Source organism: Macrotis lagotis, chromosome 3 (genome assembly GCF_037893015.1).
Source record: "Macrotis lagotis isolate mMagLag1 chromosome 3, bilby.v1.9.chrom.fasta, whole genome shotgun sequence".
Taxonomy (NCBI): Eukaryota; Metazoa; Chordata; class Mammalia; order Peramelemorphia; family Peramelidae; genus Macrotis; species Macrotis lagotis.
The window spans coordinates 295,026,364-295,098,452 of record NC_133660.1 but is presented as its reverse complement, the minus strand read 5'-3'; the positions used below and the strand labels follow the sequence as shown (position 1 = coordinate 295,098,452).

Sequence of the window (72,089 nt, the reverse complement as noted above, 5' to 3'; positions counted from 1 at the left end):
CGCCCTCCTCACTTTCTTCCCTCCAGCTTGGATATATTTCACTCCTCCAGATTCTAGGACATTCTAAGGGTGGTATTTCTTTTGGACTCCTATTGTCTTCAACTCCTACCATCTGTGTTTCCCCTTTGCCACTGTCAGATGCAGAGACTAGCCCCTCAGTTACCCCTAACAATCTTCTACCAGTTACAGAGAGATATTTACTTTGAGGATATAGCAAGAACAAAAATTTTCTTCCAGATCTCTGGGGTCTACTCTCTAACATCCTACCTTAAGTTTCATTCTTAATATATTTCTTACCAAAAAACTAGTCCTGCTAAGTTCATGTGAGCATGTGATTTGATTGCCAGATGAGTCCTCATCTAAAGTTACTCTGAAAACCACTGCCAAAGTTCACAGCTTGGGGCAATTATGCTATAGAGGCGACAAAATCCAGTCTAGACTCTAACTCCCAGAGTCCTTCAAGCTTCACGCTCTTGACTCCACAGTATTACTAAAAGGGCTGGAATTTAAAAAAAAAAAACTTTGAGGAACAAAACAATGCCATTGGATATTATAGACTTCTTAGTCATAAGGTAAAAAAATAGAAATAATCAAATATATTTATTGTTAATATCATTATTATTAAGTGGTCACTTTATTTCAAAATAAAATTACATTTTTTTCAGTTGACACATTTCTTTTTCATGTTAATATCCTTTATCTAAAATGAAAATAACAAATACAGTGGCCAAGAACCAAGGCCCTTTCCTAGAGAAGGATCCAAGGCATCTCCTCCTACAGCATGATCTTTCACTAGACACTGTGAGTCAAAAGGGCACATAGTTGGTATGGTGGATAGGGCACTGGCCCTAGAGTCAGGAGGACCCGAGTTCAAATTCAGCCCCAGGCACTTAATAATTGGCTAGCTGTGTGACCTTGGGCAAGTCACCTAACTCCGTTGTCTTAAATAAAATTTAAAAAATAATAATAGTAAATAGATACTATGAGTCCAAAAGTCCCCGAGACCCTTAAGCATATAACTGGAGATGATGAGGTGAAGAGGGCGGGATCTAATTCAGATCTTTTGAAGCTGGCTGCAGTTTCAATTATGTTGCCAATAAAAAATGTTCTTCCTAAGCATACTAAATTCTAAAATATTCTTTTTAATATAGCTAAAACTCTGCTTAGCATTTCACAATTATCTCATTTGATCCCTACAAAAACATTGGAAGGTAAGTGCTATTCCCATTTTACAGGAACTGAGGAATTCAGAGGTAAGGTGACTTTCCCAGGGTCACATTGCCAATATCTGAGATCTGATTTGATAATTATTAATAGAGGGACTTGTAGGAGGGGCTAAACAAATGTTTGTTGTTTGGAATATTGATTAATTATGATGCATATGACTCAGCCTCTGAAAACTTCAGTCCGTGTGTGTGTGTGTGTGTGTGTGTGTGTGTGTGTGTATCTGCAAAATGGAAATAACAATACTGGTAGTATCTCAGGGTTATAATCTAAAACTTGTTTTGCAAATTTTTATGATATTTAATAATTCCAAAAATCCTAAAAAATTTCTAATTTATTGTAAAGTCACAATAATACTCCTATGGGAACCAAAGGTCTGTCAACGGGATAGTAGTTAATAAGCATTGTTTCCTTTGAGCTTTCTCCATTCCCCTAGGGTCAGAGATGCCCAGGAGAATAGGTTCCAATACTATTGTGCTGGATTATGTGTGCTCATAATTGGAACCTTACAGAAATGTCATGATGACACTAGTCAGCCTGGACCCATTGCAAACATTGGAATTCAACATGAGATTACTTCCCCTGAAGTAAAGGAAATTCTTCATAATCCTTAAACTGTACCACCTGCAGAATTTTAAGGGAAGAAGCCAAGCCTGAAGGATCAGGGTAAGAGAGGCAGAGGGGCTGCTGTATATGTGGACAGAATTTCTTTCACATTCAGAAAATTATCAATAAAAAAAATATAGGAAAAGCATCTAATTGGGTGAGCTCAAAAACCATTCTGCTATTTCTTAGTTTACTAAGAGATCTAAAAAGGAAATGCTAAACCATCCCTAAGAGTCATAGAAATGGAGCTCTTTTCCTTTATTTTAAAAGAAAGAAGCTGAGGCACATTCAAATTACTAAGTGTTTGCTGAATGACAGAATGAGACTGTCCTAAATGAAATCTAAGGTCCTTTCTGTTTCTCTGGTCTATGGTCTACCACATCCAAAATGTGGACTTGTAGGAAGAGACAAAGAGTGAGAACACACAGCCCTGAACCTTGAAAAGCGAGCATTCAGCTATTATCACGGCAATGTGAGGGCAAGTCATATATATAAAGCTAAATATATATAGACATTGGGCAGTAACTAGAGGCAAAGCAGAAATCAAAAGAAAGTATCCTGGGAAAATTTGAAGACTGTTAAAATGCTTCATTAATAGTACATGAACTGATTCTTGAAGGAAGAGAAATACTTAGGAATGTGAGTTGAGGGTCAGATGCATTATAAACCACACAGACTTGTGGGCTTCATCATATGCATGGAGTAAGGGTGGGAAAGGCCAGTTCAATTTTGGGGGAAACTGGCAGTCTGGTATAATTGGAAAGTAGAGTCAATGATGAGAAATAACACTGAAAGGGGGGAGATGTGGATCGCAGCAAAGGTCCTACAGGTCAGACAGTAGAGTTTGTGATTTGTTCTCTGGTTAATAAGGAGCTACAGGGTGTTTTTGAGAAGAGGAGTGCCATTGTGAAACTTATGCCTCACTGAGAGCTGGAAGGAGGATGAATTGAAAAAGGGTGATACTTGAAGTAGGAAGCATCATTAAGAGATTATTACCATAGACTGGAGATAGAAATGTTAGTCTGGAAAGATGATGATGATGATGATGATGATATTTGTCCTTCGTTCTCAAAGAAGACCCTGAGGTCAGGGAGGTCATGCTATGACAAGCATGTGAATTGGATTTGAGTGAGGGGGCTGGGTTAAGTCACCAGCCTCACTTTCTTCTCCAGGGTCATCTGGGTCCAAAGGTCAGATATGAATCTGGACAACTGGAGATGGCCCTGGATGTGAGGCCATAAGAGTTAAACGGCTTGTGCAAGGTCATTCAACCGGTAAGTGTCAAATTTCTTAAATTGGATTTGAACTCAGGTTTCCTGGCTCCAGGCACAATACTCTATCCACTGTACCACCTAGCCACCCCTAAGCAAGGTAACAAAGGATAATGCAAAGAGTATTGTTCCAGACATAAGAGACCTAGATACCAGTACCAAGTTTTCAGGGCTGGAAGGAAAGTCAAATTTAGAGTGACATTGCACACCTCCCTGGACTTCAGTTTTATCATACAATACTAAGAGTCAAATGACTTTTAAGACACCTACCCATTCTAAAAATGCATGTCCTGTTTGAAGTCCTTTCTCTGAGGTCTGATTTTGTATATTCTAAGATCCCTTTCTTCTTTAACCTAGTGACTCAGTTTCTTTGGAACTTTCTAGCTCTAACATTCTGTGAATCACTGAATCCAAATATTCCTTTGATACTAATCTTCTCTCTATTCACTTCAAGAGATCTTTATGAAGCCCATAGAATGTCCACAGTCCTATCAGTAAAAAGTACCTATCTTTAGATTAATGTAATGACTGTCCACCACATACAGAGTATCACCACATAAATGGAATAGATTTTTTTTTATCTTTAGACTAGAAAGTACAAAAATTAGTAATGACTTTGCCATCAGAGCAGCCATTGGGGGATGGATTTATGTACTTTATCACCACCACTGCTTCCTTATGGTACCATTGCTCAGAACGTGAATGTCTCATCTCTCTTCTGGAAGCCACCTCAAGAACCTGACTTGCAAGCACAAGAAAATCTGCTTTGCAGTTTTATACTCTCATTTTTACCCACATTCTTTATTTTCCCATCCCCTATCTTACTTCCTACAATTGATTTTAAATGAATTTTGGATGGTTCCAGAAATTAAACTGGAATAGCAGGTATACTTGTCAATTCTGAATATTGAGATTAATGGCATAGGGACTTCAAGCCTCTCTGAGTTAGAAGTCCAGTACCCTATCCTAAAAAAAAAAAAAAAGTCCTAGGATGGAATAAGTGTATATCTTCTCAAAGGGAATATTGTGAAGGACGTGGCCCTAATTTTAATGAATAAAACATAATGGATTGATTACATTTTTTCTTCAGGATCCTCTGTCTAAAAAGTAAAAGATAGGACCAAGAACATCATCTATTCTCAGAATCCTTAGATCTCTAATAAATCTGTATCTATAATGTCAGGCAAGTATAGAGCTTCTAAATCAGATTCTCTCTTCTTAGACTTCAGGTCTCATAGGACTTTCATAGAAGAGAAAGGAAACTGTCTGAAGAAACTATAGCTTCATTGAATAATCAGATTTAGAAAGGAAGGGGGAAAGGACTGAGCATCTACTTTATGTTAGACACTGTGCTAAGCACTCTCTAAGATGATCTCATTTGATTTTCACAAAAACCCTAACATCCCCATTTTACAGATGAGGAAATTGAGTCAAAGGAGAAATGACTTGACCAGTATCACACAACTAATAAATGTCTAAAGCCAGATTTCAATTCAGGTCTTCTTGCCTCCAGACCCAGCCCTCTATCTACTCTGCCATGAAATTAAGGAGGGATCTTAGGAATCAGCTCGTTTGAGCTACATATATGTAAAAGATGAAGAAACTAAATCTTTCAGAAAAAAAAATTAGTCTTCCCTTGATTCCTAGGCAGGACAGAGAGTGTCAGTACTCAGGTTTCCTGGTTCCACATGAATGCCTTATTCCACTGTCCAATACAGCCTCCTTTATAATTCCTTAAGTTTGTATGGGAAGAAGTTATTTTATCATTCTCTTTAAATAACAGGTTGTGGTCTCCCCATACAAATTCAGTTTTTCAGTGGTTCAGGATTCTAATAACCTTCCAGAGAAGGTAGAGTATCTCACTACCTAAATCATAAAAAGATTGCAAAAACTTATGAAAATGATTAATCTATAATAAAGAAATGCTTTGTGCTTATCAATTAGTAAATATTCAAAGAGTAGGGGGAGTTCTACCTATCAGAGAACAGTGGTAAAGATTTGCTAAGCATCTGATATGAGCAAAGCACTATCCTCATGGTCCTAGGACTTTTGACATCTTGCTCTCCAAAAGTCCTGAAGCATACTGAAATCATGAACAAATTCCAAAAAAGCCTATCCCTCTAAGCCATAATGTTAAAGATCAATATTTTTTCTTATTTTAGCAATATTTTATCATAGAATTTAAAAAGTGATGAAACAAGTGGTGATTTGATTAAAGAATATTGACTGTAACATATAATTGTTTCTACCTCTTTGTTTTACTCTTACCTTTACTATAATTTACTTTTTCAAATATAGTTATTCATTTGTTCAATCAACAAATATTTCTCAAGAATTTCCTATAACCAAGGCACCGTACCAGTCCCTGGAGATGAAAAGAATTCAATTTTATTGAAAGATAAAAGTTTGGTGAAAAATTTTCTTATTCCAAATTTCTCAGCTAACCAAACCCATAACAAATCTGTTCTTGTCAATGGATCACAGTTCAGGTAAACACTGTTTTCACAATGTTTGCAATTTCTATGGCAGCTAGTCCAAATTTGGTACAAATTATTTTTAGAAGAAAAAGTTCTCAAATTTATATCCTTTATGGTTTACAGAATGTATTCTTAATAACCCACCTCTATAAGGCATTATTATTCCCATTTCACAGTTACAGGAAGCAGTCTCTGAGTTTAAATAATTTTCCTCTTATTCAGGTAATAAGACTTTGAGACAAGATCTGAAATCAGGGAACTATTCATCCTGAATTCTAGCTACTACTACAAAAGACCTAAGGGCCTCATTTTTAGTAGGTAAACTTAAATCAAATTGATAAAAGAAAAAAATCTTGTATTATCAGGCACAGTTGATATGTTGAGAAGTCTTTTGTCCAGCCACTTTTTCTCCTTTTTTATCTAACAGTTGTAAAGGATGGTTCATTGGATAGGGAAAGGAAGGATAAATATATTTGAAAATGAAGGTACATATGCATATATATGGCATCAAAAATTAGACTTTAGAAATATAGGAAACATCAATATAAAATTAAAGGGCATTCTATTCTTAAATCTAAGTAGAAGTAATCTCATCTCGGTTGTTCCCTCTCTCTCCCCTTCATCTGCAGATGATGAGATAGCCATGACACAAGCCAACAGCACTATGGTGACTGAATTCATTCTCCTGGGATTTTTTGTTGAGCAAGAGGTACAGTACGCCCTCTTTCTTGGATTCCTCATCATCTATGTCACATCTCTAGTGGGCAATGTTGGCATGATCATCCTCATCAACCTTGACTCCCGCCTTCACACCCCCATGTATTTTTTCCTCCAACACTTGTCCTTTGTTGACCTGTGTTACACCTCTGCTATCACTCCCAAGATGTTACTAAATTTCCTTGTGTCTCACAAGTCTATCTCATTCTCAGGATGCCTGCTACAATTACATATTTATGGTCTATTTGCCACTACTGAAGTTTATCTTCTTGCAGCCATGGCCATAGATCGCTATGTGGCCATCTGTTACCCATTGCGTTATCCGGTGGTCATGTCTCGAAGGGTATGTATCCACCTGGTCTCCATATCTTATTTCATGGGGTCCTTCACTGCCACTGTAAATGTGTCCTTGCTTTCTTTGCAATCTTTCTGTGATTCCAATACAATCAATCACTTTTTTTGTGATGCTCCCCCAGTCCTGGCCCTTTCCTGCTCCAATATCGACTTGAATGTTATGTTGTTAATGGTCAACATAGGCTTCAACCTAACAAGCACTTTACTGATTGTGTTCTGTTCCTATACGTATATCCTGGCTGCCATCTTGAAAATGCACTCTGCTTCAGGTAGGCACAAAGCCTTCTCCACCTGTGCTTCCCATCTGACAGCCGTGACAATTTTCTATGGGACTCTGTCTTACATGTATTTGCATCCTTCTTCCAGTGAATCTGAGGAAAATGACAAAGTGGCCTCCATATTTTATGGCATCATCATACCCATGTTAAACCCTGTGATCTACAGTCTGAGAAATAAGGAAGTCAAGGAAGCACTGAAATTCATAGGGAAAAACTGCTCATAATTCAGGACTTGTATGTCAATGCTTTGGACCAGAGAAGCAGCTAGGCAAAGAACAGTATGCCTCCCTCCTTCAACAAAAAGACAAGATCTTGGCTAAAAGGGACATGACAAACCAGGGGTAAAAAGATGCACTGAGGTGTTGGAGTTACCATTCTAAAAAAAATTCCAAAAGAAATAGAATCTCCAAAATTTTCACAATAATTATTAGAACATTGATGATGATGATAATAGTAGTTGTGACTATAGATAATATTTATCTATCACTATAATGTTTTTGAACAGTGGGATGATGGAGGAAGGTTCCAGGCCCATGAATTCAATTGGGATCGGAATCCTGTCCTGGAAAGTCTACCCACTAATCTCTACTGATGAGGCTTGACAACCTGCTACTAAATTGAAATTCATTTTGTTAGAAAATTACTTGAGGCACTTGAAAGCTTAGTGTCAATAGTCAAGTAACTGGAATGTGTCAAAGAGGAGAAGTAAGACCAGATATTCCTGATTATCCACTGCAGCATAATCAAAGCCTCTTACAGATTTAATCAGATCTTTTTATTCCCTCTATTGTGTAGGTAATACAGCCTTACTTACCACACCCAGGTATCGGAGGCTTAGAGAACTACAATGACAAATGGTAAAGCTTAGTGATCTTTCACTCTTGCAACTGGATTTTACAGAAAAGAAAAGATCCAGGGTGGAGGGATGATCTGCCTAAGGTCACATAACACATTAGCAGCAGAAGAAAAGATGAGAGTCAAGGTCCAAGAAAATGGAGAATGAGACAGGGCAGATTTCCATGCTGTCAAGCCACACACAGAAGTTCTAGATATAGTATTTGGGCATCTTCCTGACCCACCTACCAATGTCACAATCTACCCATTTAATCCAATTTAACTCATTTAACCCAAACTATTTTAATATGAATTTTAATTTTATAATTGTTATAATGATGGGGGGAGAGACGCAGAAAGAAATTTTTTTCCTGTATATCAACTCTAAAAATTCTAATTCTAAGAATCTATTTTGATTCATTAAAAAAATAAAATATAATTTAAATGATAAAAATCATCAGTAGCAGCTTGTTAATCATATCTGTCAGTCTTAGGAGCTGAGGATATATTACGGGGGTTCACATCCTATCTTACCCACTAAACTGATCTCCTTTAGAGCAAGAGTTGGGTTTTTGTAAACCTTCATTTTTGTCTCTAGAACCTAGAATAATCCATAGCACATAGTAGGAGTTTGATGGCTAAGCTGACAGCACTAGTCAGCCTTGAATTCTGGGCCTGGGTTGGCACATCACTAAAATGAAGAGGTTGAACTAGAGCACCTCCAAGTCTATTTCCTGCAGCTCTAAATCCATGATCCTATGACCCTCATCTGGGCCTATTGACTTGAATTCATTGATGAAGTTGAGTACCCTCTAGGCCTTTCCCTTTCCCAAGGGCCATTTTTGCTCTGTCTATAATAGATCATAGACCATTGCCCTTGGAAAAGTAAATTAAAATAAACAAGGAAGCGAGTTGTTGGGTCTATAAACCCTTAGCTGTTCTCTTCATCCCACCTACCTTGGGCAGCAATCCTAGTCAATTTTTAACTGTTTAACTGTCCTTGTTTTTAATTTTATTTATTTAAGGCAACGGGGTTAAGTGACTTGCCCAAGGTCACACCTAGGTAAATTATTAAGTGTCTGAGGCTAGATTTGAACTCAGGTCCTCCTGACTCCAGAACCAGTGCTCTATCCACTGCATCACCTAGCTGGCCACAAAATAGGTTTTAAAAAAAAACCAACCCTTGTTATTGTCTTTAGCATTCTTCATCAGCCTCAGTTCATTCCTGGAATATTTCTTATAAGATTGTGCTATGCTGTTTTGTATTCATCTTCAGCTACCTGCCTTTAATTCTGTACATGTCTTGGAAAATTAGAGTTCATTAATGAGCTCTTGGGTGCTGTCACATTGGATGCAATTTCCTTTTTTGTTCTTGATTGGAATAATTCCTTTCTGTGCCTCCCAAATTTCATTCTTGAGTTTTTCCCATCACTTTGGTGATAGGCTTTCCCTACAGAATTAAAAACCATTAGATATTAGCTGTCCCTCCTCTGAAGCCTTTGAAATCTGCTCTATAATGCAGCATATGGGCCAGACTCTCTGACATTCCTCTTCTTCACTATCATCAATCTGAAATTGGGATGATCAGCTGTCCTCAGGGATCCTGTCAGTTCAACTTCAGCAATGTGGAGTAGTAGACAGAGCATTGGAATTGGAGTCGGGAACATCCAGGTTCAGTCAGCTTTGGTTTGGTTTGGGGCAGGGGTTGTTTTTAGGTTTTTGCAAGGCAATGGGGTTAAGTGGCTTGCCCAAGGCCACACAACTAGGTAATTATTAAGTGTCTGAGGCGAAATTTGAACTCAGGTACTCCTGATTCCAAGGTTGGTGCTCTAGCCACTGTCAAAATCCACTTTGGATATGACTTGTGACTCTGTGCAAATTGTCTCAGTCTCCTTGACTGTAAATTAAGGGGATGGAAGTGATGGTCACCAAAGTTCCTTCCTTATCTAAACTGAATATTTTCCTTATTAGGCATTACCAAGTCCAAAACAGGATGCACCCTTACAGCATCTGGGGAAAGAAGATATTGTTATACGGGCAAATCACAATCTAACAACCTTTTCTGTTTTGGAAAGCTAGAAAATGACTAGAGGTCTCCAATCTCATCTAATGCCTCCTTCTATCCAGAAGGCCAATAGTATATTCCCATGACAATTTCACTTCAATTTTCGTATTGATCCTCATTCAAATGGGACTCACTATTTGAGCTTATACTCTACTGGGAAATTTTTTGTTTTTTGAGGGTCACACAATTAATAGGTATCTGAGATTAGATTTAAACTCAGATCCTCTTGACTCCAGAGCTAGGGTTCTATCAACTGTGCTAGCCAACTCTGTGACCTCAGGCAAGTCACTTAACCCTGATTGCATCTCCAGTCATCCTGATTCATATCTGGTCACTGGATCCAGATGGCTCCGAAGGAGAAAGTGAGGCTGAGGACTTTGCATCCCTCACTCAAATCCAATTCATGTGCTTGGCATCACCTCCCTGATTTCATGGTCTTCTTTGAGAAGAATTTAGAGACTGAATAGATATAGAGAGAGATGCTTCTATATCTATTTACCTTTTCTAGATATGAATATGTACATTATATATATATATATATATATAGTGACATATATGTATTTATATACATGTGCTCTCTATGAGCAAATCAGAGTTGTAGCAACTCAAACAAAATGTGGGATGTGAAAGTGTAGGGAATCCACTGCAGGTGATCATATGGAGTATTTATTCCCAAATTCTGGTAGAGTATTCTGAACTCATATTGGTCTGGTCACAGTAGACACTGTAACTGGTCTCTAACATAGTAATGTCATTTTGATCTTCCTTCATAAGGAAGGACAAGAACCAATCATATAAACATATATAGATATAAATGTATATATTTGTATATGTGTTATATATATGTATATCTGTACATTAAACTAGCATCTTTGAAATCAAAAAAAGTTAACAAATATATAGTTATTCCATATGTATTTATATACAGACAGCTAAGTAGATAGTACACTGGACCTGAAGTCAGGAAGACTCATCTTCTGAAGTTCAAAAATGGCCTTAAAACTTATTAACTGGATGAGCCTTATGTGACACTTACTCTGTTTGCCTCAGTTGCCTCATCTGTTAAATGACCTGGAGAAGGTAAGGACAAATAATCTTCCAGAATCTCTGCCAAGGAAACCCCAAATGGAGTCACAAAGAGTCAGATATGGCTGAAATGACTGAACAGCAAACAACATGTGTATGTTTGGGTGTATTAGGCATCATCAAGTGGATCTCATCTCTGTTCAGGAAATTATCATTCTCATATTTCAATCCATGGGCCATCAATTCTGATCTTATCCATAATATCATCTTCTTAGTTAACTGTTCACTCCCTCAAATTCAGTATATTGAATCCACTATATTCTATTGATATTGTTCATGAAAATATCTATACCTCCAAAAATTTAAATGAATTATGAAGTGTTTATATTTTCCCGACTGATCCTAATATAATTTAGCAATTCTCTGTCAATATCATGCAATCCTACATGAATAACCTGTATTAGAAAAGCACTTTCAGGTTTGACAAGCCTCAAGATCATCACCATTACATTCCAAGGGCGTATTTCAAGAGAACAGAAACCCTCTCAATTGTCCATGTCAGATTAAAAAAGGACTCCCTTAGCATCACTCAGCAGGACAGAGGCCAAAAATGTTGATCTTAAAAGTCTGAGGTTATAGCCTGCTCATCAGCTTTAGGATCATGTAAAAGTTACTTAATCTTTCTGAATGTCAGGTAAAATAAAGATAATAGTATATTTATATATTACACACACACACACACACACACACACACACACACACACACACATATATATATATATATATATATATATATATATATATATTCCTAAATCATAGGACTTTTGTGTAGCTCCATTGAGATAATGGATTTAAAACTTGGCAAACTTTAAATCACTGAAGTATAAATGCTTGTTGCTATTATTGTTAATCAGTACTGGGCTTGTCTTTTTCTTTTAACAGTTAATTAAGAATTCCCTCCTGATATCACCTGTCAATTCTCTTCAATATTTCTTAGAGCAGAATGAATTGGTTCCTCCTAAAATATTTCAGTTTTCCTGTCTATAGAAAGAACCTCATAGTAAATAATTGTAGAAATCCAAGCATTTGGTGGTTTTTCTTCTTTCCTTTCTCCACTGGGTGATAGTCTTCTACATTTATGACCTCTAAGGTCTTGCAGTTTCAACTCTAAATCTATCCTAAAAGCATTTCATTCAATCAAGAGAAGTCATGTCTAGACTTGGCTTGAAAAAAAACAAGACAGCCCCTGCCCTCAAGAAGTTTACATTTTGCTAAGAGTCTCCTTCACCTCTATTTTCTTTTTTCTTTCTTCTCTGAAGTATTTCTTCTATCCTTCCAAGATCATGTCAATCTTCCTAATACATAAAATAGTACTCGCTAGCCCAATCTTTTTATTTTCTCTACTGGGATGGATACCAACTCCTGCTTTGTAATGGATAGTTGCGGCAGAAACATAAACACTGAATGTTTTCTTCTAGTCACTTCAAAGTTTCCCTTATTTTCTACTCTTGCTTTCAGGTGAAATCCTTAATCTTTTGTCTTCTTTTTGGTATTTAATTTGATTACATGAAATTAGAAAGGTTTTTTAACAAATAAAACATATAATCAAAATTATAAGGAAAGCAAGAAACTAGGAAAATTTAGGGCAAGTTTCTCTGATAAAGACTTCATTTCATAAATATATAAGGAACTGATCCAAATGTATAACAATAAGAGCCATTCCCTGATTGATAAGTGGTCAAAGGACATAAACAGGCTGTTTTCAGAAGAAGAAACCAAAGGAATCATCAATATATGAAAAAAATGCTCGAAATCACAATCAATTAGAGAAATGCAAATTAAAACATCTCTGAGATATTACCTCACACTTACCAAATTGACTAATATGGCAAAAAAAAAGGAGTTGCATTTTTTGTTTTTTGTTTTTTGTTTATTTCCTTCATTTTTGAAGACCATGACATCAGAGAGGTGATGCCATGATCTGCATGTGAACTGGACTTGAGTGAGAGGGTGCTGTGCTAAGTCACCAGCCTCACTTTCTCCTCTGGAGTCATCTAGGACCAGTGGCCAGAAATGAATCAGGACAACTGGGAATAGCCCTGGAAGTGAGGCAATCAGGATCATGACTTGACCAAGTCACACAGCTAATCAGATTTGAACTCAGGTTCTCCGGACTTCAGGAATTGAGTTCAAATCATTATGCCATATAACCATATGATAAATGTTTGTTAGAAGGGATGTGGAAAAATATGGTCACTAATGCACTGACTGATCCCACCATTTTGGAGAACAATTTGAAATTTCTCAAAGTGCTATAAAATTGTGGATACCTTTTGATCCAACAGTACCATTACTTGGTTTGTTTCCTAAATAGATCAAAGATAAGGGGAAAAGGATCAATTTGTACAAAATTATTTATAGCAATTTTTGTGGTAGCAAAGATTTAGAAATCAAGGGGCTATCCATCAATTGGGAAATGGATGAACAAATTGTGGTATATGATTATGATGAAATACTATTGTCTATAAGAAATATGAGCAGGATGATCTCAGAAAAAAACTGAGAAATCTTATATGAACTGATCCAAAATGAAGTAAGGAGAACCAGGAGAACATTGTAGCTAGTAGCAGCAATATTATAACAATGTTCAATTATGAAAGCTACTCTAGTCAAGAAAATGACCCTAGACAAATGTCAAATGATTTAAAAAAATGCTATCCACCTCCAGAGAATATAGTATGAAGGATTTTTTTTTACTTTTTTGATTCATTTTATGTGTGTTTTCTTTTGTACGTGGCTAAAATCAAAATATGTTTTCCATGACTCTACATGCATAATTATTATCATATTGCTTGCTTTCTCAAGGGTTAAAGGAAGAGTGAAAGGGGAGAAAAGAATTTGGAACAATAAAGTTTAAAAAGAATACTAAAATGTTTTAATATAGATGGGAAGTATTTTGTGAAATAAAAATTACTCAAAATAATATTCTTTATTCCATTTCTTTTAATCAATTAACATTTAAATACAATTTTTGTCTTTGTTTACCCAGTAAGTAATGATAGAGAAATACAAGGGGGGTCAACGAATGCTTGTTAAATTGTTGGGGGACCCTGTGAATCCACTAATATAGCATTGGCAGAAAAAAAGAGACTGAAATAGCTCAATTAGGAGAGAGTTTAGAGAAAGATCTAGAAATTCCTTCTCTGATCCTGAATTTTAGCAAAAGCTGATTTTCTTCCAATCTAGGCAATTTATTTCCCAGGAGGACACCAACTTTCACTGGATATGTGAGTCCCCAGCACAGAGAATGAGCCTTATTACTCAGTGTCTACTAAAGTGGTTAGATCCAGAGGTGCCAAAAAGAAGACAAAGGATCCAGTTACTGCCTAAAAGAATTGTCCAGGAGAATTCTACAGCATGCATAGAGGTTTTGTTTCTGTAGACACCAGATAAGTTCTGAGTGTTCTCAAGGTACAAGTCAGTCTTTGTCCTTTCAGAGAAAATAATTAGACTAATTCAATACATCTCAACTCATTAATTTATTGGGAAATGAGATAGTTTCTTGAAAGAATGAAATGTTTCAAGAATGATACAAATAAAGTGATAAATGAGAAGGAAGGGAAGAAAAATGAGCTTGAGTATCAATTCAGCATACTAAATTCAGGGTCAGAGGAACTGAGTTCATCTCCTGACTCTGTCACTTCCAAGTTGTAGGACCTTGGTTCTACCCCATGACTTCTGTGGACCTACATTTTTCTTATCCAAAAAAAAGAAAAGTTTGGATTTTATGACCTCTAAGGTCTAGAAGTTTCCATTCTAAATCTATCCTAAAAGCATCTCATTCAATCAAGAAAGTCATGACTAGACTTGACTTGAAAAAAAAAAGATAGCTCCTGCCCTCAAGAAGTTTGCATTTTGCTAAGAAAATACATGTGCACAGGTAAGAGAATGTATATCAAAAATAAATGTAGAGTGATTTGCACATACTACCAACTAGAGTACTGAAAAAAGGACTTTAGAAGGAGATCTCAACTGAACTGAGACATCAGAGCTAGGCAAGGGATCCAAAAGTCATCCCAGAGAAATCATTCAAGAAGTGGGTGATAATTTGTGCAACAGTATGCAAGGAATATAGAATGTTACATACAATTTCAAAGTCAGTTCACCTGGGATATAAAAGTGGGGGAGAAAAGTAAGCCCTGAAAGAAGCAGCAGACAAATTGCAGAGTTTTAAATATCAGACAGAAGATAGGGACAGCTAGGTGGCGCAGTGGATAAAGCACCTGCCCTGGAGTCAGGAGTACCTGGGTTCAAATCCGGTCTCAGACACTTAATAAGTACCTAGCTGTGTGACCTTGGGCAAGCCACTTAACCCCATTTGCCTTGTCAAAATCTTAAAAAAAAAAAAAGGATCAGACAGAAGAGCTGGAATCTTATACTCCAATGCAATGAGAAATCATTGAAACTTGGACTTCAGAAGGACATCTGAGGTCCAGGAATTGACATCAGTTTGGCAGCTGTGTGGAGGATAGATAAAAGAGTGACAGAATAAGATATATGAAGAAAAATTAGGGGGCTATTGTAATATCCCAATTTTAAGTTCATATGTGCCTGGGTTCAGGTGAATGGGGAATAGAGAAATGGGGAAAAATACAAGAGATTAGAGGATGTGAAATCATCGAGCCTTGGTAAGTGACTGAATATTACAGGAGGAGTTTGAGTGAGAGTTTGAGTGAGGAACTGAGAACTAAGTGACTGGATCACTGGAAGAATGACCATAAACATAATGAGGGAGTTTAAGGAGAGAAGAGGGTTTATTCCATAGATAGATAGATAGATAGATAGATAGATAGATAGATAGATAGATAGATATAGACAGACCAATGATAGAGATAGAGAGAGAGAGAGAGAGATGATAGAGAGAGACAGAGACAGAGACAGAGAGAGAAAGAGATGATATAGATATACTCCATTTGTGACAGCTTAAGTTTGGCCTGTATTAGGATATGCAGATGGAAATATCAAGGTGGCCACTGGATATAGAAATCTAAAGTCCAGGAAAGCAATGAAGGCTGAATGTAAGTGAGTGTGTGTGTGTGTGTGTGTGTGTGTGTGTGTGTGTGTGTGTGTGAGAGAGAGAGAGAGAGAGAGGGAGAGAGTTATATGCCTTCAGATAGTAGTTGAATCTCTCAGAAGTGATGAGATGACTAAAACAGATATTATGGAGAGCAAAAAAAAGACTGTAGTCAAGTTAACTAGTCAATATGCATTTATAAAGGGTTTATCACATGACAGACACAGTGTTAAGTGCTAGAAATACAACAGAAGGCAAAAAAAAGATAAAAGGCCCTGGGGTCAACCCAGACTTGCATAAGGAATCTCCAAAGGAAGACAAGATGGTGATTTTGGCCAGTAAGGAAAGAACTATAACTCAGTAATGATTAAAATTCAGGAAGAGTGGAATCCAGAAGTCCTTAAGGATCTTCTAATCTAATCCCTTCAATCCCCCCCTTTCTGATTTGTGGGTGAGGAGCAGCCCCCTCCTCCCATGGACTACTTATCTATAAACCAAATCTGTAAAGAGGATCCCTAAGAAAAGGCCATTGAATTTAATAATAATGAGAACACTGATATCACTAGCTGAAAGTAGTGTCCGTGGAGTGGGGGAAGTGCAGAAGAATCCAAATTGAATGGGTTTTTAAAAAAAAATGGATGAGGGATGACGAAAGGCTAATAATAAATACAGAGGATTTTTGGTTTGGGTTTTGCTTTTTTTCTGAGAAGTTTGTCTCTGAAAAGGAAGAGAAATTTAGGACTATCATATAAAGGAATGTTAGGGTTCTGTTAAATTTTATAAGGATAGAGAATATCTCCATATGTATATAGAAGGTAAGAAATCACTGGATCACAAAACTCACATCAATGGCTTAGCACTTACATAGTAGAATTACCCTCCATTCCCCTATATGACTCTGTGACCCGTCCCTATTCCCAAGTTTGAGGTATTGTTTTGTGTCTCCAGGTATTCATACTTCTGACTGAAGTCCTCATCTGGAGAATGTTCTCACAGACTCACATAAAATCATTTGGTAAAAGATTCACAAAGGACATCAAACTGCAAAATCATTCAAGGACTTTGAACTAAACAATCACACTGTCTGCTATCTTTTTGTCTCCTGGAAAGTATTTGTCTCAACTCCCTTATTGAGTATTGTGTCTCCTCAACACTGTGCAAACAGCATTTAGAAAGACATTGTTTGAAGGGTGCAGGATCAGGACCTGAGAACATGGTTAAGAATTGTGGCTTCCCCTCATCAAAGCCCCTGCCATGCTCTCTTTGAGAAGATGCCAACTTATGAAAGGATGGCTTAGTTCTAATTTAGTATAATTTGGTCTTTATTGGAATAGTTGATTTCTCTTTCATATGTGAGCTCAGCTCTAGTAATTAGAATGACTCTTGGAACTTAATCATTGTCTCCTCAATTGCATTGTCTCATCACCACCTGCCCTTTGACTGTCATGAACTATTCCAAACAGAATTCATATCTGACTATATTTCTGGTCAATATAATATAGGTCCTTAGTTAAGACTCTCTAATGGCCAGTAGAGATGGTCCAATTTTTCATCCATGAAAGGTTAGATTTGAACCCTGGTATAACACTTTTTCATAATTCCCCCAGTTGAATAATGGATTAAAAATGGACTACACTCATAACTGAATTGAGAATGGAACCAACTCTAGAAAAGAGTCACAAGATGGTATCAGTGTGGTTCATTCAATTCCCATTACTACTTGCTATTCTAATCCCTTCAATGCCCCCTTCTGATTTATGGGTGAGGAGTAGCCCACTCCTCCCATGGACTACTTATCTATATGCCAAATCTGTAAAGGTTTTCATATATTCATAGCCAGACTTATGTAGGTCAGATTACAGACCAAATTCTTTGGAGAGCTCTCAATGAACTAATTTTGAGAAGGGAGATTTACATATCACCAAAGTAACCAAGAAAGCTTAAGCACCATAAAGCAAAAGTCCAAAGTAATGCAACAATGATCATCAATATTCACTGACATCCCCTTTAATTCTAGCAACCCACTTCACTTAATCATCATATTTTGTCCTGAGTCTTAGATGTCACATGTAGCCTTGGAACTATCTTCTCATGAATATAAGAAAATGGACTTCATTCTCAAGGCACCTCTGAAGATGCTTCTGATTCCTTGGTTTCAAATCACTTATAAAGATTCCTGAGTAACTCTTCTAAAATCTCATAGGGTTTTCCCCCTTTTAAACTGAATCTCACACTGAAAACCCAAAGTGGAAATTTTTCCTGCTTACTGGGACAACTACTTCAACTATGAAACTTTATTATTCTTCCCCAGCGTGTCAAACTCTTTGATTGTAACTTTTTGGCAGTCTTTCTGACTGGCTGCATTTTCCCTTTAGAAGTCTTTCAGGGTAACAAAACCTACAAACAACAATACAAACAGAACACAAGACAAAGGTTTATCAAATTAAAAAAATGCAGACTAAATGCCGCAGTACATACACATACACATAGTAGCCTGTCCAGCAACATATGATGTAGAAGCTACAAGGACTGAGTTATAGGTGCCAAACTGAAGAGATTAAAGAGAAGAAGGAATATCAGGATATAAACAAGAAACTCCTTTGTGTAGGTGAACAGGAACCATCCTTTTAAGATTTCCAGCAAAAACCAAAAGTTTCTTTGATAAGACTAAGGTTTTTCAGTAACTAGCCTTATTCTGTTTTCTAATTTGCAATAATTAAAGAGTCAAATTGGAGTGAAAACAAAATATCAACTGAATCTCTTAAAGATTTATGTCAAATGCCAGATAACTCAATTGTATATTGCTTACTCATTCCTGTTGAGAGCACCATCTGTTTCCATGCTATTCAGTCTATTCACTGATATATTATCACTATGAAATCCAAAATTCCTGATTATTAACCAAAGCCTAATCCTAACTTTCCCTTTTCTCAAGGAAAACCCTAATCTTTAACTTAAACTTCCTAAACTACCCTTCTTCTGGAGAAAAATTTCCCAAACTTAAACTTAATCCTAAACTTAAACCTAAACCTTCCCTTGGCTCATAAGAAATGGGAGTCAAGAACAGAGGGTCAGTCCTCCAGAGGCAATCTTCTGGGGAAAAATTTCTTAGGGAAAAATTAGCCAAAGTAAGGAGTTTTTCTAGAAGGCTGTTGTCTGGGATTGGAGTCCTAATTTGAGCTTCCTGGCTTGACCAAAATCTATGGTGGGGTGAAAGATGAAATTGCTGAAAAAACAAAGATTTGAGCTTTCAAGTGAATTGATTTTTAAGTAACATGCAAGCTGCATAAGATATCTGGACAAATCACCTTCCTTAGCTTTGACACAGCACTCTGAATACAGGTGGAGATAGATGTTTTTATACATTAAAAACAATCAAATAAGACAAAATAATTAAAAGAAAACAATTAATTGGGATACATAGTTAAGTCATCTGATTTCTCATTGGAGGAAACATTAGGGAATTTTCCACATGGTCAGGGGAGAGTGGACAGGTGCAATTTTCCAAAATCAAAAAGAGGTGTCCCAATCCCCACAAGTATCAGTAGTCAATCAAAGAAATATAGAAATAATAACTAATTATACAGGACCAGTTTTCAGATAGGATATATTGGTTGCTTAAATGTATAGTTATGAAAAAAACTCCTTACATCAATCTCTAGATTTCTGATCAACATAACCAAAGTCCTTAGGTAAGGTTCTCTAAAAAGCAGGTCAGCAGGTGTAGATGGTCAAGTTTCATAGCCATAAAAGATTCAGTTCAAACAGTAGAATAGTCCACAGTTACCTTCTTTCCTACCACTGTGATTAGTAACTTCCCCAAAACATTTTAAATATCACATATATATATATAAATTTATTCATTTTTTATATTTAATTCTCCAAAGCAGGGTCAATGTGACATATATATTTTATCTCTAGCTTCTAGAACAGTTATAGTCCATATGAAATACTTAATAATTATTCTTGATTAGCTGGTTGATGGATTACCCATTACCCAATTTATATAAAACACAAGACAAATTATACACCATTCCAAATGTTGAATAACAAGCATTTCCTCCATTCTACTTGGATATGTATGTCATAAAACCTCATAATCATAATAATAAAATTAAGCATTTTTGTAACACTTTAAGATTTTCAAAGCACTTGAATTGTTAGCTCATTTGCCCCACACAAAAACTCCATGATATAAGTTGTGTTGCTATCTTCATTTTACAGACAAGAAAACTGAAGTTGGGGTCCAGTGACCAGCTTGCGGCTGTCAAGTGTCTAAGGCAGCTTTTGGGCTTGTCTATCCTGGCCCAAGCTCAGAACTCTCTGCTCTGTCTCATCAGACTTATAGACAAGTGATTGTAGTTTGAACCTTGACTTTCTCTTGCATAGGGAAGAAGCATATGGATAGTACATGAAGTAATTGACCATTTTTAGTTTTATGAGGATAAAAGCAAATCACCTAGGCCTTCCAAATCACAGGTCACCTATCTGTAAAATGACAACAGTGACAGTTCCTGATTCTCAGAAGAATAGGGTTATAAACTTTGAAGTATCTATGATAATCATTATAGCAAAATTCCCAAGTAATTGGAAAACAGCAGCACTCCTGGGAAGTCAGAAGGAAGGTAGCTAATGAGCACTTTTTCTCATGATCTTTTCTCATCCTCTGGGACAGGAAATGCCCAGGAGGTTTGGTCCCTAAGCTTTGTGGCTGGCATATGTGTGCCTACATTTGTGTCACTTGAAGGGATGTCACCTTCGGACTCCAGTGAGTCCTGATGGGAGCAGAAGAATTAGAGTGAAATTACATCCCCTGAAGCTAATCTCTCATTATTCCCACATTTGGGAAAGTGTATCAGGGAAGAAGCAGAGCCTAAAGGATCAGGGTCAGAGAGACAGAGGAGCTGGTTCTAAGACTGAGCAGGAGACTCTCACCCCCCAAAAAGTCACAATGCAAAGGGAGTGAGTGGTGGGGTGAGTAGGTGAAACATCTGACTGACTGGCCTTCAGGAGGGAGAGATTCACCCTCAGGGATCAGGGATCTCAAAGTTTAGAACATCAATGACCTTAGAGGTCAGCTAGTCCATCCCCCTTTATGGGGAGAAAAGATCTAGGAATCCAATAGCACCTTATGGTCTGTAAAACACTTCACATATATTATCTCATTTGATCCTCATAACAACCCTGGGAGGTAGGTGCCATCATTCTACCCACTTTATAGATAAGGAAACTGAGACTAAAAGGAGGTTAAATGACTTGTCCGGGTTCACACAGCTAGGGTCTGAGGCAGGATATGAGCTCAGATCTTCCTAACAGTATATTGAATCCTCAGTCCACTGCACTATCTACATATCTGCAGGAAAAGGATATAGGATCAGGTTATCAATCTAATTCATGTTACTATGCATACACGGAGCCATATGGGAAGGCTGTCCTGGATTATGCCTAAAGTTTCTTCCTGCTCTTAATTGACTCCCCTGTGAAATGATGATGTTCATGGAAGATACAGAGCCTGGTTCTCAGGACTTGCGATACAATGATAGAAAGCAAGCCATCCTGATGCTCAAGATATTTGTCTTCTACTCTAATGGGGAAGGAGCAGGATATGCCATTTACAGAGGATATTATGCAGCAGTGAAAGATGGGAAGCAAAAGAAACATAGAGACGGAGGAAAGAAGAAAGAGGAGGAAGAGTCAGAGAGCAAGACAGAGAAAACAGTAAAAATTAGGAGGAAATTTACTTCAACTGAGGATTTCAGAGAATGACTTCCTAAAGGATGCAAGGAACGATAAGGATTCTGAAAGATGAGATGAGGTAAAGCACTCAAGAAAGGAGATGTTGGTTCCCAATCACAGAGGATAGGGAAGGTAGACTCTCTTTGATGAGAGCTGACGGTCCAGTTTGTCTACAGTATAGAATATATGAGCAAGAATGAGAAATGGGTCTTAGAAAGAAGTTAGAATTCAGGTCCTTAAATACTAGATGAAAGAGTTTCCACGTTATATGTACCATCATCAGCAATAGGAAACTATTGAATAGTCCAAAAAAGGACTTCTAACTTGTGTGTCTGAGGCAGGATATTTTGGAAACCTTGCGAAAGATGACTGAATAAGTGAGACAATGGAAGGAGAGAGAATCATTAAGGGGCAACTTAACAGCCCAGACCCAGGATGATAAAGGACCAAATTATCTGAATGATTTTGTGACTAAAAAGGACAGGACAGAGGCAAGAGCTGTTTTATAAGGAAAAAGAGATAGGACCTGGCAACTTACTGGATATGGTTGATGAGGGAATGGGAAGAGTAACACACGACTCAGATTTTGAGTCTGGGAGATGGAGGGCATTGAGATGACAACAAAAGAATCAGGTAAGTTGGGGGGAAGGACAAGTTTGGTGGGGGCAAAACAAAAATGGATGTACGCTTTACCTCTGATGAGTCACATCCTCTCCAATCTTTCACTTGCGGCAAAGGTTAAGGTAGCATGAATGAAGCAAAGAATAATTATAGCAAGATGACATTATAACCAAAGGTATAATTACCCAATGGTGAGACATTTGTGATGAGGTGATAGTGGGAAATTCATTATGGCATACCAATCATTTCTGGGTAGAAATGTGACTTACTTAGTTCAGGTAGAGAGGGGTGTGCAGCCACTAGGAAAAAAAGGACTATGGGGGAGAATAAGGGTGCAGGTGAGTCATGTGTATAAGGAGGGAAGGAGGATTACATTCCTGTAATCCCTGTTATAGAGAGAAGGTAAGATTGATAGATTCCTTGAACTCAAGGTCTCAAGAACTCAGGAATTCTGAGTCACATTAGGGTTAGATCTAATTGGTTGTCCCCAGTTAGGCTAGCACCAATATAATGACCCATGTGGAGTGGTGGGCTGCCAGGCTGCAGGAGGGGGTATGGGCTAGTACAAGTTATAATGAAATTAGCAGTGAGATCAAGAGATGAGAGACTGCTGTATTTCCATCCTAGGGAAGAAGGGCGGCTAGGTGGCACAGTGGATAGAGCACTGGTCTTGGAATTAGGAGGACCAGAGTTTGAATCCAGCCTCAGACACCTGCCACTCCCTAGCTGTGAGACTTTGTGCAAGTCACCCATTGCCTCTCAACCAGGGACATCTCCAGCCATCCTGATACATATCTGGCCACTGGACCCAGATGACTCTTGAAGAGAAAGTGAGGCTGGTGACTTAGCACTGTACTCCCTCACTCAAATAAAATTCATGTGTTTGTGATGGTACACTTCTCTGATGTCATGGCCTTCTTCAAGAATGAAGAATGAACATCATCAGTCTGTGGTAGATAGAGAGATTCAGTCTCCAAAAGAAAAGGAAAAAAACAACAGGCCCTGGCCTGGATATAAGGACTCCTGGCCTCTCTTTCTAGTTCTGTTAATGGCTCAGAGTTAGGGAATAGTTTAGAGAGACCTTAGACAAATCATGGAAGCTCCCTGTGATCTGTTTTCTCATCAGTTGACACAGAGACTTGGCTAGACCATCTCTAATCCACCTTTCATTTCTGATATTCTGAGGATCCTCGCAGGTCTCAAATAATTCTAGATTCCAGAGTCCCTTCACTCAAAGTTAACATGTCCTCCTGTTAGCACCCTTCTAGTTCTGACTTGTAGGTCATTTTCCAGCTCTAACAATCTGTGATTTCCCTAAATCTAAAAATCCCCGAATAGTCATCTTTTCCCCACGCTAGACAAAAAAAAAATGTTGCCAGAATACTTCCAGAATGACCCATTGCCAATGCTAATGGTTAGTTTTAGAGTGATCTGAGGTTTTTTTAAGTATCAAAGTAGGAGACAGTGAGATGGTATAGGGATTAGAGTACTGAACTTTGCGTCAGACAAACAAGTTCAAATCTTGTCTCCTATATATGAGGTGAGACTTGGGCAAATCACTCTGTCACTACCTACCTAATTTCCTCTTCTATAAAATGAGGATTATGGTATCAACAATGTCTTGGGAAACTGAACATCACATTTAAAAATAAATAAATATAAAGTGTTTTACCAACTGTAGGGTTCTGGACAAATGATATCTCTTAGTATTATTACACAACCCATGAAGAGCTTTCCCATGTAGGCCAGCAATAGGGAGACTAAATACAAGGTCTTCTCATGCCATCATCACTGGGAACAAACATGCCTGGACTCCATACAAAATTATCTTTTAAAAGTCAGATTAAGGGGCGGCTAGGTGGTGCAGTGGATAGAGCACCGGTCCAGGAGTCAGGAGTACCTGAGTTCAAAACCAGCCTGAGACACTTAATAATTGTCTAGCTGTGTGGCCCTGGGCAAGCCACTTAACCCCACTGCCTTGCAAAAAAAAATAGAAAATAATAATAAAAGTCAAATTAAAAGTCAAAAGGAAAGTCATGATTCTTAAATTAATTCATCTTAGAAAATCAAATTCAGTATGTAGGAGAAAATATCAGAGCATCCTCAGACATAGTGCCTATATTAGTTGGTTTTGGTGAACTCTTTTCCTGGGGTATGGGGAAGGATAAATTGAGAAATGAAATTAAAATGAAAGCAAAATATTTGCAATAAAATAAGATTGATTTTTTAAAGAAAATGATTCCATATTAAACTAAATACTATGTCATTCCTAATTTGAGTCACTAAAACCTTTTGGTCCTTACCTCTATATCCATCATCTGCAGGTGATATGAAAGCCATGATCCAAGAAAATGACACCAAAGTGACTGAGTTCATTTTATTGGGATTTGCCGTTCGACAAGAAGTGCAGTACATCCTCTTCCTTGTGTTTCTGGTCATCTACATTACATCTCTACTGGGCAATGTTGGTATGATTCTGCTCATCAAGTGTGATGCGCGCCTTCACACACCCATGTATTTTTTCCTCCAAAATTTGGCTTTTGTTGACCTCTGTTACACATCTGCTATCACTCCTAAGATGTTGGTAAACTTCCTGGTCTCAGATAAATCTATTTCATTCTCAGGGTGTGTGATACAATTATATGTTTATGGCATATTTGCCACAATTGAATGCTACCTTCTGGCTGCCATGGCTATAGATCGCTATGTGGCCATCTGTAATCCACTCCGTTATCCAATAGTCATGTCCCAGAAAGCCTGCATCCAACTGGTCACTGGATCTTATGTTATGGGTTCCCTGAATGCTACTACACACACTGCATTTCTTTTTTCACTGTCTTTTTGTAATTCCAACACCATCAATCATTTCTTTTGTGATGTGCCCCCAATCTTAGCCCTTTCCTGTTCAAATATTGATGTCAATGTCATGCTGTTAATTATTTTTGTGGGTTTTAACCTGGTAAGCACATTGCTGGTAGTGTTCTTTTCCTATGTTTACATCTTGGCTGCCATCTTGAGGATGACCTCTGCCGCAGGGAGACACAAAGCCTTCTCTACTTGTGCCTCCCATCTGACCACTGTCACCATTTTTTATGGGACACTTTCTTATATGTATTTGCAGCCTTCTTCCAGTGAGTCACAAGAAAATGATAAAGTGGCCTCTGTATTTTATGGTATCGTGATCCCCATGCTGAACCCCTTGATCTACAGTCTGAGAAACAAGGAAGTGAAAGAGGCTGTGAAAGTTCTTATAAAAAGTTGTGCATGAGTCAGACTCTTTTATTCCAGTGGAGTAGTTGAGAGATGCATCCAAACAGAGGAGCATCTCATTTCTTTGCTTTCACAGTTATATATTGGTTGGATCAATCCAGAGAGCATCCCATCTCACTATTTTAATATATAAACAAGATCTCAAATATGTGGGATATGACAAACTTAAAATTTAGAAACATATATGCAGTTGCTGGTCATCTATTAGCTCAAAAAACTCAACATCTTCAATATGATGAAAGTGATATTAATAATGATGGTGGTGATGGCACTGGTGGTGATAGTTTGCATTTATTTTTAAATATTTTTGTATAAGAAGTACAGGAGAGTAATCTCATTGATTTAGGGAAGTGACTTACATTTATGTAGATTGCTAACCCAAAATCCAACTATGGCTTATAGTATTGGAGAATTACTTGGTAGCTATTAAGAGGTCAAGAGTCTTACCCATGGTCACATAATTAGAACACACAACATGTATGATCTAAATTCAGGTCTTCTTACCTTCAAGTCCATATGTAACTTTGGATCTAATTAGCTTTTCATATCTATGAGATATGTGATAAAATAATGTTTTCTGTATCTTACAGATAAGGAAATTGAGTCTAAGAAAGCCATAAGCTCAAAGAAAATTAAGTCTGGTAAGCATCTTAGTGATTTTCTAGTCCAATCCTTTAGACCTGAATGTCATATGACCAGCTCAAAGTCACATTTCTAGTTAGTAGAACTAACCAATATCTAAAGCAAACTCAAAACTAGAAAAATTTGATATTACCAACCACACTATCAAAAAGTAGCACTCTAAATTAATATATATGTGTGTGTGTGTGTGTGTGTATATATATATATATATATATATATATATATATATATATATATATATATATATATACACATGAACATGCATTAGCACATATATAGATATTCAAAGCCTCCAAGGTAATATTCTAGAAACAGAGGCCTGAGCCTGGTATTCACCTCCTTCATGAATTCCAGTGTCTCCTTAATCATTTCTACAATCAAATTTAAACCATTCTATTGAACATTTAAAATCCTTCACAAACTGCTTCAAATTCAAAACTTTCAGACTTATCGTGCATTAGTCCCTTTTATTTTCTCTATGTTGCAATCAGATTTTCTTTTTTGTTCTTCTTCACATATGATTTTTCATCTCTTCCTGGATAAACTGGTATCTTATATGACTCAACTGAAAAGTTCACTTCTTTTTGTATATGTTTGATTTTCTATAACTACTTACATTTCTGTTTTCTATGTTGTATATAATAAATGGATTTATTCATTATTCATTATTTTTAATGTTCACATATGGAACCAACATATGGTATAAAAGGGCTGACCTGACTAATGAAAGCTAAGAGTTACTTTCTCCCACAAGACTAGTCAAGGGAGCATCTTTTGTTCTCCGCCTATGTAGCTTACTATGGTGATTTCACTACGCACTAGATCACTAATCACTAATTTACTAATCACTAATCCCATGGGCAGGGGAGCCCATGTCACCCCACAGCTCAGTAAAGTTCAGCAACTTCCTATTACTTGAAGAATCAATATAAACTAATTTTTTGACATTAAAAGCTCATCAACAGCTTAGATCATTCCTTCCTTTCTTTCACATTATGCTTTCCTATGCACTCTATGGTATATAATCTTACAGGCCTACTTTTTTGACTTCCCACATCCTATTTCTAATTTGTTGTACTGTTTGTTGGCTACCCCTATGTCTGGTATACTCTCTCTCTCTCTCTCTCTTGGTTTCCCTGACTTTCTTTAGCTCATGTCTTCGTACAGATAGCTTTTCCCAGTACTTCCAGATACTGATCATCTTTTTTTAAGTTTACTTTCCATCTACTCTATGTGGATCTTATATGTTGTTATTGATACCAGTATCATGTCTCTAAAATTTGGGGTTTTTCTATGCATTGCTTACTAATTAGCACACACTGGGAAAATGCTTGGTGAATTATTGATTTACTGATAGAACATTCTGAACTAAATGTCCAATATGCCTCCCAAATTTATTATGTCCAAAATAGAACTCATATTTCTATTCAAATCCAACACTCTCCACTTTTTCTTCTTTTTGTCAAGGATACTGTCTTCTTTCCACACGTTCACAGTCACCATGAAAATCTCACCTCCTAATTTTCCATCATCTCATATCTTTGGTAATGAGACAACAAATCTTGCAGATTCTTCTTCTAGAACACATATCATATCTGTTCCTTCCTCTGTACTCATACAGCCACTAAAATTCAACCTTGATCCCCTCTCACTTAGAACATTGCGATGGTTTTCTATTTGCTCTGTTCGCCTTGTGGTTATCCTGACTTTAATTCAACTTATTCACAGCTGCCAAAAGGATTCCCCTCACATACATGTTTGACCATATTGTTGCCCTGTTCAACAATCCAGGAGATTTTTTAATGCCTAAATGATAAAATATAAACTACATGATTTGGCTTTCAAAGTCTTATTCAACCTGGCTTCTACCTGCTTTTCTAGTCTTACTAATACAACAATTCCACTTCCCATAATTTGTAATGAATTTCTTGCTGTTTCATATATCATATATAACTTCTCATCTTCTATTTCTGTGCACTCACATTGGTGAACAGATATGGGGATGATTATAGTGTTGTGACATTCTTTTAGAAATAATAAAATACCAAGGTGGCTAGGTGGTGCAGTGGATAGAGCAACAGCCCTGGAGTCAGGAGTACCTGAGTTCAAATCCAGCCCTCAGACCAGCTGTGTGGCCTTGGGCAAGTCACTTAACCCCATTGCCTTTCAAAAACCTTAAAAAAAAAGAAATAATAAGATACCTATAGTATCAAATATTTATGTAGCACTTTAATATTTGGAAAGCACTAGACACGTTATCTCATTTGATCTTCACAAAAACTCCATTACCAAGGTACTATTATTGATCTAATTTTCTAAACAAGAAAATTAAGACTGAGGTTAGGAGATTTACCCACAGATAGCAAGTGTCTGAAGTAATATTCAAACCCATCTATCCTAACTCCAAGTTCAGAACTGTTTCCATTGTTCCAGTGTTTCTTCAGACATTTACAGTCAAGTGAATAATGTTTGAATCTTGAATCTTGACTTTTTCTTGCATGGTGTCTGACACAAGGGAGAGACTTACTGAATGTCTGGTGATGGAGACACTGATTGTTTCCCAGTTCTATGAACATAAGTAAATCATTTGGGCCCTCTAAATCACAAGTCATCCGTCTGTAAAGTGAAAATAGCAATGGCATTAATCAGATTCTTGCAAACTTTAAAGACCCTAAGAATGAAATTTATGATCATCACTGCAAAATACCCAAGTAATTAGAAAATAATAGCACTCCTGGGAAACCAGAAGAAGAGTAGCTAATGATCAGTTTTTCTCCTGAGCATTCTTCATCTTCTGTGACCAGAAATGCCCAGGAGAAGAGGGCCTCATGCTGTATGACTGTCATAAGAAGAGATGTCACTTGAGGACTCCAGTGAGTCTAGACCTGATGGGAGCCGGCAAACTCACAGTGAAATTCCATCCCCTGAAACCAATTTCTCATCAATCCCAGTGAAGTTGGAGAAATGTCTTAGGGAAGAAGCAGAGTCAGGAAAATTAGGGTCAGAGAGACAAAGAGTGCTTCGGAGTCCCCTCTCACCTCCATAAAAGTCACAATGAAAAGGGAGTGAGTGGTGGGGTGAATAGATAAAACATCTGCCATTCTAGAGTTTTTGATTATCCTTCAGGAGAAGCAAGAGATTCACCCTCAGGGATCAGAGCTCTTAAGATTAGAACCTCAATGACATTAGAGGTCATCTCATCCATCCTCTTCATTTCCAGGTAGGGAAGGTCTAGGATTGCTCCAGGACCCTATGGTCTATAAAGTATTTTACATATATTATCTCATGTGATCCTCATAATAACCCTGGGAGGGAGGTATCATCATTCTACCCATTTTATAGATAAGGAAACAAACTAAGAGGAGGTTAAATGGTTTTCCTGGGTTTTCACAGCTGATGTCCAAGGCAGGATTTAAGCTCAGATCTTACTGAGAGTATACTGAATACTCAGTCTCCTGCACAATCTACCACACCACCTAGAGAGAAGCAAAGATATGGAACAAGTGTATTAATCCAATGCACATTAGTAAGAAGGAGATGGCTGCCCTTGATTACCACTAAAGAGCTTTCCTGCCCTTAATAGACTCTCCTGTGTCCATGCCAGGCTTGATCCTCAGGGCTTGAGATAAAAATTGTTCTGGTGCTCAAGGCACTTGGCTTCTATTCTAATGGGGAAGAAGCAGAATATGCCATTTAGAGATAATATTACATAGAAGTAAAGAATTAAAAGAGACATAGAAAGAGAGGAAAGAAAAAAAGGAGAGAAAGGCAGAGTCAGAGAGAAAGAACAAGAGAGAGGAAACAAGAATAGAAATTGGGAAGAGGACCTTCTAGAAGGAACAAGAAGGATTCTGAAAGATGAGATAAAGAGGTAGGGCACTCAAGAAAGGAGAAGCTGGTTCATATTCACAGAGGAGAGAGAAGGCAAGCTTACCATGGCAGACAGCTGGCAGTCCAGTTTGGTTGGAACATAGAGTACATGAAAAGAAATGAGATATCAGTCAGGTCCTTAAATACCTGATGAAAGAACTTCCATGTTATATATGCTATCAGAATAATAGGGAACTATTCTGCAGAAGGACAGGGGCATTGGGTGCCTGAGGCAGAATATTGTGAGGGATAGCTGAATAAGGGAGACAATAGAAAGAAAGAGAATCATTAAGAGGCAACTTAATAGCCTAGACCCAGGATGATGAGGAAATTAATTATCAAAATGGCTTTGTGACTAGAAAGGATAGGATAGGGCAAGAGTTGGTTTATAGGAAGAATTGATAAGACCTGGCAACTTACTGCATGCAGTTGAGGAGGGAATGGGAAAACTCAGATTTTGAGCCCGGGAGATGGAGGCCATTGAGATACCACCAAAAGAAACAAAAGAAACAGGTAAGTTGGGAGGAGGGTTGGGTTTGGTGGGGTCAGAAACAAGATGGATTCAAACTTTACCTTGACAAGTCACAACCTTTCTAGTCTTTCACCTGCAGCAAAGAGTTGAGGTAGGGCATAGCAAAGAAGCAAAAACTAATGGTAGCAGCGTAACATTCATAGTGACCAGGAGAATAGCGGCTTAAGGATGAGACAAGAGGGATGAGGTGACATGGGATATTACTCAATACACACTAACCAATCATTTCTGTGGGCAGACATTGTAGAAATGTGACTTACATGCATGACTACTAAGGGTCATAGGAATAGGGAGGAAGTGAGGTTGTTGTGGAACATTCCTGAATCCTCTGTTACAGAGGGGAAAGTGAGATTGATGAATCCCTCAGGAATTCTGAGCCACAATAGAGTTAGAGCTAATTGGGGGTTCCCAGTAAAGCTAGCACAAATAAAATGACCCATGAAGAACAGTGGGCTACCAGGCTGCAGAAGGAGATGTGGCCTAGTTCAAGTCATAATAATATTAGCAGTGAGATTGAGAGATAAGTGACCACTCTACCTCCAACCTGGGAGAAATAGGCAGATCCAGTCTCCTAAAGAAAAGAAAAAAAGCAACAAGCCCTGGACTGGAGTAAGGACACCTGGACTCTATTTCTAGTTCTGCCCATGGCTCAGAGTTGGAGGGATAGTTTGGAGAGACCTTAGTCAAATCATGGAAACTCCTTATGCCCTGTTTGCTCATCAGTTAATACAAAGTGTCTTGGCTACACCATCTCTAATTATACCTTTTAATTTGACATTTTGAAGTTTTCCACAAGTCTCAAATGATTCTAGGTTCTAGGTTCAAGGGTTCTTTCACTCAAATCTAACATTTCCTCTTGTGAACACCCTTCTAGCTCTAACCTCTGGGTTCGTTTTTCAGCTCTAACAACTTGTGATTTCATGGATCTAAAAATCCCTGAACAGTCATCTTATCCTATCTAGGCAAAGAAAAAATGTTTCCAGAGCACCTTCAGGATAACAAGCATACCAATACTAAAGGTTTCTTTTAGAGTCCTCTGAGATTTTTTTTTTTAAATACCAAAGTAGAAGACAGCTAGGTGATAGAGGAAAGAGAACTTTGAGTCAGACAGTCTTAGTTCAAATCTTATCTCCTATATAGGAGATGAGACTTTGGGTAAATGACTAAATCTCCACTTGCCTAATTTCCTCTTCTATGAAATGAGAATAATGGTAACACTAATGTCCCAGGGCAATTATAAGTATTACATTTAAAAATAAATAAGTCTAAAGTGTCTTGTCAACTTTAGGGTAGAAGGAAAATGTTATCTCTTAATACTATCATTTACACACTCTAGCAAGAGTTTTTTTTCAGAATAGCATCAGGGATACTAAATCCTTAGTTCTCTCATGCTATCATTGATGAGAACAAACATGCTTGGACTCCTTTTGAAACTATCTTTAAGAGCCAGGTTAACAATCACAAGGAAATTCATGATTATTAATTTGCCTCATGTCAGGTAACTTTAGAAAACCAAAGTCACAGTTTGGGAGAAAATATAAAGGCATCTTCAGACACAGTTGGTGTATTAATTGCATTAGTTAAACTCTTTTCTTCTTGGTCTATTTTATTGTTTTTTTTTTACAAGCCATGGCCTGTTGAGTTGGGCAGTAGAGAAGAATAAATTTGGAAATGTTATATGAAAAAAAAATTCAATAATATAAGATTTTTTAAGAAAATACTTCAATATTAAACTAAATTCCATTTCATTCCTGATTTGAACTATCTAAAACTTCTTGGTCCTTCTCTTAATTTACTTCAGTTGCAGATGATATGAAAGCCATGATCCAAAGAAATGACACAAGCGTGACTGAGTTCATTCTATTGGGATTTGCAGTGCAACAAGAAATACAATACATTCTCTTCTTGGTATTTCTAATCATCTACTTTACATCTCTAGTAGGCAATGTTGGGATGATTCTGCTCATCAAGTGTGATGCGCGCCTTCACACGCCCATGTATTTTTTCCTCCAAAACTTGGCTTTTGTTGACCTCTGTTACACATCTGCTATTACTCCTAAGATGTTGGTAAACTTCCTGGTCTCCAATAAATCTATCTCATTCTCGGGGTGTGTGATACAATTATATGTTTATGGTATATTTGCTACAGTTGAATGTTATCTTTTGGCTGTCATGGCTGTAGATCGTTATGTGGCCATCTGCAACCCTCTCCGTTATTCAATAGTCATGTCCCAGAGAGCCTGCATCCAATTGGTCACAGGATGTTATGTTATGAGTTCTCTGACTTCCAACACACACTTAGGATTTCTCCTTTCACTGTCCTTCTGCAATGTCAACACCATTAATCACTTCTTTTGTGATTTGCCCCCAATCCTGACCCTTTCTTGTTCTAGTATTTATTTTAATATCATGTTTATAATGATTTTTGTGGGCTTCAACCTGGTAAGCACCTTGCTGGTTGTATTCTTATCCTACATCTACATACTCTCTGCCATCTTGAGGATGCCCTCTGCCAGAGGGAGGCACAAAGCCTTCTCTACCTGTGCCTCCCACATGACCGCTGTCACCATTTTCTATGGGACACTCTGTTACATGTATTTACAACCTTCTTCCAGCAAGTCACAAGAGAATGATAAAGTGGCCTCTGTGTTTTATGGTATTGTGATCCCCATGCTGAACCCCTTGATCTACAGTCTAAGAAACAAGGAGGTAAAAGAAGCCATGAAAGTTCTTATGAAAAGCTGTGCATGAGTCAGATCTTACCTTTCAGTGGTGTAGTTGAGAGAAACATCTGAGCAAAAGAGCATCTCATTTCTTTTCTTCTTTTTTTTTAGGTTTTTGCAAGGCAAATGGGGTTAAGTGGCTTGCCTGAGGCCACACAGTTAAGTAATTATCAGGTATCTGAGCCTGGATTTGAACCCAGGTACTCCTGACTCCAAGGCTGGTGCTTTATCCACTGGGCTGCCTAGCCGGCCCCTCATTTCTTTTCTTTAACAGCTAGATGTTGGAGCAGTTCAGAGAGCACCTCATCTCACTGCTTCAATATGTAAATAAGATCTCAAATATTCAGTATATGACAAACCGTGGTTAAAATTGAGAAACTTATATGAGACGATCAGAATCACCCTCTTAATAACTTTTAATTATTAACAAGAACTCAGCATCTTTAACATGACTATAATTCTATGACTGGTGGTGATAGCTTACATGTATTGCTAAAGACTTTCATTTAGGCAGAAAAGAAGTACAGTCAGGACTTGTAACTTCATTGATTTAAGACAGGGGCTGGGGAGGGCAACATCTAGCCTGGGGTCATATAAGGTCCACAAAATCATTTATCTGGCATTGCCATTACCACCACAGGTGGGATTCAAAATTCAATAAATTGAACAGTTTTTGAGGGGTAAATGATAGAAAGCAAATGATGTCATAAATATCAAAATAGCTCTTGGGAGGAAAAAGGGGTCGCCAACCCTAATTTAAGAAATTCTATACCTAAAAATGACTCCATTGATTTTCAATTTTATCGATTAGCAACCCCAAACCCAACTGTGACATATAGTGCTAGAGAATTACTCGGGAGATATTAAGGGGTCAAGAGTCTTGCCCATGATCACAAAACTAGAAGGTATGAGGTGAATGACTTGAACTCACATCTTCTTGGCTCCAAGGACATTGTCACTTTGTATCAAGAGTACCTCCAACCTCAGACACTTAATATCCGGCCTCAGACACTTAATAATGACCTAGATGTGTGGCCTCGGGCAAGCCACTTAACCCCACTGCCTTGCAAAACCCTTAAAAAAAAGGGTATCCCTACTAGATATGTTATCCAATACTGTTTCCCCTATCTTACAGGTAAAGAAATTGAGTCTGAGATATATCCTGAAAGAAAACTTTTGACAGAGATCATAGTGACTTCCCAATCCAATTCATTCATTTGACATAGAAAGAAATTTGGATCTAAAGATGTCAAAGGGTCTGTTCAAAGTCACATATCTAGTTAGTAACAATGGAGAGTTTAACAATCAACAATCCAAGGCAAATAAGAAACTAAAAAAACTCAATGATGCCAACCCACTGTAAGAAGTTCAAGTTATTATGACCAGGTAGCCTTTCAAATTAACATATATGTAAATAGATATGTGTATATTTATGCATATGCATAAGGCAATATTTTGGAAGCAAGGGCCTGACCCTGACATTCACCTCATCCATGAACTCCGGTGGCTCCCTCTCATTTCTACAATGAAATTTAAACCTTTCTGTTGGGCATTTAAAATTCTTGCCTACTTTAAATTACCTTTCAGGCTTATCATATGTTAATTCCTTTACAGATAATTCTGTTTTGCTAGTCATCACAAATGAGCTTCCACCTCTTCTTGAATTGACTGGTATCATATCATTCGATTGCAAAGCTAACTTATTCTTGTACATATTTGATTTTATATACTACTTGCATTTCTGTTTTCTAGGTTGTCTATAATAAATGGATTTACTCATTATTCATTATTTGTAATATTCATATGTGTAAGCAACATTTGCTGTGAAAAATCTAAGCTGACAAATGAAAACTGATATATACCTTCTCCCTTAAGAGCAGTTGGGCATGCATCTTCTGTTCTCCACCTATAGTAGTCTACTCTAGTGATTTCCCTAAAATATAGGGTGGGCCATGTCTCAGTAAAAAACTACTTAGTAAAGTCCAGGGGGTTCCTGTTACTTGAGGAATCCAATATAAACTAATCTGGAAGCATTTAAAGCTCATCACAATCCAGACCATGCCTCCCTTTTTTCCATTACTACTCACCATGCACTCTACAATCCAGCTTTATAGGTCTACTTGCTTCACTTCATACAAGATCCCTTCTCCAGTCCTTTACACTGGTGGCTGGATGCCCTCCAATCTGTAACGTTCTCTCTCCTTACCTCTGCCAGCTGGTCTACCTAACTTTCTTTGGGTCTTAGTTCAAGTCTTCCAACAGGTAAATTTTCCCAATCTTCCTAGATGCTGATGTCTTCTTTTCTAAGGTAATTTTCCATTTTCTCTGTGGTGATCTGGCATGTACTTATTAATGCCACTATCATGTCCCATTAACTTTGAATTTTACCTTTTTCTCTTCCTAGTTAACCCATAATGAAAGCTTATTAAATGATAGATGAATTCTTTATTTATTCATTAGACATTTTGAACTAGATATTCAATATACTCTCAAACTAAACATGTCCAAAATGCAACTCAAGTTTTTGCCCAAACCTTTCACTGTCCGCATTTGTTCTTTTTGTCAAGAATACTACTTTCTGTACAACCTCTCAGTTTCACAGCCACTTTGCAATTCTTAACAACTAATTCTCCATCATCTCCTATTTTTGTAATTTCACATCTACCTTTTCCTCACTGCTCACACAGTCACTATCTGAATTCAAATCTCACTTGAAATACTGCAATGACTTCATATTTACTCTACTTGGCTCGAGTTTCTCCTAATGTAAATTCACCTTACTCGTAGCTGACAATGTAATTTTTCATTGAGTACAAGTTTGACCATGTCATGCACCCGTCAACAATATACAGAATTTTTTTATTGCTATGATGATAAAATATAAGCTACATGATTTGGCCTTAAAGTTCTAATTAACCTGGGTTCTACCTGCTTTTCTAGACTTTATTAATGTATTATTCCATGTCTTGCAATCTTTAATGATTTTCTACACATCTTACACAGTATCTCACTTCTGTACTTTCGCATTAGTGAATAACTGGAATGATCTCCCTTGTTAACTCTACCTTGAAGAATTCCATACTTCCTTCATATTCTGTTCAAGAATGACCTTCCATGAAAAGTCTTTCCTGAGTCATCCTTTCACTCCTATCCCTCTGATTAGTACTCTCCTAGAAAGATCTCCTATTTCCTATTCATACATTTTAATCAATGCATTTTTTCATATAGACCTCAAACTCTTTAAAAGTAGGTTCTTGTCTTTCATATTTGCACTCCATGTGCTTGCTCCATATGAAAGAATTAATTATTTTTCAACTAGTTAATTGGTAGATTGCTCGTCACTCAACTAAAATAATGAACTAATTGCAAGAACTGAATGCAATTGTATCCAAAGTGAATAGCACTACACACACACACACACTCACACATACATACATACATAAACACACAGAAATATATACATATATATATATATATATATATATATATAGAGAGAGAGAGAGAGAGAGAGAGAGAGAGAGAGAGAGAACTATATTATATAGATTGGTGCTTCTGGGGAGGTATGCCATTCTTTTGGAAAAAATAATAATATACCTATAATAACAGTAAGTTTTTATGTAATACTTTAATATTTAGAAAACACTAGACTTGCTATACCTTTTAATACTCACAGAAGTTTCATGACTAGGAGGCTGTTATTTATCCTTGTCTTACATACAAGGAAATTAAGGCTGAGGTTAGGTGATTTGCCCGCAGTTAGCAAGTGTCTGAGGAAATACTAAACCCATCTATCCTGATTCCAAGTTTCAGAACTGTGACTCATCATTGTGTCTCATTAGACTAAAAGTCAAGTGAATAATGTTTGAACCTTGGCTTTTTCTTGCATAGTGTCTGGCACATGGAGGGTCCTTATTGAATGGCTGGTGATGAAGGGATTGATTGTTTCCTAGTCCCATGTTCCAGTTCAAATCATCTGGGCCCTCCAAACCACAGGGTAGCTTGTCTGTACAATGAAAAATGGCAACAATGGCAGTATCAAGTGCTTGCAAACTTTAAAAATTCTAAGAATGTAATTTCTAATCATTTCTGAAAAATTCCCAAATAATTAGAAAAGAATAGCTCTCCTGGGAAAAACAGAAGGAAGATTGCTAATGATTACATTTTCTCTTGAGGTTTCCTCAACCTCTGGGTCCAGAAATGCCCAAGAGAAGAAGTCCCTATTCCATGTGACTGTCATATGTGTGCCCACATTGGGAGCATTTGAGGTGATGTCACCTTGGGACCCCAATGAGTCAAGACCTGATGGGAGCAGGAGAACTTAGATGAGATTACATTCTGTGAAAACAGTCTCTCATCTATTCCAATGAACTGTATGTGCTTGGGGAAAGCATCTTGGGAAAGAAACAGAGCCTGGAGGATTAGGGTCAGAGAGTCAGAGGGCCCCTCTCAGAGCAGGAGTCTCTCACTCCAAGAAAAGTCACAATGAAAAGGGAGTGAACAGTGGGGTGAGTACGTAAAACATCTGACCTTCTGCAGTTAATGTTTGACCTTCAGGAGAAGGGAAAGATTTACTCTCAGGAACAAGTGCTCTTAAGGTTTAGAATTTCACAAAGCTTAGGGATCATCTAGTCCATCTCCTTTTCTGGGCAGGAAAAAATCTGGAATTAATACAGCATTTTTTTATCTGTAAGGTTCTTCACATATACTATCTCTTTGTATCTTCATAATAACCCTGGGAGGTAGGTGCCATCATTCTGCCTATCTAACAAATGAGGAAACTGAGTCTAAGAGGAGGTTAATGGCTTGCCTAGATTCACATAGCTAGTGTCTGAGGCAGGAATTGAGCTCAGATCTTCCTGAAAGTATATCAAATACTAAACCTACTCCACCACCTATGCAGCTGTCTACCTGAAAATGATATGCAATGAGAATGTTAGTCCAATTCATGTTACTAAGTATTAAAGGACTGTCCTTGATTACTTCTAAAGTTCCTTCCTGCTCTTCATTGACTCTCCTGGGTACTAATGATGTTCATGGAAGATGCAAGGTCTGGTGCTCAGGACTTGAGATACAAAGACAGAAGAAAGTACATTGTCCTGGAGCTCAAGATATTTATCTTCTACTCTAATGTGGAAGGAAGAGGCTAAGCCACTTATAGAGAATATATGGAGAAGTAATGAGTGTGGAGAGGCCAAGGACACATATGGCAGAAGGGAAGCAGGAAAGGGGAGAGAGACAGAGCAAGAGAGAGAACAGAAGAGTAAAAATCAAAGAAAATACTTTCAATTGAGAAATTCTGAGTGACTGATAAAAGCCTTGAGGAAACAAAACTTTCAGAAACATTATGAAAGATGAGAGAAAGATGTAGGGCAGAAAGGAAATGAGCGTGTTCATATTCACAACATACAGAGATGGCAGGCTTACTGTGGAGGAGGGCTGGAAGTCTAGTTTGCCTGGAATGTAGAGTGTATGAAGAAGAATGGGCATTGAGTCTTAGAAGGTAGTTCCAGATGGGTTCTTAAATACCTGATGAAAGGGTATCCATATTATAGTATATATAGTGTATATATTATCAACATTAGGGAGCTATTGGATATTCTGGAGGACCAGGTCAGTGTGTGCCTGATGAAGACTATTTTAAAGAATGATTGAATGAGGCAGACAAGGGAAAGAAAGAATCATTAAGAGGCAACTAAACAGCCCAGACCCAGGATCATGAAGGACTAAATGATCAGAATGGTGATGTGACTAAAAAGGGCAGGAAAGAGGCAAGAGCTAACTTACAGGAAGAATCGATAGGATGTTGCATATTATCAGGTGGTAGTTGATGAGGAATGGGAAGACTAATACATGACTCAGATTTTGAGCCAGGGCAATGAGAAGTATTCAGATGCCAAGAAAAGGAAAAGGTAAATTGGAAAGAGAGTCAGGTTTGCTGGGGAGAGAACCAAGGTGGACTCAAACATTCCCTTGTGGACAAGTCACTCACTATCCCCTCCTATATTTCACCTGGAGGAAAAAAGAGTTGAGGTAAGGAACAGAAATGAAAGAAAGACTCACTGAAGCAAGGTGATGTTCTGACTATGAGTAGAGTGGTCAGGCAAGTGGAGGCCTAATGATGAGACAGAAGTGATGAGCTTATAGTGGAGTATAATTCAAGTCACAAACCCAGTAACCTATATAGGCAATCATTATAGAAATGTGTTTTAGGTATAAAAGTATATGTATGAGTTATGTAAAGAGGAGACCACAGGGAAGATGAGGGGCCCAGGTGGGGCATAGGGATAGGGAGGGAGGGCGCTGATTGTGGCCTAGGTTATGAAAGTTACTGAAGACTGAAGTTGATGTTTATCTTAAGCTTGGAAGGGCTAAGCCACAAAAGGGCTAGAGTCAATTGGATGCAGAATGAGTCATGGAGAGCTATGGAGAACAAGAGAATATCAGGGTTCAGGAGGAGATTTGGACTAGCCCATCAAAAATGGAATTACCAGTGACAACAGAAGATGATTGATAGTTTTAATCCAGTCTGGGAAAGATAAGGAGACTCTCCAAAAGAAAAGAAAAGAAAAAATAAAGCAACAGGCCCATGTCTGGATAAAAGGATACCTCCCTTCTAATTCTACTTCTGCCAATGGCTCAGAGATGGGAGTTAATTTAGTATGATCTTAGTCAGTTCATGGAAACATCCCAAGGTCTCTGCTTTCTAATCTGTTACTACAAAGAGATGTGGCTAGACTATCTCTAATACCCATTTAGTTCTGACAGTATGAATGAAGTTCCTCATAGATGCACATCATTCTATTTTCTAGGGTCCAGAGCTAACCTTACCTGCTAAGAGTACTCTCATAAGGAGCAGCTAGGTGGCACAGTGGATAGAGCACTGATCCTGGGGTTTGGATGGTCCTGAGATCAAATATGGCCACAGAAAGTTAATAGTCACTTAACTGTATGACCTTGGGCAAGATGCTTAACCCCATAACACTGCAAAAATCAAAAAGAAAAAAACATAAATTAAAAACAGAGCAATCTTAGGGCTTTCACCTCCGGACTCATTTTCCAGGTCCAACAACCAATGATTACCTGGATCTAACTATCTATCCATACTCATTTTTTCCCATACTAGGCAAAGAAAAAAATGTTGCCAAGAGCATCTCCAGGATCAATAAAAAAATTAATATTTTGTTTTAGAGTATTTTGCACAATTTTGAAAGTATCAAACAAGAAAGAGGTAATACAGTAAAAGAGAGTGCTCAATGTGATGTCAAGAAATCAAGTTCAAAACTTGTCTCATTCATCTGTGGTGCCAAAACACTTAACCTCTTTCTGCCTAATTTCCTCTTCTGTAAAATGGGGATTATAGAAACACCAATATCCCTGGGGAAATGTGAGCTTTAAATTTAAAAATAAATGAATGTAAAGTATTTTTGCCAACATTGGGTTGCTAGATAAATAATATCTCTTAGTCTTTTCCTTCAAAGCAGCACCAGGGAGACTAAATATGTCCTCCTCTCTTGCCATCTGTACTGAGAACAAATTTGTCTGGTCTCCCTGTGAAATGTCTTTAAGAACTAGGTTAAAAGTCACAAGGATTCCTAAACTGTCTCATGTGTGGTAACCATAATAACAAAAATCAGAGGATATGAGAGAAAAAAAAAATCAGAGTATCCTTCAACATGATAGGTGTATTGGTTGATTTTCCTGAACTCTTTTTGCCTCTTTCTTCTTCAGGCATGGATCCTGGGGTGAAATCTTTGGGAAAGATCATTACAGAAAGAAAAATGATGTGAAAACAAAGTATTTCAATATAGTAAGTTGTTTAAAGAAAATGCCTCAACATTGAACTAAATTCTATTTTTTCCTAATGAGGTTATTTCTATCTTTTTGTCCTTTTCTCTTTAGCCTTCATTTGCAGATGAAATGAAAGCCATGATCCAAAGGAATGGCACCAGCGTGACTGAGTTCATTCTATTGGGGTTTGCAGTGCGACAAGAAGTACAGTACATCCTCTTCCTTGTGTTTCTGATCATCTACATTGCATCTCTAGTGGGCAATGTTGGTATGATTCTGCTCATCAAGTGTGATACTCGACTTCACACGCCCATGTATTTTTTCCTCCAACACTTAGCTTTTGCTGACCTCTGTTACACATCTGCTATCACTCCTAAGACATTAGTAAACTTCCTGGTCTCCGATAAATCTATCTCATTCTCAGGGTGTATTGCACAATTATATGTTTATGGTATATTTGCCACAGTTGAATGTTATGTTTTAGCTGCCATGGCTGTAGATCGTTATGTGGCCATCTGTAACCCACTCCGTTATTCAGTGATCATGTCCCGGAGAGCCTGCATCCAGTTAGTCACTGGATCTTATGTTATGGGTTCCTTGAATGCCACCACACACACAGGATTTCTCCTTTCACTGTCCTTCTGCAATTCCAATGCTATCAATCACTTCTTTTGTGATTTGCCCCCAATCCTGATCCTTTCCTGCTCTAATATTCATTTTAATGTTATATTGATACTGATTTTTGTGGGTTTTAACCTGGTAAGCACCTTGCTGGTTGTATTCTTATCCTACATCTACATACTCTCTGCCATCTTAAGGATGCCCTCTGCCAAAGGGAGGCACAAAGCCTTCTCCACCTGTGCCTCCCACATAACCGCCGTTGCTATTTTCTATGGGACAAGTAGTTACATGTATTTACAACCTTCTTCCAGTGAGTCACAAGAGAATGATAAAGTGGCCTCTGTATTTTACGGTATCGTGATCCCCATGCTGAACCCCTTGATCTACAGTCTAAGAAACAAGGAGGTAAAAGAAGCCATGACAGTTTTTATAAAAAGCTGTGCATGAGTCAGGTCTTGCCTTCTATTGAGGTAGTTGAGAAAAACATCCAAGCAAAAGAGTATCTCATTTCTTTTCTTTAAAAGTTAAATATGGGAGCAGTTCAGAGAGCATCCCATCTCACTGCTTCAATATATAAACAAGATCTCAAATATTCAGGATAGAAAAATGAGGATTAAAACTGACAAACTTATACGGAACATTGAGAAATCACCCTCTTACTATCTTTTAAAAGCTTTTTACAAGAACTCATCATCTTTTATGCAATTATAATGATATTAATAATAATGATGGTGTTTATGACTCTGGTGGTGATAGCTTACCATTATTATTAAATAGTTTCATATATACAATAAGGAATAATCAGGATTTGTAATTTCATTGATATAAGGCAGGGGCAGATAACATCCAGCCTAGGGTTGTATAAGGCCTATGAAATCATTTGGTCTGGCACTATCATCACACCACAGGCAGGATTCAAAATTCAATAAATCTAAAAGTCATTTAGTGGTAAATTATAGAAATCAAATGATGTCAAAGATATCAAATGGCTCTTGGTGGGAAAAAAGGTTCCCTAACTCTGATTTAGGAAATTGTAGACCTAAAAATGGTTCCATTGATTTACAATTATGCTCATTGACAACCCAAAACTCAGCTGTGATTTAAAGTATTAAAGAGTTATCTGGGAGGTATTGAGAGGTCATGGTCTTCTGTGAGAATGAAGGACACAAAACATTATTTTTACTGAGAAGTCAAGAGTCTTGCCTATGGTCACATAACTAGAATGTATCAGTTGTGTGACTTGATATCACACCTTGACGCCAAGGACTTTGTCACTTTGTATCCAATCAGATTTTCAGAGTAACCCTGTTAGGTATGTGATACAGCATTGTTTTCCCCATTTTACAGGTAGGAAAATTGAGTCTGAGAGAGCTTATAGACTCACGTAAATTAAGTCTGGCATCGATCTTAATGATTTTCCAATCCAATCCTTTCATTTTTACAGAGAAGGAGATTTGGGTCTAAAGATGTCATAGGACCTCCTCAAAGTCGCCCATCGATTTAGTAGCAATAGAAAGTTTGACAATCAAGAGCCAAGGCAAACAAGAAATGAGAAAAATTCAATGATATCAACCCACATACATAAATAGGAGACCCTCAAATTAACATATACGCAAATGGGTATGTGCACATGTTTATGGAAATCCAAAACCTCCGTTGTAATGTTTTAGAAGAAGAGGCCTGACACCTCATCCAAGAAATCCAGTTGCTCCCTATCACTTTTACAAAAAAACTGCAACAAATTACCTTTGGGGATTATCCTACATCAGTCCTATTTGCATGTTTTTTTGTTATTCATCACATATGATCTTCCACCTCCCCTTGGATGAACTGGTATCTTACATCACTCAACTGGAAAGCCATCTGATTCCTGTATATATTGGATTTTCTATACTACTTGCATCTCTATTTTCCAGGTTGTCTATAATAAATAGATTTACTCATTATTCATTATTTGTAATGTTCATGTATGAAATCAGCATTTGCTATGAAAGGGTTAAGTTGACATATGAAAACTAATATACATTCTCCCTTAAGACAGTCAGGCAAACATCTTTTATGCTCCATCTATAGAAATCTATTGATTTCCCTAAAAGCTAGGGTAGGCCATGACTCATCCCTGGTCAATAAAGTCTAGGGAATTTCTCCTACTTGAGGAGTCAAATATAAACTAATTTTTGACATCAAAAGTTCATCATCAACCAGCCTGTTCCTCCCTTTTTTCACATTACTCCTCATCACGCACTCTATGATCCAGCCTTATGGGTCTACTTGTTTCCCTTCACCCAAATGTTGCAGCCCATTTCCAGTCCTTTTCACTATCAGCTGGGTGCTCTCTCTTTACCTCTACCCCTTGGGTTACCTAGCTTTCTTTAGCTCTTAGCACAAGTCTCATCTTCTGTGGGTGAATTTCTCAGTCTTCCCAGATGCAAATATCTTCTTTTCTTAGGTAATTTTCCACCTGCTTTGTGTAGATTTTGTACGTACTTAATCATGCCAAAATCATGTCCTATTAATCTTGAATTTTGCTGTTTTCTATGTATCTCCTTCAAAATGGAAGCTAATTAAATAATTGGTGAATTACTGATTTATTAATAGGACATTTTAATCTAAATAATCAATGAGACTTTCAAAATTAACATGTCCAAAATACAACTCATGTTTCTTCCCCAACCTATCACTCTCCACATCTTCTGTAGTCGAGGACACGACCTTCCTTACAATCTCTCAGCTTCATAGCCACATTGTAATTCTCAATGCCTCATTCTCCATCATCATCTATGGTTGGCAATGATGTGCCACATCTTGAAGTTTCACATCTGTCCCTTCCTCGGTGTTCCCATAGACACTACCCAGATTCAGTTCTGGAGCACCTCTCATTGGGAATATTGTAATGACTTCATATTTGCTCTAATTGATTCATTTCTCATAATTCAAGCTCATCATATTCATAGCCACCAAAGGAATTTTTCCTTAAGTACATACATGACCATATTGTTTTACTCATCAACAAAATACAGGAACTTTTTGTTGCCTCTATGATAAAATATGAATTCCATGATTTGAATTTAAAAATTCTAATCAATTTGGCTTCTACCAATTTTTCTAAACTAATTCATTAATCTGCTTCTCACAATCTGTAATGACTTTTTTGTTTTGTTTTGTTTTTTAGGTTTTTGCAAGGAAAACGGGATTAAGTGGCTTTCCCAAGGCCACACAGCTAGGTAATCATTAAGTGTCTGAGGCCATATTTGAACTCAGGTGCTCCTGACTCCAGGGCCGGTGCTCTATTCATTGCACCACCTAGCTGCCCTTTACCTTCTATTTCTATGCATTCACATTGGTGAATGACTAGAATCCTCTCCCTTGTTAACTCTACCTTGAAGAATGACACACTTCCTTCATTAATCTGTTCAAGAACTATTTTCCCTAAAAAGTCTTCCCCGAATTGTCCTCTCATCCTTTTTCTGTAATTAGGACCTTCCCATAAATATCTCATATTTCCTGTGTATATATTTTGATCAGTACATATTTTTTCACATAGATTTCAAATGCCTTAAGAACAAATTCCTATTTTACATGTTTCTATTCCAAGTGCTTGGTCCACATGTAAGACTTGATTATAATTTTTCAATTAATTAATTGATAGATTATTCATTCCTTAACTAAAATAACACAAACCTAATTGCAAACAACCCAAGATATTTCAAAGATATACACAAAGACATGGGGAGAGAGAGAGAGAGAGAGAGAGAGAGAGAGACAGAGAGAGAGAGAGAGGAGAAGGAAGAGGAAGAGGAAGGAAGGAAGGAAGGAAGGAAGGAAGGAAGGAAGGAAGGAAGGAAGGAAGGAAGGAAGGAAGGAAGGAAGGAAGGAAGGAAGGAAGGAAGGAAGGAAGGAAGGAAGGAAGGAAGGAAGGAAGGAAGGAAGAAAAGGAAGGAAAGGAAGGAAGGAAGGAAGGAGGAAGAAAGAAAGAAAGAAAGAAAGAAAGAAAGAAAGAAAGAAAGAAAGAAAGAAAGAAAGAAAGAAAGAAAGAAAGATAAAGAAAGAAAGAAAGAAAGAAAGAAAGAAAGAAAAAGAAAGAAAGAAAGAAAGAGAAAGAAAGAAAGAAAGAAAGAAAGAAAGAAAGAAAGAAAGAAAGAAAGAAAGAAAGAAAGGAAGGAAGAAAGAAATAGACTATATATATGCTTTTTCAGGAGGTGTGCCATTCTTTTGGAAATAATAATAACATAATGTTAATGACATTATTTATGTGCCACTTTAATGTTTAGAAAGCACTAGACATGATATATCATTTGATCCTCATAAAATATATATGACAAAGGTGCTGTTATTTATCATCATTTTACAGACAAGGAAATTAAGGCTGAGGTTAGGTAATTTACCCACAGTTAGCAAGTGACTTTGATAATAATCACACTCATCTATCCATTTTCCTCATCCTCTAGGTCCAGAAATGCCCAAGAGAAGAGGTCCCTCTGCTGTGCAGCTATCATAAGTGTGCTCCCACTGGGAGCACTTGAAGAGATGTCCCCTTAGGACTCCAGTCTGCCTAGACCTGAAGGGAGCAGAAGTCAGAATGAGAGTACAGGCCAATCTCTCATCAATCCCAATGAACTGTGTGTGCTCAGGAAACTATCTTAGGGCTGAAGCAGAGCCTGAAGAAATAGGGTCAGAGAGACAGCGGGGCTGAATCTTAATCTCCTCACAGGACAGGAGTCTCTCACCCCTAGAAAAGGCACAATGAAAAGAAAGTGAGTGGTGGGGTGAGTAGGTAAAATATCTGACCTCCCAAAGTTACTGCCTGACCTTCAAGGGAAGGGAGAGATTCACCCTCAGGAATCACAGCTCTTAAGCTTTAGAATTTCAGAGGCCTTCGAGATCATCTAGTCCATTCCCTTGTTTTCTGGGTAGGGAAAATCTGGGATTGATATAGTATTCTGGGGTCTGTAAAGTAGTTCATCTATATTATCTCATTTGACCTTCATAATAACCCTGGGAGGTAGGTGCCATCATTCTGTCCATTTTACAAATGAGGGAATTGAAGCTAAGAGGACGTAAATGACTTGACCAGTTTCACACAGCTAGTGTCAGAAACAGGATTTGAACTTAAATCTTCTTCAGAGTTCACTGAATACTCAGTCATCTACACCACCGAGATGTCTACCTGAAAATGATATGCAATAAGTATGTTAATCTAATTCATGTTCCTAAGTATGAGAGGACTGTCCTGGGTTACTTTTAAACTTCCTGCCTTCTCTTCGTTGACTTTCCTGTCTACTAAAGATGTTCATGGAAGATGCAAGGTCTGGTGCTCGGGACGTGAGACACAAAGACAGAAGAAAGCACATTGTCCTGGAGCTCAAGATATTTGTCTTCTGCTCTGATGGGCGAGGACCAGGCTATGCCACTTACAGAGAATGCCATAGACAAGTAGTGAGTGAAGAGTGCCAAAGGAGACATACAGGAAGGGAAGCAGGAAAGGGGGAAGAGAGAGAAAACAAGACTAAAAATTGAGGAAGAAAATGCTTTCAACTATGTCTGATCAGGGCCCTGAAACAAAAATAGCTATTCTGAAAGATGGAGAGAAGGTTGTAGGGCATTCAAGAAATGAGAAGTTTTTTTTCATATTCATGGAATACAGAGAAGACCAGGCCTATTATGGAAGAGAGCTGGCATCCTAGCTGGTCTGAAATGTAGAGCATATGAAGAAGTTGAGAAATGAGTCTTAGAAGGTAATTTCAGCCAGGTCCTTAAATATCTTATGAAAGAGAGGATCCATATTATATATAAATATACTATCATCAACAATAGGGAGCTATTGGATATTCTGAACATTGTGTGCCTGAGGCAGACTATTTAAAAGAATGATTGAATGAGGCAGACAAGGGAAAGAAAGAATCATTAAGAGGCAACTAAACAGCCCAGACCCAGGATCATGAGGAACAAAATGATCAGAATGGTGATGTGACTAAAAAGGGCAGGAAGGAGGCAAGAGCTAACTTACAGGAAGAACTGATAAGACCTTGCATATTTTCAGGTGGTGGTTGATGAGGGATGGGAAGACTAATACATGACTCAGATTTTGAGCCAGAGCAATGAAAAGTATTCAGATGCCACCTAAAGAAAAAGGTCAGTTGGAAGGAGATCAGGTTTGCTAAGGAGAGAACCAAGGTAGGCTCAAATATTCCCTTTGACAAGCAACTAACTATCCTCTCTTATCTTTCATATGGAGGAAAAAAGAGTTGAGGAACAAAGCAACAAAGGAAAGACTAGCTGAAGCAAGGAAATATTCTGACTATGGGTAGAATGGTCAAGCAAAGTGGTGACCTGATGATAAAACCAAAGGGATGAGATTATAGTGGAGTATCAATTAAGTCAAAAACCCAGCGATCTATACAGCCAGTCATCATGGAAATGAGTTTTAGGTAAAATGTCCGTAAATGAGTGATGTAATGAAGGGACCATAGGCTAAATGAAGGCACAGGTGGGACATGGGGATAGGGAGGGAGGGAGATGATTGCGGCCCATGTTTGTAATCCCTGTTATGGAGGCTGATGGAAGCTGAAGTTGATGTATCTTTTGAACTTGGAAGTTCTAAGCCAGAATGGACTAGAGTCAATTGGTTACAGAATGAGCCATGGAGAGCAAGAGGCTACTAGAGTGCAAGAGGAAGTATGGACCAGCCCATCAAAAATGGAGTTACCCATGGCATCAGGAGATGATTGGTGACTTTACTCCAGTTTGGGAAAGATAAAGAGACTGCCTCCAAAAAAAAAATAAAGGAACAGTCCCTGATCTGGATAAAAGATGTCTCACTTCCAATTCTAGTTCTGCCAATCGTTCTGAATTGGGAGTTAATTTAGTATGACCTTAGTCATACCATGGAATCATCCCAAGGTCTCTGTTTTCTAATCCATTAACACAAAGAGACTCGGTTAGACCATCTCTAATGCCCCTTTCAGTTCTGACATTTTGAAGTTCCTCATAGTCTCACATCATTCTAGTTTCTAGGTTCCAGGTTCCCTTCACTCAGAGCTAACTTTACCTGTTAAGCACTTTTGTGGGAGGGGGGGAGAGACAGCTAGGTGGCACAGCAGATAAAGCACTGACCCTGGGGTCTGGAGGACCTGAGTTCAAATCTGACCTCAAACACAGAATAATTACTTAGCTGAGTGACCTTGGACAAGTCACTTAGCCTCATTACATAGCAAAAAAAAAAAACAAAAAATAAAAAGACATAAAATAAAAGCTTTTATAGCTTTCAACTCTGAACTCATTTTCCAGATCTAACAACCAATGATTACCTGGATCTTAATGGATCTAAATCAACATTTCCTATTCTAGGCAAAAATAAATGTTTCCAGAGCATCTCCAGGATCACTAGAAATAGTATTATTTTATTTTAGAATTCTCTGCACATTTTTTAAAATATCAAACAAGAAAGAGTTAGGACAAAAAAATAGAATCCTCAACCTTATGTTATAAAATCAAGGTCATAATTTCTCTCATACATCTATGGTGTCACAATATATAACCTCTTTCTGCCTAATTCCCTCTTCTGTAAAATGGGGATTATAGTAACACCAATATCCCTGGGCAATTGTGAGCATTAAATTGAAAAACAAATGAATATAAAATATTTTTCCAATTTTAGATAACTATATAAATAATATCTTTTAGTCTTTTCCTTCAAAACAGCACCAGGGAGACCAAATATGTCTTTCTCCCTTACCATCCCTGCAGAGAACAAATTTGTCTGGTCTCCCTGTGAAATGTCTTTAAGAACTAGGTTGAAAAGTCACAAGGATTCCTAAACTGCCTCATGTGTGGTAACCATAATAACCAAAACCAGAGGATATGAGAGAAAAAGTCAGAGCATCCTTAGACACAATTGTATTGGTTGATGTTGCTGAACTCATTTCACCTCTTTCTCTTTTTAGTCTTTGTTACAAGGCATGGATCCTGGGATCGAGTCTTTGGGAAGGATCATCACAGAAAGAAAAATGATATGAAAACAAAGTATTTCAATATAGTAAGTTATTTAAAGAAAATGCCTCAACATTAAACTAAATTCTATTTTTTCCTTGAGGTCATTTATATCTCTTTAATCTTCTCTCTTTACCCTTCATTTGCAGATGAAATGAAAGCCATGATCCAAAGGAATGGCACGAGCATAACTGAGTTCATTCTATTAGGGTTTGCAGTTCGACAAGAAGTACCATATATTCTCTTCTTGGTATTTCTGATCATCTACCTTATTTCTCTCATGGCTAATTTTGGTATGATTCTGCTCATCAAATGTGATGCTCGCCTTCTCACGCCCATGTATTTTTTCCTCCAACACTTGGCTTTTGCTGACCTCTGTTACACATCTGCTATCACTCCTAAGATGATAGTAAACTTCCTGGTCTCAGATAAATCTATCTCATTCTCAGTGTGTATTACACAGTTGTATGTTTATGGTTCATTTGCCACAGCTGAATGTTACCTTCTGGCTGCCATGGCTGTAGATCGTTAGGTGGCCATCTGTAACCCACTCCGTTACCCAGTGGTCATGTGCCAGAAAGCTTGCATCCAACTGGTCACTGGATCTTATTTTATGGGCTCCCTGAATATGACTATACACACAGGATCTCTCATTCCACTGTCTTTCTGCAATTCCAATACCATCAATCACTTCTTTTGTGATTTGCCCCCAATACTGATCCTTTCCTGTTTTAATATTTATGTAAATATTATATTGGTATAGATTTTTGTGGGCTTTAACCTGGTAAGCACCTTGCTGGTTGTATTCTTATCCTATGTCTACATACTCTCTGCCATCTTGAGGATGCCCTCTGCCAAAGGGAGGCACAAAGCCTTCTCTACTTGTGCAGCCCATATGAGCACTGTCACCATATTCTATGGGACAACCATTTACATGTATTTACACCCTTCTTCCAGAGAGTCTCAAGAGAATGAGAAAGTGGCCTCTGTGTTTTATGGTATCATGATCCCTATGCTGAACCCCTTGATCTATAGTCTAAGAAACAAGGAGGTAAAAGAGGCCATGAAAGTTCTTATAAAAAGTGGTACATGAGGGGCAGCTAGGTGGTGCAGTGGATAGAGCACCAGCCCTGGAGTCAGAAGTACCTGAGTTCAAATCCAGCCTCAGACATTTAATAATTACCTAGCTGTGTAGCCTTGGGCAAGCCATTTAACTCCATTGCCTTGCCAAAACCTAAAAAAAGAAAAAAAAAAGCACTGCATGAGTCAGGTCTTGCCTCCCAGTGGAGTAGTTGAGAAAAGCATCCAAGCAAAAGAGTATCTCATTTCTTTTCTTTAAAAATTAGATATGGGAGTAGTTCAGAGAGCATCCAGTCTCACTGCTTCAATATGTAAGCAAGATCTCAAATATTCAGGATATGACAAATGAGGGTCAAAACTGACAAACATGTTGAACATTGAGAATCACCCCCATAAGAGATTTTAAAAGTTATTAAAAAGAACTCAACATCTTTCACATGATTATAATGATATTAATAATAATGATGTGCTAAAAAATAAAATAATAATAATAATGATGTGGTGATGACTCTGGTGGTGATGGCTTACAATTATTGTTAAATAATTTCATATAGGCAGTAGGGAAGAATAATCAGGACTTGTAATTTCATTGATAAAAGGCAGGGTCAGGTAACATCCAGCCTGGGGTCCCATAAGGTCCACACAATCATTTGATCTGGCACTATCACCACAACCATAGACAGGATTCAAAATTCAATAAACCGAACAGTTTTTTAGTGGCGAATTATAGACAGTAAATAATGTCATAAATAGCCAAATGGCACTTGGCAGAAAAAAATTCTCCAAACCTGATCTAGGAAATTCTGTACTTAAAAATACATTGATTTACAATTATGTTGTTTGGCAACCCAAAACTCAGCTGTGACTTAGAGTATTAGAGAATTACTGGGGATGTATTGAGAGGTCATGGTCTTCTTCAGGAATGAAGGTCAAAAACCATTGTTATCATTGAGAGGTCAAGAGCCTTGCCCATGATCACATAACTAGAATCTATCAGATGTGTGACTTGATATCACATCATCTTGTCTCCAAGGTCAATGTTACTTTGCATCCAATAAGATCTTCAGAGTATTAGTATTCGGCCCCATTAGGTATGTGATACAGCATTGTTTTCCCCATCTCACAGGTAGAGAAATTGAGTCTGAGAGAGCTATAGACTCACAGGGATCTTAATGGCAGAGATCTTAATGATTTTCCAATCCAGTCCTGTCGTTTTCACAGAGAGGATTTGGTTTGAAAGATCTCATAGGATCTCCTCAAAGTCACCCACCTATTTAGTAACAATAGAAAGTTTGACAATCAAGATCAGAAAAATTCAATGATGCCAACCCACATAAATAGGAGACCCTCAAATTAACATACATACTTATGGATATGCAAATCATCCATAGTAATATTCTAGAGAAAGAGTTCTGACCCTGAAATTCACCTCATCCAAGAACTCCAGTGGCTCCTTAGCACTTTTACAATAAACTGTGACAAATTACCTTTCAGAATTATCATACATTAATCCCATTTGCATACTATTTTTTTGCTATTCATCACATATGATCTTCCACCTCTCCTTGGATGAAGGGTATCTTATATCACTCAACTGGAAAGCTAATTTCATTTTGTACATATTTGATTTTATATACAACTTGTATTTCTGTTTTCTAGGTTGTCTATAATAAATGGATTTGCTCATTATTAACTATTTATAATGTTCATGTATGTAATCAGCATTGGCTGCAAAAGAGCTAAGCTGACAAATGAAAACTAATATATACCTTCTCCCTTAAGAGCAGTTGGGCATGCATCTTCTGTTCTCCACCTATAATAGTCTACTCTAGTGATTTGCCTAAAAATATAGGGTGGGCCATGACCCAACACTGCTCAGAAAAGTCCGGGGGGGTTCCTATATCTTGAAGAATCAAATATAAACTAATTTTTGGCATTTAAAGTTCATCAACAACCAGCCCATTTCTCCCTTTTTCCACATAACTACTCTCCCTGAACTTTATGCTCCAGTCTTAAAGAACTACTTGCTTTGCTTCACATAGATGTTGCATCCCATTCCCTGTCCTTTGTACTGGCTGCTGGAGACCCCCATATCTAGAATGCTCTCTCTCCTTACTGCTGCCTCTTGGGTTACCTAGCTTTCTTTAGCTCTTAGCACAAATCTCATCTTCTGCAGGTGAATTTTCCCAGTCTTCCCAGATGCAAATGTCTTCATTCCTTAGGTAATTTTCCATCTGTTTTGTGTGGATCTTGTATGGACTTAATCATGTCAAAATCATGTCCCCTTAACTTTGAATCTTGCCTTTTTTCATGTATCTCCTTCAAAAAGGAAGCTTATTAAGTGATTGGTGAATTACTGATTTATTAATAGGACATTTTGACCTAAATATTCAGTATGACTTTCAAAATTAACATGTCCAAAATACAACTTATGTTTCTGCCCCAACCTATCACTCTACATATCCTCTTTTTGTCAAAGATACGACCTTCCTCAAATTCTCTGTTTCACAGACATGCTGTAATTCTCAGTGTGTAATTCTCCATCATCACCTCTTTGGCAATGACAGTCCACATCTGGAGGTTTCACATCTGTCCCTTCCTCCCGGCTCACATAGACACTACCCAAATTCAAATCTTTATCAACTCTCATTGGGAATATTATAATAACTTCATATTTGCTCTGCTTGATTTCAGTTTCTCCTAATTCAAGTTCATCTTAATCAAGCCACCAAAGGAATTTTTCCTTAAGCACACGTTTGACCATAGTATTTTACTAGTCAACAAAATGCAGGAAATATTTTTTTCTCTATGATAAAATGTGAATTGCATGATTTGAATTTAAAAACTCCATTCAATTTAGTTTCTACCAGTTTTCCTAAACTGATTCATTGCTCCTCTTCTCACAATCTGCAATGACTTTCTTGCTGTTCAACACATCATACACAGCATCTCATCTTCCATTTCTGTGCATTCACAGTGGGTGAATGACTAAGATGCTCTCCCTTGTTAACTCTACCTCAAAGAATGCCACACTTCCTTCATAAGTCAGGTCACATAATATTTTCCCTGAAAAGTCTTTCCTGATTTGTCCTTTCATCCTCCCCCTATAATTAGGACCCTCCTCGAAATCTCTCATATTTCCTATGTATATGGTTTGATCAACACATATTTTATATAGATTTCAAACGCCTTGAGAACAAGTTTATTTTACATGTTTCTATTCCAAGTGCTTGGCCCATATAAAAGACAATGATTATTTTTCAATTAATTGATAGATTACTCATTGTTCAACTAAAATAACATGAACCTCATTGCAAACAATTCAAATTATTCCTAAATGATAAATAGCACAAGAGAGAAAGAGAGAGACAGAGACAGAGACAGAGACAGAGACAGAGACAGAGACAGAATCAGAGAGACAGAGAAATAAATACATTTATGGTGATATTTATGGGAAATTCATTTGGAAATAATAACGTATCTATAATAACATTAAGTGTTTCTGTAGTTCTTTAATATTTGGAAAGTACTAGACACATTATGTCATTTGATCCTCACAAAAGGTCCATGACAAAGGTGTTGTAATTTGTCATCATTTAACAGACAAGGAAATTAAGGCTGAGGTTAGGTGATTTACCTGCAGTTAGCAAGTGTCTGAGTAAATAATCAAACTCATTTATACTGACTCCAAGTTTCAGAACTGTCTCCATGTTGTCTCATCAGACTAATAGTCAAAGTGAATGATCTTTGAACCTTGACTTTTTCATGCATAGTGTCTGGCTCATGGAAGGTCCTTATTGATTGTCTGGTGATGGAGGGATTGATTGTTGCCCAGTTCTACATTCTCATTCAAATCATCTGGGTTCTGAAAAGCACAGGGTATCTCCTTTGTAAAATGAAAAATGGCAATGGTGACAGTATCAATTTCTTACAAAGTTTAAAAAGCTAACAATGTAATTTCTAATCATTACTGTAAAATTCCCGTATTAGAAAAGAATAGCCCTCCTGGGAAGTCTGAAGGAAGGTCGCTAATGACGACTTTTTCTCATGAGTTTTCCTCATCCTCTAGGCCCAGAAATGCCCAAGAGAAGAGGTGCCTCTGCTGTGCAGCTATCATAAGTGTGCTCACATTGGGAGCACTTGAAGAGATGTCCCCTTAGGACTCCAGTCTGCCTAGACCTGAAGGGAGCAGGAGAAGTTAGAATGAGAGTACAGACCAATCTCTTATCAATCCCAATGAACTGTGTGTGCTCAGGAAACTGTCTTAGGGCTGAAGCAAAGCCTGGAGAAATAGGGTCAGAGAGACAGCGGGGCTGAATCTTAATCTCCTCACAGGACAGGAGTCTCTCACCCCTAGAAAAGGCACAATGAAAAGGAAGTGAGTGGTGGGGTGAGTAGGTAAAATATCTGACCTCCCAAAGTTACTGCCTGACCTTCGAGGGAAGGGAGAGATTCACCCTCAGGAATCATGGCTCTTAAGCTTTAGAATTTCAGAGACCCTGGAGATCATCTAGTCCATCCCCTTTTTTTTCTGGGTAGGGAACTAGCATGGGGTCTGTAAAGTAATTCATGTATATTATCTTGTTTGATTTTCATAATAACCCTAGGAGGTAGGTGCCATCATTCTGCCCATTTTACAAATGAGGAAATTGAGGCTGAGAGGGTTAATGACTTGACTGGGTTCACACAGCTTGTGTCTGAAACAAGATTTGAACTTAAATCTTCTTCAGAGTTCACTGAATACTCAGTCATCTACACCACCGAGATGTCTACCTGAAAATGATATGCAATAAGTATGTTAATCTAATTCATACTACTAAGTATGAGAGGACTGTCCTGGGTTACTTTTAAACTTCCTGCCTTCTCTTCATTAACTCTCCTGTCTACTAAAGATGTTCATGGAAGATGCAAGGTCTGGTGCTCGGGACTTGAGACACAAAGACAGAAGGCACATTGTCCTGGAGCTCAAGATATTTGTCTTCTGCTCTGATGGGCGAAGACCAGGCTATGCCACTTACAGAGAATGCCATAGACAAGTAGTGAGTGAAGAGTGCCAAAGGAGACATACAGGAAGGGAAGCAGGAAAGAACAGAAGGGGAAAAGTTGAAGAAAAACATGCTTTCAACTGTGAATTTCTGAGTGACTGATCCTTGAGGAAACAAAACTTACAGAAATATTCTGAAAGATGAGAGAAGGATGTAGAGCAGGAAGAAATGAGCATTTTGTTTATATTCATGGAGTACAGAGAAGGCAGGCTTACTGTGGAGGAGGGCTGGAAGTCTAGTTTGGCTGCAAAGTAGAGTGCATGAAGAAGAGAAATGAATCTTAGAAGTAGTTCCAGCCGGGTCCTTTAATACCTGATGGAAAGGTATCCCTAGTATACAGATATAGATAGATAGATGATAGATAGATAGATAGATAGATAGATAGATAGATAGATAGATAGATAGATAGATAGATAAATTATTATCATCAATAGGGAGCTATTGGATATTCTAGAGGATGGGGCAGTGTGTGTCTGAGGCAGACTATTTTAAAGAATAAATGAGGCAGATAAGGGAAAGAGATAGAATCATTAAGAGGCAAATAAATAACCCAGACCCAGGATCATGAGGGACTAAATTATCCAAATGGCTATGTAACCTAAAGAGGGTAGGAAAGAGGCAAAAGCTAATTTATGGAAGAATTGCTAGGACCTTCCATATTATCAGATGTGAGTTGATGAGGGATGGGAAGACTAATACATGACTCAGATTTTGAGCCTGGGCAATGGGAAGTATTCAGATGCCACTTGAAGAAAAAGGTAAGTTAGAAGGAGAGCCAGGTTTGCTGGGGAGAGAACCAAGGTGGACTCAAACATTCCCTTGGACAAGTCCTGTCTTATCTTTCAGCTGAAGGGGGTAAGGGACAGCAACGAAGGAAAGACTAAAGTAATATTCTGACCATGGGTAGAGTGGCCAAGCAAGTGGTGGCCTGATGATCCTAGCAAATCATTATAGAAATGTGTTTTAGGTATAAATGTAAATATAAGTTATGTAATGAGGGGACCATAGGGAAGATGAGGGTACAGTTGGGGCATGGGGAGAGGGAGGGGAGGGAGTTGATTGTGGTCTATGTTATGGAGGCTGTTGGAGGCTGAGATTGATGTATCACTTGAGCTCGGGAGGGCTGAGTCACAATGCAGCTAGAGTCGATTGGATGAGACACGGCGAGAAAGAGGCTATCAGGGCGCAGGAGGAGCCATAGACTAGTCCATCAGAAATGAAATTACCAGTAGCATCAGGAGATGATTTCCTAGACTCCATTCTAGGAAAGATAAGGAGACTCTATCCCCAAAAGAAAAGAAAAGGAAAAATAAAGCTACAGGCCCAGATCTGAATGAAAGGATACTTCACTTTTAATTCTAGTTCTACCAGTGGCTCAGTATTGGGAATTAATTTAGTATGACCTTAGTCAAATTGTGGAAGTTTCCCAAGGTCTCTGCTTTCTAATATATTAACACAAAGAGACTTGGCTAGACCATCTCTAATGCCCCTTTCAGTTCTCACTTTATGAAGCTCCTCAAAGTCTCACATCAGTCTAGTTTCTCCGTTCCAGGTTCCCTTCGCTCAGAGTTAACACTACCTGTTAAGAGCATTCTCATGAGGGGTAGCTAGATGGTGCAGTGTACAGTGCACTGGTCCTTAGAGGCAGGAGGATATGAGTTCAAATCTGACCTTAATAATTATTTAGTTGTGAGACCTTGAGCAAGTCCCTTTACTCCATTACATTGCAAAAACAAAATAAAAACAGCAACCTTATATCTTTCACCTCTGGACTCATTTTCCAGCTTTAATAAACTACGATTACTTGGATCTAAATATCTGTACATACTCATTTTTTCCCATTCTAGGAATGGAAAAAATGGGAAAGAAAAAGGAAAGAAAACATGTTACCAGAGCATCTCGAGGATATTAGAAATATTAATATCTTGTTTTGGAGTTCTCTGCAAGTTTTTTTAAAATATAACAAAAAAACAAGGTAGTGCAGTAAAATAGAGCGATCACTCTGTTGTCAGGAAATCAGGTTCAAAACTTGCTTCATTCATCTGTGCTGTCAAAACACTTAACCTCTTTCTATGTAATTTTCTCTTCTGTAAAATGGGGATTGCAAGTAACACCAATATCCCAGGTTTATTGTGAGCTTTAAATTTTAAAATAAATGAATGCAATGTATTTTTACAAACTTTAGGTTACTAGAGAAATAACATCTCTTCCTTCAAAGCAGCACTAGGGAGACTAAATATGTCTTCCCCCCTCCTTGCCATCCCTGTTGAGAACAAATTTGCCTCATCTCCCTCTGAACTTTCATTAAGAACAAGGTTAAAAGACACAAGAATTCCTAAAGTGCCTTATAAATGGTAACCATAATAACCAAAATCAGAGAAAATGAGAGAAAATGGCAGAGCATCTTCAGACACAATTGGTGTATTGGTTGATTTTGCTGAACTCTTTCCTGCTCTTTCTTATTCAGTCTTTGTTATAAGGTAAGGATCCTGGGGTCGAGTCTTTGGGAAGGATCATTACAGAAAGAAAAATGATGTGAAAACAAAGTATTTCAATATAGTAAGTTGCTTAAAGAGAATGCATCATCATTAAACTAAATTCTATTTTTCCTTATTTGAGGTCATTTATCTCTTTGTCCTTCTCTCTTTAGCCTTCATTTGCAGATAATATGAAAGCCATGATCCAAGGGAATGGCACCAGCGTGACTGAGTTCATTCTATTGGGGTTTGCAGTGCGACAAGAAGTACAATACATTCTCTTCTTTGTATTTCTGATCATCTACCTTGTTTCACTCACGGCTAATTTTGGTATGATTCTGCTCATCAAGTGTGATGCTCGCCTTCACACACCCATGTATTTTTTCCTCCAACACTTGGCTTTTGCTGACCTCTGTTACACATCTGCTATCACTCCTAAGATGATAGTAAACTTCCTGGTCTCTGATAAATCTATCTCATTCTCAGGGTGTATTACACAATTATATATTTACGGTTTGTTTGCCACAGTTGAATGTTTCCTTCTGGCTGCCATGGCTGTAGATCGCTATGTGGCCATCTGTAACCCTCTCCGTTATCCAGTGGTCATGTCCCAGAGGGCCTGCATCCAACTGGTCACTGGATCTTATGTTATGGCTTCCCTGAATGCCAACACACACACAGGATTCCTCCTTTCACTGTCCTTCTGCAATTCCAACATCATCAATCACTTCTTTTGTGATTTGCCCCCAATCCTGATCCTTTCCTGCTCTAATATTTATTTCAATGTTATGTTGATACTGATCTTTGTGGGTTTTAACCTGGTAAGCACCTTGCTGGTTGTATTCTTATCCTACATCTACATACTCTCTGCCATCTTGAGGATGCCCTCTGCCAAAGGGAGGCACAAAGCCTTCTCTACCTGTGGCTCTCACATGACCGCTGTTGCCATTTTCTATGGGACAACTATTTACATGTATTTACACCCTTCTTCCAGTGAGTCACAAGAAAATGAAAAAGTGGCCTCTGTGTTTTATGGTATCGTGATCCCCATGCTGAACCCCTTGATCTACAGTCTAAGAAACAAGGAAGTAAAAGAGGCCATGAAAGTTCTTATAAAAAGTGGTGCATGAGTCAGGTCTTGCCTTCCAGTGGAATAGTGGGAGAAGCATCCAAGCAAAAGAGCATTTCATTTCTTTTCTTTAAAAGTTAGATGTTGAAGCAATTCAGAGAGCACCCCACCTCACTGCTTCAATATACAAGAATCGTCAGGACTTGTAATTTCATTGATATAAGGCAGGGGCAGGCAACATCCAGCCTGGGGTCTTATAAGGCCCATGAAATCATTTGGTCTGGCACTGCCATGACAACCTAAGGCAGGATTCTCAGTTCAATAAATCTAAAAGTTTTTTAAGTGGTGGATTATAGAAAGTAAATGATGTCATAAATATCCAAATGGCATTTGGCAGGAAAAAACAGTTTCCTAATCCTGATTTAGGAGATTCTATACCTAAAAATGGCTCCATTGATTTACAATTATATTGATTGGCAACCCAAAAACTCAGCTGTGATGTAAAGAAAAGAATTACCTGGGAGGTACTGAGAGGTCATGGTCTTCTGTAAGAACGAAGGACAAAAAACATTATTCTTATTATTGAGAGCTCAAGAGTCTTGCCCATGATCACAAAACTGGAATACATCAGATGTGTGACTTGATATCACATCATCTTGAGTCCAAGAACATTGTCAATTTGTATCCAATCAGATTTTCAGAGTAACCCTGTTAGGTATGTGATACAGCATTGTTTTCCCCATCTTACAGGTAGGGAAATTGAGTCTGAGAGAGCTATATACTCACAGAAAATTAAGTCTGGCAGGGATCATAATGATTTTCCAATCCAATCCTTTCATTTTTTACAGAGAAGGAGATTTGGGTCTAAAGACGTCATAGGTCCTCCTCAAATACCCGTCTATTTAGTAGCAATAGAAAGTTTGACAATCAAGAGCCAAGGCAAACAAGAAACCAGAAAAATTCAATGATGTCAACCCACATAAATAGGAGACCCTCCAAATTAACATTTATGTAAATAGGTATGTGCACATATTTATGGATATGCAAAACCTCCATGGTACTGTTCTAAGAAGAAGAGGCCTGACCCTGGAATTCACCTCATCCAAGAACTCCAGTAGCTCCCTGGCATTTTTACAATAAACTGCAATGAATTACCATTCAAGATGATCATACATTATTAGTTCTATTTGCATACTATTCCTTTTTGTTAATCATCACATATGGTCTTCCACTTCCCCTTGGATGAACTGATATCTTATAATACTCAACTGAAAGCTAACTAATTCTTGTATATATTTGGTTTTATATACTACTTGCATTTCTGTTTTCTATGTTGTCTATAATAAATGGATTTACTCATTATGCATTATTTGTAATGTTCATGTACGTAATCAGCATTTGCTATGAAATGGCTAAGCTGACGAATGAAAACTAATATATATACTTTCTCCCATAAGAACAGTTGGGCAAGCATCTTTTGTTCTCCACCTATAGTAGTCCACTGTAGTGATTTCCCTAAAATACAGGGTGGGCAATGATCCAACACTGCTCAAGAAAGTCCAGGGGATTCCTGTTACTTTAAGAATCAAATATAAACTAGGTTTTGTCATTTAAAGCTCATCATCCACCAGCCCATTCCTCCCTTTTGTCACACAATTGCTCTCCATGCACTTTATGCTCCAGTCTTAAAGGACTACTTGTTTTGCTTCACACAGATGTAGAATCCCATTTCCAGTCCTTTGTACACGCTGGATGCGATATCTGGAATGCTCTCTCTCTCTTTAGTTCTAGTCTTTTAGTTTACTTAGCTTTCCGTGGGTCTTAACTCAAGTCTCATCTTCTGCATGAGTTTTCCCAGTCTTCCCAAGTGGAAAGACTTTTCTTGGGGAATTTTCCATCTGCTTTGTTGTGGATCTTGTATCTATTTAATCATGCCAAAATCATGTCCCATTAACCTTGAATTTTGCCTTTTTCAATGTGTCTCCCTCAAAATAGCTCATTATGGAAGCTTATAACATGACTGGTGAATTCCTGATTTGTTAATAGGGAATTTTGATCTAAATATTCAATGTGACTTTCAAAATTAACATGTCTAATGTTTCTGTCCAGCTCATGTTTCTGCCCCAACCTATCACTGTCTACATCTTCTTTTTGTCAAAGACACTACCTTCCTTATAATCTCGCAGTTTCAGTCCCATTGTAATTCTCCATGCCTAATTCTCTATCATCAATAATCATTGGCAATGATATGCCACATCTTGAGGTTTCACATCTGTCCCCTCCTCCTGGCTCACATAGACACTACCCAGATTCTAACCTTGATCATCTCTCACTGGGAATATGGTAATGACTTCATATGTGCTCTGCTTGACTCAAGTTTCTCCTAATTCAAGTTCATCTTATTCATAGCTGCCAAAGGAATGTTTCCTTAACACGTTTGAGCATAGTATTTTACTAGTCAACAAAATGCAGAAACTTTTTATTGCCTCTCTGATAAAATATGAATTGCATGATTTGAATTTAAAAGCTTCATTCAATTTTTCTTCTACCAGTTATTCTAAACTAATTCATTGTTCCTTTTCTCACAACCTGCAATGACTTTCTTGCTGTTCCACACTTCATACACAGCATCTCACCTCCCATTTCTAGGCATTCACATTGGTGAATGACTAGAATCCTCTCCCTCGTTAACTCTGAAGAATGTCATATTTCCTTCATCAGTCTGTTCAAGAACTTTGTTCCCCACAAAGCCTTCCCTACGTTGTCCTCTCATCCTTTTCCTGTAATTAGGAACCTCCTAGAAATATCTTATATTTCCTATGTATATATTTTAACCAATACATATTTTTTCATGTAGATTTCAAATGCCTTAAGAAAAAGTTCTTATTTTACATGTTTCTATTCCAAGTGCTTGGTCCATATGTAAGACTTGATTATAATTATTCAATTAATTAATTGATAGATTACTCAATACTTAACTAAAATAACACAAACCTAATTGCAAACAATCCAAGGTATTCCAAAGTGATGAATAGTATGATCTAAACACACACACACACACACACACACACACACACACACACACAAATATATGTGCTTATGGGGTGGTGTTCCATTCTTTTAGAAATAATAATGACACACCTATAATATCATTAAGTATTTCTGTAGCACTTTAATGTTTGGAAAGCACTAGACATGTTATATCATTTGATCCTCACAAAATATTCATGGCAAAGGTGCCATGTTATTATCTTCATTTTACAGACAAGGAAATTAAGGCTGAGGTTGGATTATTTACCCACAGTTAGCAAGTGACTTTGATAATAATCAAACTCATCTATCCTGACTCCCAATTTCAGAATTGTCTTCATTGTCTCATCAGACAAATAATCAAATAAATGATGCTTGAACCTTGGCTTTTTCTTACATAATGTCTGGCACATGGGTCCTAATTGATTGTCTTGTGATGGAGAGATTGTTTCCTAGTTCTATGTCCAGATTCAATCATCTGGGCCCTCCAAAATAACATCTTGGCTGTAAAGTGAAAAATGGCAACAATGACAGTCTCAAGTTCTTACAAAATTTAAAGAAATTAACAATGTACTTTCTAATCATTCCTGAAGAATTCCCAAATTATTAGGAAAAGAATAGCCCTCCTGAGAAGCCTGAAAGAAAATCGCTAATGATCACTTTTTCTCATGACATTTCCTCATCCTCTGGGTCCAGAAATGCCCAAGAGAAGAGGTCCCTATTCTATGTGGCTATCCTAAGTGTGCCCACAATGGGAACACTTGAAGAGATGTCCTCTTAGGATTCCAGTCAGCCTAGAGTTTATGGGAGCAGGAGAATTTAGAGTGATATTACATTCCTGGAAGTCAATCTCTCTTCGATCTCAATGAATTGTGTGTGCTTGAGAAAGTATTTTAGGGAAGCAGCAGAGCCTGGACGATTAGGGGGAGAGAGAGAGAGAGAGAGAGAGAGAGAGAGAGAGAGAGAGAGAGAGAGAGAGAGAGAGAGAGAGAGAGAGAGAGAGAGAGACTGCTTCTAAGTTCCCTCTCAAGACAGGAGTCTCTGACCCCAAAAAAAGTCACAATGAAAAGGGAGGGAGTGGTGGAGTCAGTTGGTAAAACCTCAGTCTTCTGGAGTTCCTGACACATCTTCAGGAGAAGGGAGAGATTCACCCTCAGGAATCAGACTTCTTAAGGTTTAGAATTTCAAAGACCTTAGAGATCATCTAGTCTATCCCCTTCTTTTCTAGTTAGGAAAAATCTGGGATTGATATTGCATTTTTTGGTCTGTAATGTTCTTCACCTATATTATCTCATTTGATCTTCATAATAACCCTGGGAGGTAGGTGCCATCATTCTGTCCATTTTACAGATAAGGAAATTGAGGCTAAGAGGAGGTTAATGACTTGAACAGGTTCATACACCTAGTGTCTGAGCAGGATTTGAACTCAGATCTTCCTGAGAGTATATTGAATATTCAATCTACTATACCATGGAGATGTCTACCTGAAAGTAATATGCAATAAATGTGTTAGCCCAATTCATGTAACTCAATATGAGGTTGCCCTTGATTACCCCTAAATTTCAATCTGTCCTTTAGTTAACTCTCCTGTATACTGAGGATGTTCATGGAAGATGCATGGTCTGGGGTTCAGGACTTGAGATACAAAGACAGAAATCATAGTGTTCTGGGACTCAAGATGTTTGTCTTCTCGAAGGAGGAAAGAACAGGCTATGCTTTTTTACAGAGAATGCTGTAGAGAAGAAGTGAGGGAGGAGAGGCAAAGGAGACATATAGAGGAAGGGAAGCAGGAAAAGGGAGAGAGTCAGAGTAAGAGAGAGAAAACAAGGCTAAAACTTGAAGAAGAAATGCTTTCAACTGTGGATTTCAGAGTGTCTAATAAAGGCCTTGAAGAAACAATAGCAGTTCTGAAAGATGAGCTGAGGTTAGGTAACTCTCAGTTAGCAAGTGTCTGAGGAAATAATCAAATTCTTCATCCAAACTCTAAGGTTCATAACTGTCTCCACTGTGCCTCATCAGACTAATGGTGAAGTGAATATTTGAACTTTGACTTTTTCTTGCATGATGTCTGCACGTGGAAAATCCTTATTGAATGTCTGGTGGTGGAGGGATTTACTGTTTCCTAGTTCTACGTTCAGATTCAAATCATCTGGGCCCTCCAAACCACAGGGTTCCTTGTCTGTTAAATGAAAAATGGCAGCAATACCGCTTTCAAGTTCTTGCAAACTTTAAAGAACCTAAGAGTGGAATTTCTAATCATTGCTGCAAAATTCCCAAATAATTAGAAAAGAATAGCTCTCTTGGGAAACCAGAAGGAAGGTCACAACTGATTACTTTTTCTCATGAGTTTTCTTCATCCTTTGGGTCCAGAAATACCCAAGAGAAGAGGTCCCTATTCTACGTGACTGTCAAGTGTGCCCACATTGGGAGCACTTGACGAGATGTCATCTTGGGAATCCAATAAGTCTAGACATGATGGAAACAGGAGAACTTAGAGTGAGATGACCCCAGAAGCCAGTCTATGTCCTTGGGAAATTGTCTTAAGGGAAGAAGAGCCTGGGAGATTAGGGTTAGACAGTGAAAGGGGGTGAATCTTAGTTTGCTCTCAGGACAGGAGTCTCTCAGCTGGAAAAAAACATCACAATGAAAAGGAAGTGGTGGGGTAAAACATCAGACCTTCCAGAGTTATTGCCTGACTTTCAGAAGAAGGAAGAAATTCACCCACAGAATCAGAGTTCTTAAGGTTTAGAATTTCAAAGCCCTTACAGATCATCTAGTCCATTCCCTTCATTTCTGGGTATGAAAAATCTGGGATTAATATACCACTTTTTGGTATATATCACATAGACTATCTCTCTTTATCTTCATAATAACCCTGGGAGGTAGGTGCCATCATTCTGCCTATTTTACAGATGATGAAATTGAGGCTAAGAAGAGGTTAATGATGTGGCCTGGTTCACACAGGTAGTGCCTGAGGAAGGATTTGAGCTCAGATCTTCCTGAGAGTGTATTGCACACTCGATGTCCTATACCACCCAGATGTCCACCTGAAAATGCTTTGCAACAACTATGTTAATCCAGTTCATGCTGCTAAGTAAGGCAAAGCTGTCCATGATTACACCTCAAGTTCCTTCCTGGTCCTGACTCTCCTTTGTACTAAAGCTGTTCATGGGAGGTGCAAGGCTGGTGCTAAGGACTTGAGATACAAAGACAAATAGTATAGTGTTCTGGTGATCCACATATTTGTTTTCTACTGTAATGGGGAAGGAACAGCTATGTCATTTACAGAGAATGCTATAGACAAGTAGTGAGGGAGGAGAGGCAAAGGAGAAATATAGAGGAAGGGAAGAAGAAAAGGAGAGAGAGAGAAAGAGAGAGAGAGAGAGAGAGAGAGAGAGAGAGAGAGAGAGAGAGAGAGAGAGAGAGAACAGAACAAGAAAGAAAAAAATCAAGGCTAAAAATTGAAAAAGAAAATGGTTTTGACTAGATTTCAGAGTGTCTGATAAAACCCTTGAAGAAAAAATAGCTATTCTGAAAGATGAGAGAAGGTTGTAGGGCATTCAAGAAATGAGAAGTTCATTCATATTCACAGAAGACAGAGAAGACAGGCTTACTATGGAGGAAAGCTGGCAGCCTAGTTTGGCTGGAATGTAGGGTGTATGAAGAAGATAAATGCGTCTTAGAAGGTAATTCCAACCAGGTTCTTAAATACCTGATGAAACAGTATCCATATATGCGTGTGTGTATTTATATATAAAGAGAGAGAAATGCATGTATATATATATAGATATGAATCTACTATCATCAATAATAGGGAGTGATTGGATAATCTGGAGGACAGGGGCATTGTGTGTCGAGGCAAATTATTTTGAAGAATGATGGAATAAGGATGACAATGGAAAGAAAGAATCATTAAAAGATGACTTCACACAGATGAATGATGACAAAGATGACAAAGAACTAAATTATCAGAATGGCTATGTGACTGCAAAGGACAGGAATGAGGCAGGAGCTGTTTTACAGAATGAATTGATAGAACCTGGCTTATTATTATTAGATTGTGGTTGACAAGGAAGAGTAAGCTATAACTCATATTTTGAGTATGGGTGATGGAAGGTATTGAGAAGCCAAGAAAAGAAAAAGGTAAGTTGGAAGGGGAAACAGATTTGTTGGGGACAGAACCAAGATGGATTCAAATTTTCCCTTTGACAAATCACTATCCTCTCTTATCTTTCACCTGAAGGAAAAAAGAGTTGATATAGGGGACAACAATGGAACAAAGACTAACTGAAGCAAGGTAACATTCTGACCATGGGTAGAGTGGCCAGGCAAGTGGTACCCTGATGATGAGACAAAAAAGATGAGGCTATAGTGGGGCAGCAGTTAATAAATAGGGGGCATCTAGGTGGTGCAGTGGATAGAGCACTGGCCCAGGAGTCAGGAGGAACTGAGTTCAAATGTGACCTCAGGCACTTAATAATTGCCTAGTTGTGTGATCTTGGGCAAGTCACTTAATCTCCATTTCCTTCCCCAAAAAAAATAATAAATAAAACCAGTGATCTATATGGGCAATCACTAGAGAAATGTGATTTAGATAAAGATGTATATATATAAGGCAGATAATGAGGAGATGACAGGGAAGCTGAGAGCACAGGTGGGGGGCATGAGGATAGTGAGGGAGAAAACTGATTGTGGCCAATGTTTGTAATCCCTGTTACGGAGGCTGATGGAGGCTTAGGTTGATGTATCTTTTAAGCTCAAAGGCTCTAAGTCCCTCAGGGGCTAGAGTCAGTTGGGTGTACCCAGTAAAGCTAGCACCCAAAGAATGAGCAAAGAGCAATGGGTTACCTTACTAGAGGAGGAGGTTTGGATAAACCCAAGTCAGAAATGGGATTATCAATAACATTAGGAGATGATTGGCAGCTTTACTCTCGTCTAGGAAAGATAATATAAGGCAGTCTCCAAAAGAAAAGAAAAGGAAAAAATAGCAGCAGGCCCTTTTAATGATGAAAGGATTCCTCACTCCTAATTGTAGTTCTGTCAGTGGCTCAGAATTGGGAGTTAATTTGTTGTGGCTAATCATGGAAGCTCCCCATGGTCTCTGTTTTCTCGTCTGTTAATGCAAAGAGACTTGGTTGGGCCATCTGTAATACACCTTTCATATCTGACATTAGGAAGTTCATCATAGGTCTCACATCATCCCAGTGTCTAGGTTCCAGGATTTCTTCACTCAGAGCTAATATTTCTGGTTAAGAGGACTCTTATAGCTTTCACCTATGGGCTCATTTTCCACCTCTAACAACCAATGGATCTAAATGCACATCCATACTCATCTTTTCTCATTCGAGGTGAAGGAAAAATCCTGCCAGAGTCTCTCCAGGATCACTAGAAATAGAAATGCTTTGTTGTAGGGTTCTCTATGGGTCTTTTAAAATATCAAACAAGAGACAGTTAGATAATATGTAAATAGGGAGCTCAACCTGCTGCCAGGAAATCAAGTTCAAAACTCGTCTCTCACATCTGTGGTACCACAACACTTAACCTCTTTCTGCCAGTTTCCTCTTCTGTAAAATGGGGGAAACAGTAGTACCATTATCCCAAGACAATTGTGAACGTTAAATTTAAAAATAAGTGAATGTAAACATTTTTTGTCAATGATAGGTCGCTAGATACATATTATCTCTTAGTCTTATGATTTACACAGCCTGAGAAGAACATTTCCCTTCAGAGCAGCACCAGGGAGATTAAAGATGTCTTTCTCCCTTACTATCCCTGCAGAGAACAAATTTGCCTGGGATCCATGTGAATTGTCTCTAAAAGCTAGTTCAAAAGTCACAAGGATTCCTGAACTGCCTCCGGTGTAACCATAAAAACCAAAATCAGAGTATGTAAGAGAAAATGTCAGACACAATTGATGTACTCTTTTGTCTCTTTCTTATTCAGTCTTTCTTACACAGAATTGATCCAGGGATCAAGTCATTAGGGAGTAGAATTACAGAAAGAAAAATGATGTAAAAACAAAAGATTTCAATAAAGTAAGTTTTTAAAAAAAAAGTTCAACGTTAAACTAAATTCCATTTTTCCCTAATTTGAGGTTCCTTGAATCTCTGTCTTTCTCTCTTTAGCCATAATTTACAAATGAAATGAAGGCCATGATCCAAAGGAATGGCACCAGCTTGACTGAGTTCATTTTATTGGGGTTTGCGGTTCGACAAAAATTACAATACATCCTCTTCCTTGTGTTTCTGGTCATCTACTTTACATCTCTAGTAGGCAATGTTGGTATGATTCTGCTCAAGTGTGATGCTCGTCTTCACACACCCATGTATTTTTTTCCTCCAAAATTTGGCTTTTGTTGACCTCTATTACACATCTGCTGTCACTCCTAAGATGTTAGTAAACTTCCTGGTCTCAGATAAATCTCTCATTCTCAGGGTGTAGTACACAATTGTATGTTTATGGTTTATTTGTCACAGTTGAATGTTATCTTCTGGCTGCCATGACTGTAGATTGCTATGTGGCCATCTGCAACCCACTCCGTTACCCAGTGGTCATGTCCCAGAAAGCCTGCATCTAACTGGTCACTGGATCTTATTTTATGGGTACCTTGAATGCCACCACATATATAGGATTTCTCCTTTCACTGTCCTTCTGCAATTCCAACATCATCAATCACTTCTTTTGTGATTTGCCCCCAATCCTGATCCTTTCCTGTTCTAATATTTATGTAAATATTATATTGGTATTGATCTTTGTGGGCTTTAACCTCATAAGCACCTTGCTGGTTGTATTCTTATCCTACGTCTACATACTCTCTGCCATCTTGAGGATGCCCTCTGCCACAGGGAGGCACAAAGCCTTCTCTACCTGTGCCTCCCATATGACGGCTGTCACCATTTTCTATGGGACTTGTATTTACATGTATTTGCAGCCTTCTTCCAGTGAGTCTCAAGAGAATGATAAAGTGGCCTCTGTGTTTTACGGTATCGTGATCCCCATGCTGAACCCCTTGATCTACAGTCTGAGAAACAAAGAGGTAAAAGAGGCCATGAAAGCTCTTATCAAAAGCTGTGCATGAGTCAGGTCATACCTTCCAGTGGGGTAGTAAGAGAAGCATGCAAGCAAAAGAGCATCTCATTTCTTTTCTTTAACAGCTAGATGTTGGAGCAGTTCAGAGAGTACCCCACCTCACTGCTTCAATATGTAAACAAGATCTCAAATATTCACTATATGACAATCAAGGGTTCAAATTGAGAAACATATGGGACTAGCAGAATAATCCTCTTATGGATTTTATAAGTTATTAACAAGAACTCAACATCCTTAACATGATTTAATATTATTACTGATGATGGGGCTGAAGAGTTGAGTGGTGATAGCTTACATTTATTATTAAAGAATTTCATGCAGTTGGGGCGGCTAGGTGGCATAGTGGATAAAGCACCGGCCTTGGAGTCAGGAGTACCTGGGTTCAAATCTGGTCTCAGACTCACTTAATAATCAACTAGCAGTGTGGCCTTGGACAAGACACTTAACCCCATTTGCCTTGCAAAAAAAAACCTAAAAAAGAAAGAATTTCATGCAGGCAATGGGGAAGAAAAGTCATGACCTCTAATTTCATTATTTAAGGCAAGGGCAGGTAATATCCCGCCTGTGGTTGTATAAGGCCCAGGAAATCATTTGTTCTAGCACTGCCATATCAATTGCCGGTGGAACTGGAAATCAATAAATGTAGCAATTTTTTCGGGGTAAATTATAACAAGCAAATGATGTCATAAATATCCAAATGACTCTTTGCAGGAAAAAAGTTCCCCAACCCTGATTTAGGAAATTCTATACCTAAAAATGACTCCCTTGATTTCCAGTTCTATTGATAGGCAACCCAGAACTTAACTGTGACTTATGGTGGTAGAGAATTACTTGGGAGATATGGAGAGGTCAAGAGTCTTGTCCATGGAATATATGAGACCTATGACTTGGAGCACAGGGAAAGGGATGAGCTGTTTGGACTAGTATGCAGTGATGTCATTCGGTGATCCTCCAAGTCAGCTGGGCATCAAAGCTGACAAATGGATGGCAATTATGAGTACTGATCAACCTTACAAGATGCTTGCCCAATGCCAAACTTTTGTGAAGGATTTCAAGCAGAGTACCCATGGAATTGGCATGACCCAATCCAAGAAAGGATGCAAACTACTCTATGATGAATTCATTGAATGTTTGCATAGGGGGGGAAATGAGAGAATATGTGAAAACAATCATGAAACAGGAGAAACTAATGAAAGGAGGGTAGTATACTCCGCCACCTGACTCACAGGCAAGGATAAGCCAAGGACTTGACCAGCCATTGGTGATACTAGGTAACTTTGCTCCTTAGGATGGGATGAAAGTATACCTTGTTCACCAAAAATGTGTATTTCTTACACACCTCCTTCCAAAATTCAGAGTATGAAAGTCATTCTTTCCCCTGACCCAGTTCTCTCTGTACTTTGCCATTAGGACAAACCACCACAGACAAGACAACCACCCTCTAATATATATGATATGTGAATCTGCCTGTATCTAAAAATAACCCATTTTGGAAAGAAAACATTTTCCAATGTAAGGGGGAAAAAAGATCTTCAGAGTATCCCAACTAGGTATATGAGCCATCATTGCCTTCCATATCTTACAGGAAAGGAATGGAATCTAAAGGAGCTATCAAATCAGAGAAAATTAAGTCTGGCAGGGATTGTAGTGATTTTCTATCCAATCCTTTCATTTTCAAATGTCTCATGACCTGCTCAAAGTCATACTTAATAGCCATAGAGTTTGACAATCAAGATCCATGGCAAAAAAGAAACTAGAAAACATTGATAATGCCAACCCATTGAAAACATTTACAGATATTATAAGTAGCTAACTTCCCAAATGAACATATATGTAAATAGTCAAATGTACATATTTATGGATATGCACAGCCTCCAGGATAATGTTCTAGAAGCAGAGACCAGACCCTGGCATCCACCTCATCTGTGAACTCCAGGGGCTCCCTATCACTTCTACAAAAAAATTTAAACCTTTAAAACCCTTACCTGCTTCCAATTACCCATAAGGCTTATCATCCACTATTCTCCTTTATATATTTTTTCCTTTTTGCTATTCATCACATGTGATCCTCCTCCTCTTCTCAGATGATCTGCTATCTTATATTACTCAACTGGAAATCTGACATATTCTTATATTTGTTTGGTTTTACATACTACTTGAATATCTGTTTTCTAGGTTGTATATAACAAATGGATTTTCTCATTATTCGTTATTTGTAATGTTTGTGTGTGTCATCAGCATTTGCTATGAAAGGGCTAAACTGACAAATAAAAACTAATATAGACTTTTTCCCTCAAGAGCAGTTGGGAAAGCATCTTTGGTTCTCCACTGATAGTAGTCCACTGTAGTGATTTCCCTAAAATTCAGGGTGGACCATGACCCAACACTACCCAGGAAAGTCTAGGTGATTCCTATTACTTGAAGAACCAAATATAAACTAATTTTTGGCATTTGAAGTTCATCATCAACCAGACCATTCCTCCCTTTTTTCACACAATTCCTCTCCATGCCCTTTATGCTCCAGTCTTAAAGGACTATTTGTTTTGCTTCACACAGATGTTGCATCCCATTTCCAGTCCAT

At 38.0% G+C, this 72,089-nt stretch overlaps 5 protein-coding genes and 2 pseudogenes across 5 annotated transcripts; all 7 read left to right on the top strand.

The window, feature by feature from the left end:
• The first annotated feature begins 6,221 nt into the window (after positions 1-6,221).
• On the top strand, positions 6,222-7,151 carry LOC141516765 (olfactory receptor 5AK2-like). Its single transcript, XM_074227747.1, has one exon. The coding sequence runs from the start codon at positions 6,222-6,224 to the stop codon at positions 7,149-7,151; it is 930 nt and encodes a 309-aa protein (XP_074083848.1).
• A 17,470-nt stretch (positions 7,152-24,621) lies between these two features.
• Positions 24,622-25,551, top strand: LOC141516764 (putative olfactory receptor 5AK3). Its single transcript, XM_074227746.1, has one exon. The coding sequence runs from the start codon at positions 24,622-24,624 to the stop codon at positions 25,549-25,551; it is 930 nt and encodes a 309-aa protein (XP_074083847.1).
• A 6,867-nt stretch (positions 25,552-32,418) lies between these two features.
• LOC141516763 (putative olfactory receptor 5AK3) lies at positions 32,419-33,348 on the top strand. Its single transcript, XM_074227745.1, has one exon. The coding sequence runs from the start codon at positions 32,419-32,421 to the stop codon at positions 33,346-33,348; it is 930 nt and encodes a 309-aa protein (XP_074083846.1).
• Positions 33,349-41,246: 7,898 nt separating this feature from the next.
• Positions 41,247-42,176, top strand: LOC141516762 (putative olfactory receptor 5AK3). The gene has a single exon (XM_074227744.1). The coding sequence runs from the start codon at positions 41,247-41,249 to the stop codon at positions 42,174-42,176; it is 930 nt and encodes a 309-aa protein (XP_074083845.1).
• Positions 42,177-49,881: 7,705 nt separating this feature from the next.
• Positions 49,882-50,811, top strand: LOC141516761 (putative olfactory receptor 5AK3; annotated as a pseudogene).
• A 7,709-nt stretch (positions 50,812-58,520) lies between these two features.
• Positions 58,521-59,450, top strand: LOC141516760 (putative olfactory receptor 5AK3). Its single transcript, XM_074227743.1, has one exon. It carries the CDS (start codon positions 58,521-58,523, stop codon positions 59,448-59,450), a length of 930 nt encoding a protein of 309 aa, XP_074083844.1.
• Positions 59,451-68,571: 9,121 nt separating this feature from the next.
• LOC141516759 (putative olfactory receptor 5AK3) lies at positions 68,572-69,497 on the top strand (annotated as a pseudogene).
• Positions 69,498-72,089: the final 2,592 nt, after the last annotated feature.

What these genes read in the sequence shown, in the direction of transcription:
- LOC141516765 (XM_074227747.1), top strand. Translation starts at nt 6,222, where the DNA reads ATGACACAAGCCAACAGCACTATGGTGACTGAATTCATTCTCCTGGGA.
- LOC141516764 (XM_074227746.1), top strand. Translation starts at nt 24,622, where the DNA reads ATGATCCAAGAAAATGACACCAAAGTGACTGAGTTCATTTTATTGGGA.
- LOC141516763 (XM_074227745.1), top strand. Translation starts at nt 32,419, where the DNA reads ATGATCCAAAGAAATGACACAAGCGTGACTGAGTTCATTCTATTGGGA.
- LOC141516762 (XM_074227744.1), top strand. Translation starts at nt 41,247, where the DNA reads ATGATCCAAAGGAATGGCACCAGCGTGACTGAGTTCATTCTATTGGGG.
- LOC141516760 (XM_074227743.1), top strand. Translation starts at nt 58,521, where the DNA reads ATGATCCAAGGGAATGGCACCAGCGTGACTGAGTTCATTCTATTGGGG.